The following is a 72,089-nucleotide window of genomic DNA, read 5'->3' as shown; positions in this document are numbered from 1 at the left end:
AATACAGGTCAGATGAATTGTGCCCTAAAAGTACCCACTTCTCTCCATTGATTTTGAAGGGGGCCTGGAGCTCCTGGCTCAGAGGCTCTCTGTCATGTCTAAATTTTGGCCACAGGAATCCACATTGAAGTCCTTAGCCCGTAAGTCTTATCAAAATACCCGCACTTGCTGCTGATACAATATACATATTTATGCATGCACTGTGACTGTCCTTGGGATTTTGTGATCTTCAGGTATCAGCGACATTATGTATCAAGGTCATAGCTTGCTTTCCTGCATAAAATATTAGTCAAGGGAGCAAAGTTAAACCTTAGCTTTCTGATATTAAGCCCTAGCAAATCCATAATCCTTCTTTTCCAATAGTAATGCAACATATTTTCATTAATGCTTGATACAAAGAGATCTAGCCCATCAGCCTCAGGAGGCTAGTTGTGCTTATAGGCAATGGGGTCATGAAGCGTAAATATTCAAGCTGCCTGCCTGCGATCTGCTCTGCTCATCAGCCCCTTGACAAGCACAATAATCATCAGCTCAGTCCCATACTGGTCAGCTGAGACTGCAAATGGTTTCTGTGGGTTGGGTGCTCAGGAATCAGCCCGCTCACAGCTCCTTGCTCCTGCGCCAGCGCTGCCCAGTCCTTGTCCAGGCACACTGGGGTTCACGGGGAGGTTTGGAGCAGACCCTGCTGCGGAGCAGAGGCAAGAAACTGTGAAAATGGTAATAAAAAGGTCTGTGGAGAAGGACCATCAGCCAACGGGTTGGATTCTGACAGCTGTGAAGTGGTTTAGCCTTTGGATAGCCCCCAGTGTGGCAGCTGACAGAGGCTGTTGCTATTTATACCTGCATCTCATTTGCACCAGGGAGATGCCACGTGCCAGTGGCGACAGACCGGGAGGAAGCCTTTCCCCAACAACATGGCTGCTCCAAAGAGCAAACTGCTTTAAATCAAAGAAAAAGGAGAGGGGGAAGATGAGCGGAACAGCTTGTGCTTTCATACTGCAGCACCCATTTCTGTTGCACAAGCAAAGCAAAGTCACACAAAATACAGCAACAACCTTGGGACACTGCCTGATCATTTTAGCAGACTGGTATGGGCAGGAGATGGGCTCACGCTTTCTGTGGGCTGGAGCACCATGGGCATCTTACCCACAGCAGGGGTCCCATCAGAGCAAGGTTGCTGGGTCCATCATTGCCTGCAGCCCCGGCCTCAGGGCAGGGGCAAAGGAAATACTATGGAAGGACCAGAGGGAAAGTATGCAGGTTCATATTTACTTGTGTTCTGACAGTTTTCTGCACCCAGGAAACAGTTGCTCTTTCGGTGGGACAACACCTTTTTCCAAGAGGTAAGAAAATGCACAGGGTCTTCTGACTGGGCTGGAGGGGCTGCATCTTTTTTGTACCCTCAGGCTATTTGCCTTCTGGGTATTCGACAAATAAATCACTGCATTTTGGATAAGGGAAATGCATTTGTTCCTCCACAAGGACAATCCCAAAGAAAACCATAGCACACTTTTATAATAGCTTTTTTCTTTTGTTCCTTCCATGCATCAAAAAGCTGCTGTTTGTGAAGCTCTGTGATGTCTCCAGTCCTGAGCCCGTGGAGGTGAGTGCACTGTGACAGCCGTGTGACAGCAGTGTCACAGCAGTGTCACAGCAGCTGGTGCTGCTCTCACCCCACGCCGGGCCCTGCACTGTGTGCACACACACGCATGTGTCTGTGTACTGTGGGAGGAGGGGTGTAAGGAGGGGTCAGCTCTGTGATGACGAAGCCTCAGGGCTTCCAGACAGCATCCAGCCTGGCCAGGCCCCACAGTCACAACCTCTCTTGGCAGCATTGCCTGGTTAATTATAATTTTAGCCCAGTTTCCTAAAGAAATCAGGCTTCTGTAAGGACACTGGCTGTGTGAGGTTTCACCAGTTTGCTTTAGTCCCACCCCACAATAATTTTTTAACCTTCCCCCTGATTTAAATTGAATTTGAGGGTGGGGAGATCTCTCAGAGCATTATGTGAGTTTTAGGAAAGGTGAAAGGACAGGAGGGACACTGCTTTTCATGCCCCTGCCATGAGCGAGGCTGTGGCACAGGCTGCGGCACTGCACAGCTCCCCAGAGCGCACCCTAAGCTGCCAGCCCCACGTACAGGGTGTCCCCAGACCCTCACCCCTCATGGGACTGCTCATTTAGTAACGCCACCTGGCCTCCAGAGGGAACGGCAGCAAGGGAGGGGATGAGAAACAGTCCTTTAAAAACTGTGGAGAGTATCAGGGATGCAGGCAGTGTACCCACCACCCTTGCTTTTCAGCCTCTTTCAGTACTTCCCAGCAGCACAGGGAGATGTCACCTGCCTCAGATTGCAGCCTGTTGCTGTTTCTTTCTTGGTTCCACTTGTCAGCTCCCGTGTTTCCATACACACACATTTCCAGCAATGAGTTTTCTGACAATTCAACTTGAGAAACAGGAGGAACCAAAGTTTCTGGATGCGGCAGCTCCCCTGGGGAAGTCCACGAGGGTAGGAGCCCCGCCATCCCATGGGCGCTTTGCAGCTGTGCCAAAAGGTACCAAATCCACCATCTGTGAGGCAAGAAGCTGGATGGGATCAGGTAGTGAGGCTTGTGGTCCCTCGCAGCTGGCAGGACAGCGAGATGCCAGCAAGTGTCCCCTGCGCTGCCTCTCTCCTGCCTCGGGGAGCCGCCTGCAAGGGAAAAGGTTCATTGTGGCTTGTGAGGAGGAAAGCAAAGAGATAATTGAAAAAAAATGCTGCTAAGTTAAATCGCAGTTACATCCCACTGCAAATATGTGATTTTCTGTGCAACATTTGTGCATCAACATTTTAGCTGTATGAGGATGAAAAGTTAGCAGATTCACTAGGCCCTATTACCATATTACATGTATAATTTATAAGATTTTTAAATTAGGCTGATTTTTTTTTTTTAAGCTACCAGTGCTTTGTGATTCAATTTAATTTGCCTGTCCGTTGTGTAAAATAATAAAACCCCTTAGTGCAATTTTAATCTTTTCTAAATTCCCTTGTTACCACCTGAACAAGATGGTAATAGAACACTTTAATAATTTTTGTTTTAAATCCTGGAAGTCCGTAAATAAGTCAAACTTGAAAATACACTCCCTGTGTCAAGCAATTCCCTTTCAACAAGGCCTTGACAGGTCCCTGACAGGTTTGATGCAGAGATCAGTTGTCTTTCAAACTGCACTTGCAAATTAAGGTGAGAGTCCAAACAGGCAGCTCTGCACAGGGAGAAAGTGGTGATAATGGAATGGGAATTAAGGAGAAAAACTTGCAAATTCACCTCATTTATCATTCTTGTTATTCTGTCAAACTTAACTTTCCATGTGTAGGTACGTACACCTTTAAAAGAGTCTCTGTATCATCTTTAAGGCAATATTGTAAGAACATGTCTACTTCAGCAAACTGAGATGCATACAATACTCCCCCTGAAAAACAACCATAAGCCTTCCTTTAAAAGTATGAGATTTTTAAAAGAAACACATCTTTGTACAATTTTTCCCCTGCCTTGGGTCATTTGGGGGATTTTTTTTTGCCAGAGACTTGCCCAGTTTCAGCTGAGATTTTGCCCTGTGTTCTCTAGCTGGGACCCTAATAAAAACAACAAGCAACAGATAAAGCTTTTTAAGGACAGGAGAGAGGGAGTCCTTTGGGAGTCTTTGTGTCTCCATGGCAGAGTTAGAGATTTTGATACCCTACATAGGTAGCAAGGGGTGCTCAGCTCCCTCCCTCCTGGACACCCAGCACAGCCGCTTTAGGAAATCCCCGAGGCTCAGCACTCGGTGAAATGCAACGAGCCACCTGCTAGAAAGCCGCACTTGACAGCTGCGCTTCAACCCTGCAGCTGCTTCGCTGTGCGGCTGGAGCCAGCGCTGGGCGCCTGCCTGCTCAGGCAGGCAGCAACTGCACGGGCAGCAGCTCTGCGGGCAGCAGCCAGGCAGGCAGCAACTGTGAGGGCAGCAGCTCTGCGGGCAGCAGCCAGGCAGGCAGCAACTGTGAGGGCAGCAGCTCTGCGGGCAGCAGCCAGGCAGGCAGCAACTGCACGGGCAGCAGCTCTGCGGGCAGCAGCCAGGCAGGCAGCAACTGCACGGGCAGCAGCTCTGCGGGCAGCAGCCAGGCAGGCAGCAACTGCACGGGCAGCAGCTCTGCGGGCAGCCGCCAGGCAGGCAGCAACTGTGAGGGCAGCAGCTGTGTTGGCAGCAGCTGGGTGGGCAGCATCACTCTGCAAGCACCGCATGCAGCTGCTCATTGAGGCTTCACCTGTGGGCTCAAGAAGCAACCTGGTACTCACACCGGGACAGGGACTGAGCGATTGAGATCTTTCCTGCCTTCTTCGCCTCTATGACTTTACAGCTTTGCTGCAAGAATGTTGTTTTGGCTGAAGCCAGCCAGTGGGAGATACAATCAACAGCAATTTACCTCCTGTGCTTCTGTCATTGCATCCCTAGAAACGTGCACAGGGCATCATCCCACCACGCCCAGGGATGCCCACAAGCCGCAGTCCGTGCAGGTCTTCCATCAGGTATTGAAGGTCCTCACTGGCCTGCTGTCCTGGGCATTTGCTCTCAATATCTTTCACTGAATATAAGAATTATTCTTATTAATATTATGGTTGTTGCTATTATTGTACTTACTGGCGTTCCAGGTATGATCCTCAGTCTCTGGGACATGTCTGCATTTGGACTTGGGAATAAAGCACATAAGAAGAGAAAAAAGGAAAAGAATAAAGCGTTGGAAGAGAAAATGGTTTCTGAACAGAGGGAACAGAAAAGGAGATAGTAGGGAATCTCAGAAGACAGAAAGACCCAGTGATGTAGAAGCTAGGGAATGAAGGGGAGGAAGAAGTGTATACAGGTAGGGAACTACTGGACTGGGAGCCCTCTTGGGCTATTTTCTGTGCTAAAGCAGAAGGGTATTGTGAATTCCCAATGTACGGAGAACAAGAAATCTTCTGACCAACTCAAATTATTTGTTATTAATTTATAGACTTGCAAACTGACGCTCTTTGTCATGCCAACTAACTGATTTTATTTGGCTTTATTTGAAACAGTGGCTTCATGGCTGACTTAATTTTGATTCTAGCATTTTCTGCATCCTTATTTATGAGGGTGATAGCTATTTTAGGAAAAGATGAGTCCAAAGCCTGTGTGGTGTGCAGACAGGAGCCCTCTGGGCTGGCTGCAGGACCTTGCAGGCAGAGCAGAAAGTCGGTCATGGGACCGCAAGCAGTTCACACTCATCCTGACCTCGGAAGAGCCACAGTGAGTCCAACCAGATAACAGAAGGAAAAATTATCCTGGAAGCAACAAAGATAAAGGAAAAACTCCAGCATTTAAACGGCTGCCTGGGCTTGTGATGCAAATGGCAGAGGACAAAATGCACTAATTGGATGATGTGTAAATGAACCAACGCTTTGTACGCTCTCATGCATCGCCTGTGTTTGTTTAATAACTGTGTTCTTGCTCTTTCTCGCTGCATCCATAAGCCAGGCAACTTATTTTTAGGATGTGCTTTTACAAGGGCTTCAGAAAAAGAACTGAGAGCTGGAGGGCACATAGCCCATGAGGATGTGATTTGGAGCCTGGAAGGGTCACTGGGGAGGGGTCTGGCCCTGGCACTGAAGCAAGGATGCTGCCAACCTGGGTGCAGTCTCAGCGTCCAGCAGGAAGTCACATGGGCTCTGCAGGGGGGGCAGAGGTGCCCTCGGCCCCAGAGCTGGCCCCTGTGCCCAAACCAGCCTCCGGTGCTGCTCACAACCTCATGCACTCACTTCCCTGCTCATCCGGCTCAACATGCTGGCTGCTCCCACCCGAGCTGTACACCCACCGCAGTGTGATGCTGTGGCTTATCTCGGCTGTGGGGTAAAGATGGCAAAAGGCAGAAAGAGGTTTCCAAAACACATCAAACTGCAGCCGAAAAGCCCCACAAGGGCAGAAATATTTCGGTGATTGCAGCAGACTGGATAACGCTTTCAGACAATCTTTGCCACCCCAGGTTCCTCTGTGGCTGTGGAGTGGTTAGCACCAGTGGATTGGGAAATGCTTTTGTGCATATGTGAGGCCTGTTATGAAGTACACCTTTCATCATGGAGAGCTTCAATTGCTTAGATATGGAGTTGGATAAATATTTTTCACAATCCAAGCAGAAGTCGTCACTTCTAGCTGTAAGGCAGGGCTGCTTTAGTGCGCTGTTTGTTGAACAGCCAGTTGCTGTTCTAAACCTAATCCTAAGAAATAAGCCACATATTATAAATAAAGCTGGAATCAGCAGAGCATATGGGACCTAATAAACACAATATTCATAGGATTTGATGTGAAATATTAGGGTCTGATCCTGATGGCCTTTGCCATATCAGCAATCTCCCTGATATTTCTTATACTCATGTGCAAAGGCTTATTTTTCAGATGGATGATAGCCGTGAAGCTGAATTACAGGTAAGGCAGCATGGAAATGATGAAGTCTTTAAAAGATGAATGTCTGGTTTTGGGAGCTTTTTCCTAACTTCCATTAAAGAGTCAAAATTCAAGACATTCCCAATTATGACTCAAAAACTTACCTCTTGCTCTTTGAGGAACAGACCTTGAAGTGTGTAAGTGAAAGTACAGACTATAGTTCTCTAGCACATCACCTTCAGAAAGATAGCAGTGGTGAAGAAGAAAAAACCCCAAACATCTAGCTTAATTTATAATTAAATTAACACAACATTAAATAACATAAAACCCAGAGAAGGACTGCACCGAGCTCTGATGTTACCGATATTTAGATATTTGTGATAACGTTAAAAGCCTTGATATATTTGGAGGCAAGACTGAAGCTGGAACATCTCTATAATTAAAATGTATGTACCCTGATGAGGAAATGGGTATATGTGAGTCAGAAATGTTATCAGTGAGGTGTGGGGGAAGATACAAACATAGGTTGCTGGGTCCTGACCTTCTACTGAAAATACAGGGTAGGTTATTTGTTTCAGCACCAGCCCACTCATATGTACAGGTCTTTGAGAAGCTGAAAGCATGTTTGCACTTACCTTGCCTGTCTCTGTGCTCTCCCATGTGTGCTCCATTCTGCACGTTAGTGCAGAAATATCAGGATTAGACCCTTGTCACTGAACCAGCGATAAAGGCCATTAACTCGATCTGTCATCACTGGATGCCCATTCCCAGCTGATCTAATTGATTTCCAGTGTATTACCCTAGATGCATCAGATGCTAGAATAACCCAGTAACCTATGACTAAGAATGGTATATGGAGAGGAAACATTACGTGCGAACTTCTGTGCCTCTGTCTTGTCCTTCTTAAAATACTGAGCTGTGGCAGGCACATATTGATCCCATATGTGACAACAGATACTAGCCAGACACACAGATCCATTGCCTGCATTGCTGATGGCCAGCTAAGAACAATAATCTCACCTGCTATGCTGGATAAAGCACAGCTATTGAGGCGGATCTTTGCTCTGAAGATCCTGTGTTGCTTTAGCTGTCATTAAGGGGCCATAATTCTGGCTTAATGCTGGAAGATGTCAGGATCTCTGTGCAGTGTGAAATCCCCAGAGCTGCCCTCCGAGCACTTGCTATGGATTATCAGCATGAGGATTTTACCTAATATAGCTGGGAATCCCTGTGCTTCAGTAGCCAGAGTGACAAGGAAGCTGAGCATCAGTTAGAGCTGTTGTAGAGGTGCTTTGCCTCCTGTGAGTCCCAAATAGCTTGACCTGACAATATGCTTTCATTCTCCTAAAAGATGAGACCTTTTTATTTATATATCAACAGCCTTTTAAGTTGCAGCAGGGGGCTTGTGTCTGCATCAGCCATGTCTCAGGGCAGGCTGCTGGCAGTAGCCAGCTCCCCATGTTGCCTTGCTCTTCCCTGCTGCTCTGGAAAGCACTTGTCCGGGCTCACGTACAAACACGCAGCCCGCTATAATAGTGACAAAACGATGCCACATGAAATTGCTGGGTTTGCTTCTTCTGCTCATGTGTCTTCCCCCAGCATCAGTTCAGCTGCAGCACCCACAGCTCCCTAAGCCACACTGGAGGCTACAGGGGAACTGCGGTGGCCGTGGAGTCCCCACTGCCCTCTCACAGGGAGAGGGGGCCTGGGCCAGGAGGATGGGTCTGAGGGACAACCAGAGTGTGTCAGGCACTTGGGTGTGCTGGGGACTGCCAGGGTATATTGATTTTCCCAGGGATGCTAAATACAGGAGCTGACTGCAGGGCCTTGGCCAGCCTTGGTCTCCAGTTGTATGTATTTTGCCTGCACAGTTTTAAGCCAGAAAGTGCATGAACAAGCCAGAAAGCCCCTGTAATGCCACTAAACCAGCTCCCAGATGGGAGTAAACTGTCTATAAACACACACAGAGAAATAGCTTAGTGAGAACATGCAAGTCCAGTCCCATAAATGCTGCCTTAGCGCAATAACTATAAAGCGAGCACCTTCTTGAACATGCTGGGGTCCTACACAATACCAGCAGGGGCCAGACCATCTGGGATGTCCAACATCCTCACTGATGAAGGCATTGCTGTAAGCCTCTGCAGCCATTTGGTTCACAGAACAGGAGCCCTTGTGCAGGTGCCCTGTGCCGCTTTTCTCATCCAGCATGGCAGGGAGGAGTTACCCAGTCCCTTGCCATTGTGCAAGATGCTTCATGGCACAGTGTGCTGCCACAGGGAGAAGACAGGATCTACTCCATATCCCTGCACTGCATGAAAAAGATTCCAGCTAATTTCCATGGACTTGAATCAGTTTAATCTGGGTCCTGCTTGTTTACAGACATAGTGCTTAGCACATATCCATCCTTATAAATTAGATTTATCATGTTGTTTTTCACTGAGGGTTTTTTGAGCTAAAATCCACATTTGGCCAAGGATATATCTGATAGGACTTAAGGGAATGGCAGGAAGATGTGCCAGGGGAGGTTTAGGCTGGACATTAGGAAAAGGTTCTTCATGCGGAGGGTGGTGGAGCACTGGAACAGGCTCCCCAGGGCAGTGTCACGGCCCCAAGCCTGAGAGTGTTCAAGAAGCAATTGGATAGTGCCTTCAGACACATGGTGTGCTTTTTGAGGTTGAGGACAGAGTTGGACTCAATAGTCTTTGTGAGTCCCTTCCAACTCTGGACATTCTATGCTTCTATGATTCTATGACACTGATGTGACATAGCTTCTTGTTATTAGCTCTGCGGGCAGGGTTACTCAGCACCTGCCGGTGCAGCTGAGGACAGTGCTCAGCCAGCCACAGACCTGCCTGGGAACTGCCTCAGCGCAGGCGCTGTTGCAGTCCAGTATTTCACCATGATTCAGGTAGAAGTACTGACTATTCATCTTTCCCAGACCACACATAAAGCCAGATGTATTGTAAGGGGAAATGCTAATAAACCCACAAAGTTCTGTTCCTCCAGAACACCCCTCTTCCTAAATGCAGTGGGATATTGATGGATGGTTTGGGTTCATTTCCAGTGAGTGCTCTAAGAGAATACTGAGCTCTGAGACTTTCTATAAGAAATGCAGTACAGCAGGGCCAATTTTCTTTTAAAGGTCCATGAGAGTGCCAGGATTGCAGTACATAAAGGAGAGCTGGGCAGCTTCTGCAGGCTTCATCAAGCATAAAACAGCTACAATGCCTTTTAGGAAGAAAGGGAAAATATTTTGTCATGCATCATTGGAATGAGATACACAGAAAGGTTAAAATATTATTCATAATACTTTAATTTGCCATACAGGAAGTAAGACAGTTCCACTTAAGACAGTTCCACTTAAGAATCTGCCTATCAAACTGTTTTCCTAGGTGAGAAGCTAACAGGATATATTTTTCCTGGTTTCATTCCCTTCATAAATCTAATCAATGAAATGCTGCTGGCTCTGAAGGGTATTTAAGTACAGCTTTGCCCACAGATGTAGCAGCAGATCTTTGGCAGGAGAATCACTGACAGATTTAATTAGCATTCTAGTTTAAGCAAATAAACGGAATTGTCTATCACAAAATGATGTTTGTATCAAGAGGCTTTACTGCAATATTTGTGCTCAAGACTGAACGACTTACTGTTGCTGAAAAGTGGCAGCAGCAGCTCATTCTCCTCCATTCCTTTACATTATTTTGTAGGTAAGTTAAACAAATTAGTGATGTCAGAATGTGGTCCTAGGACATGTATTTAGTTTATATGTACAGCTGCATGTCTCCCCTCATCTGTGCAATCATCCTCTGTCCCCCACTGTGACTGCTACCAGTTCTCAAGTACACACTGAAGTAAAAAAATAAAGAAGTCAAATAATTTCTTCTTCCCAGAACGATTTGAACCAGAAAATTAAATCTTTCTTCGGAGCTACTGTTTAGGCATATACAAGAAGGCATGTGTGGCCTGCCTCCCTCAAAAAACCCTCTTCTGCAATAAATGTACAAGCAAGGTTAGTTCAGAGGCTGTACCATTTTTAGTACTTTTTTAAGAACATCTTTTTCTGTAAGTGCCAATTCCAGTTTTGGATGGCTGTAGTGTAGCATGTGGCTAACAGCATCCATCAGGCAGATCCAGTGGCACTGGTGGGTTATTGGTTTTACATAGTGCAAATCTTGGCACCAAGTGACCCACATTTAGATTCAAATTTCCAGACCTCATTTTGGTCAGCTGAGGCAAAGAGTGGGGACAGCCTGGCTTCTCACACAACACATGAAGTCCTCACACCCAAAAGTTTCAATGTGAGTTGTGCCCAGGTAAGGAATGACTTCATGGTATACGCTACAAGTACTCAGTAGTTCCAGTTCCAGCCATCCAGCCCAGCAAGGTGCTGTGCAGCCCTGATAAGACTTAAAGGAATATCCCAAGCCAGACTCTTGGGGTGCAGCTCTGACTTTGTGGCTGGTGCTGGAGTGACACTGTCAGAAATACAAAGAATCACCAAGGGTGAGGTTCTAGCAAATCTATAGCCTGCACAGTCTAGTCCGGTATAAATACTGGTTTGAAGTGGAGTTCTCAACTAGGAAACTGTAAGAAAAATGTTGCAATGATAACTACAGCTGTTTCATTAGCTTCCCAGTCATATATAAATGCATGGACTTGCTATTTTATATATATAAATACGGAACATATGTAACATATAACATTTTATATATGCTATGAATAATACACTTACTCAGAGTTAGCTGTGTGCACAGTGGTGAACAAAAGGCATCACAGAGCACTCAAGTTTGGTTTTGTTTGACATTGTAGGCATGTGGCACGACTACCAAGACTCCCTTCACAGTCAGTGAAGAGAAACAGGCATATCTGCAGTCCCTTTCATCTTGCCCTAAAGTAGACCCCAAAAGTAGGCCAAGCAAGCTGCACCCCAGAAGTGTCTATCTCTTCTTTGACTGCGAAGGGAACCTAGGGTGACTGCAGTAAAGAGGTCAATGCCTGAGTTAACGGTTTAAAAATAGAGGAGCTAAATTCCACCCATGCAGTTCAGATAAGGGAGACAAAGCGAAACAGGTCAGAAAATGTTTGATGTGTTCAGTCTGGTCGGTTATTTTTTAGTATCATTGAGTCTGATTTCCAGTCACTGTGATTTCACAGCGCTGTCAGTAAAAGGATGATTAGGGTCTTAAATATGGAAGAAACTTTAATTAGCTATTGATACAGCAGGGCTTAGATCTGCAGAGATCAGAGCCCTTTTGTGCCAGGCTCTGTGCTAAGAAATTATGGGAGACACCACCAGTCCCAGCCAGTTTGCAGGCTGAACAGTCAGGAGCTGGGAGGACATGCAGAGAGAAGTCACTCACTCATTAATTTTGCATGAGGAATCAGTACAACATTGCACCGATGAATGCAGTGAGATGGGGTTGAGGTCTGAAAAAAACACATATTGCAATTTTTCTGCCAGCCTTGCCCAGAACCTGACAAGTCCCAAGAAGGATCCAGCCTCTGGAAAATGAATGTCTTAAGGCTTCCTGCAGCAGTGGAAGAAGCCCCTTGAACTGTGCCAAAAGACTATACTGGAGGCAACAAGGCCACATACTGTGGAAGGGAACAAGACTGATGCGAGCAGGAGCTGCAGCATGAGCAGGGCCTGGCAAGTGGCATGAAAGAAAACCCGAAGGGTAAAGTGAGGAAGGGTTTCTGAGGCTGAACTAGAGCTGTGAGGACCAGGTACAAAAGTGGTTTAAGGCAGCGGCCGCCGCAGTCTCAGGTACGGGGGGGTCCCGGGCAGGCACAGGGTGTGGAGGGCCGTGTGTGCTCACTGCCCTCTCACAGGGGAGCGGGATCACCGGGTGCCCGTGGCTCCGGAGCGAGGGGCGCCGTGGGGCAGTTCTGGGGTGCGGGTGCTGGGCTGCTGCGGCAATGCCTGGCACGAGGGCTGGTTGGGCTCTCCTGCGCGGTGCATTCCCTCCTCCTGCGGGCTCCCTTGCTGCTTTGCCACAGAGATACGGAACTGCAGGACTGAGTTAACGAGTTTACACGCGGCGAAGCTGCAGAGCTGCGCTGCTCCTGCCCGGCCCCCTCAGCTGCCGAGCATCCCTGCACGGGGTGGCTGCCAGTCCATTAGAGAAAACATGGGGACTTGATGAACCTGATGCAGTTGACTCTGAGAGTCTGAAGGAATTAACAGGTATGATATGGCCAGAGTAAGTTGAAACAGAAGCAACTTTGGTAGCAGCACTTTGGGCTGGGCTGAAGAAGGGCAAAGGGAGATGTTACAAGAGAACAAAACCGTGGCCCTTGGTGGAGTGAGAGGCTACATTTTCAGGCAGATATCAGCCACAATAATGTTGTCTCTGAAAACCAGAAGAAAAGCAAACATGTGCACTGGTGGAGAAGCCTCTGCACCTCTGACAGCATTTCCTTATGTTGTAGAATCATAGAATTATAGAATCATAGAACTGTTTAGGTTGGAAGGGACCTTCAAAGGTCATCTAGTCCAACTCCCTGCAATGAGCAGAGACATTTTCAACTAGATCAGGCTGCCCAGAGCCCCCTCCAGCCTGGCCTGGAATGTTTCCAGGGATGGGGCACCTACCACCTCTCTGGGAAACCTGTGCCAGTGTTTCAACACCCTCATTGTAAAAAAATTCTTCTTCATGTCTAGCCTGAATCTCCTGTCTTTTAGTTTAAAACCATGACCCCTTGTCACAACAGACCCTGCTAAAAAGTCTGTCCCCATCTTTCTTAGAGGCCCCTTTTAAGTACTGAAAGGCCACAATAAGGTCTCCCTGCAGCCTTCTCTTCTCCAGGCTGAACAACCCTCAACTCTCTCAGCCTGTCCTCATAGGAAGGCTTTTCCTCAAAGCTCAAGCAGAGCTGGAAGGTGCTCAGCTGTGGTGCTGTGGTTTCATGGACTCTGTTCTGTTCTCAGAGATATGGCACTGTTCCTGGTGTCCCTGTCCTCAGGAGGGACCAGCATCCATCCTTGCCACCCCAGGACCATCCTCCTGGCAAGGCTGCTTGGTGAGATCTGCACTACAGCATTTGCTTAGAAATACAAACGAACAGATTAACACTAGCAGAGCAAGCTCCAGGACACCTGCACAGTAAGAGCCCTGTCCAGAGAAAGTGCACTGCTTTGGTAGAGTAGGGAATTCAATATTGGTATCCTGCATCCTGGGCTAACACTGTAATCACTAATGGTGCAATAAGAGAGGAGCATTAACAGTATTTTCTTAATGGGACCATGTGTTGGTGTGGCTTCATGAAAGTCTGAAAGTGAAATGAAATACATGGGGTCTGCTGTGAATATGTAATTAGCTTTGTTAGTAGTCTTGTTTCAGTGAAAACCTAGAATTCGATCCAAATTGTAATTTCTGATTTCTGATTTTGCCATTTAGTTGTAGAAGCAAAAAGAAAAAAAAAAAAAATCTGTTATTTGCACAGCCCTAAATTCTACCCTCCATACGCAGTAGAAAAAGTCTAGCTTAAAAGCAGCTTGTTTGATGACCCTCAAATCCCCATCAAACACTTGCTGCCTGGATTAGGGTCTCCCAATATGTAGAAGGTGACTAATTGTCTTTCATTTATCTTATAAGGATGTTTTTATTGTTACATGGAGTTGCCATCTGTCCATCTTGGAGGCAAGAGGCCCAGAAGATTTTAATCCTCAATGATATAGCTTCAAGTGCCTCTCTAAAGGACAAAGATTGGCCTACTTACATCCCTGCGGAATGCAGAGACTTCTCTATAAGGCGGGGTTTAAGTGAAAGATTCGCCCTGAATGGCTAGATCACACTTCACCTCCTCTGAGAAGGGGCTGTGTGAAAGATGCATTCATTTAGTCAGATGGCCAAATTTAGAATATCTGACAAATGTGGTAGTTTTAGGTCAGCTGCTTCCTTTTTTCTTTAGCTTGTTATTCCTCCTCTTAAGTTATTTTCTTTTTTTCTTTCTTTTTTTTTTTTTTCCATTCATTTTGAAGATGCCTAAGTAAGGTACTTAGACTTACTGGAAATTTCCCTTCATTTTTTTTAGTAGAGAGCAACTAGCTAAACTGTAACCATATTCATGAATAATACCCATTCCAAAAGAAAGAGCATTTTTCACCAAATGTGACGCATACATATGGGTGCACAAAGTCAAATGAACCCCCAAAGCTGCTGCTTTCTTCAAGGCATATTTCCATTCCTTCATTTCTGCAGGGATGACTGCACATAGGGGATTTTTTGTAACTGGTAGAATAATTAGAAGTAGCCTTCTTCTGCATGCTTTGTCACATTTGCAGTCAGGACTATGATAAGCAGGGCTGTGGTTCAGAGCAATTACTGAACACACCCTCTTGTTTGTATTTTACAGGCACTGGTGCAGACCCTGGACTCTGATTAAAACCCGTGGGGCTGGTTAGCTCAGTCTCTCTGGCTCTCCAGGTCCAGGAGACCTTGCTGTAACCAGTACCAGTATCACCTACCCAGCAGAATAAGCCCCAAGTTAAAACAGAACAAAGGGAAAGTCATTCACAGGAGCAATGACGAGATCCAAGGCTGTCCACAGGACACCAGTTTAAATCTGTCCTGAGCTGGCAGTGACCAAAAAGCTGCCACCGTCTGACAGCTGTCCCTGGCGCAGGCGACGGGGATTAGCTGTGTCAGCCTGGCTGATGATGGACCAGCCAGATGGGCTCCGGGGCAAACCCATAGCACTGATGACCCGGCCAGACCCTGATATCTTATCTTGGCTGGTGCCCTGCGAAGCATCCTGGTATGGCTGGGTATGGCTGGGTGGAGGGGGACTCTGTGGCACTACCCCTTGTGCCCCCCATCTCAGTCTGGCCGAATTCAGATGTTGAAAGGTACATGTGTAAAGTGATGGGGAAAAAATGGAATAAAGGAACAGCAAGAAGAACTCTCCATGTGAAAGATGAGGCAGACAGAATATCTTAAGAAAACTTTAATACCACCTAACTGATGAATTATTATTGCCCAAGCATTAGTCCTGAAAAAAAAACATTGCTACCCTGACACCTTGATAAAGAAGCATGTGTCCTAAATTACGAAGGCACAATCCGTACATACCAGTACACGATCAAAAAAAGTGATTGAATTTGCTGATAAACCTTCAACCTGGGCAAATTGCATAGAAAGAGACTACAGACAAAATTCTGGCTGACCTAAAACTAGTCAATTCAACTACAGCCTTTAAAATGGACTTCGCTGAAGTTGTCTGGCTTAGAAATCAGCATCCAAATCACCCATATGCCTCTTCCACAGCAGAATGAAAGGTCTAGAAGCAGAAACAGCACCTTCTGTGCTGTTATCATGCTGAACTGGAGCAGCAAACCCCATCTGTCTCACAGCTGTGCAATGCCAGCTCATTGCCACAGACCCCAGCCACCAGCACTGCGCGTCCACAGCACTGCGAGGCTGCTGCCATGGGGACAAATAGTGACAGAGCTGTTCTAAGCTGCGCCTGGGGGATCAGGCTGCTCTAAATCCCACCTGGCACTCCCATCCCTCCCACCAAGCCGAAGCAGGGCCTCCGGGGGGTAAACCACTTACATGGGGTGCTCAGAACAGGTAGCTGGAAGAAGGCTGCTGAGTTGTCCTCCAGCATCGCCCCCTCCAGAGATCTCCCTCCTGTGTGCCTCAATTTACTCATCTGGGCATAATATTTAGCTCCCTCTAAGGGTTACTGGCAGAAGGTTTTCATATTTACACAGTGTTAAGGAAAGTGTTACTAAACGCTTTTCAGTGAGCAGCTGGAATGGCATCCATTTCAGATCTGCTTATTTTCTCTCTTGGCCTTCTGAAAAGTTATATGACAATTTAATATTACCTGTGAAACCTGGCAGTGTTAAGCCAATTCTCATTTTATTAAGGGTTGATCATAGAGTTTGCAGGGGCCCAGGTAGAGCAGATCTCCAGGCTGCCAGGAGCAATGGAGTTCAGCCAGGTTCTGAGTCACAGCCAGAGAGAAAGATCAAGCTCCAGCTCACAAAATGCCTAATTGGTGCAGAGCTCTGAGTTTCTTCCAGAGCACGAGCCTTAATGCAATCGCTTATGTTGCTTTTAGTTCCAACCTGTTCTACACACTGTTGTATAGATCATTTGGAGGAACAACATCTGAGGTGTGGCATCCTAAATAATCTTAATAGCATGGCTTCAAGCTTAACAGGATTGCAGGGTAGTGTACTATTCCTTGTACTTTAGCCATACTCTTAATATAAAGACATTTACTTGGTTCCCTGGAGAGAACATGATCAAGTTTTACTCCAAGATACTCAGGAAATGTGACAGTGCTAAATGTAAGGGGTTTCAGCCAAGAATAAAACCAGCTTTAAGCATGGCAGGAGGAAAGAGAAAATGAAGAAGCAAGAGAGAACAAATTTATTACTACAGCTGATCACATAGGCTGTCTCAGAGGAAACGCTATGAGAGACATGGAACATCATTTGCACTAGTTAGAAGAACTGTGTCACCCCAGTGTATAAATATTTTAGATTTCAACACATGTACTGTAGAGGTCACCAGCAGAAGGCCTGAAGAGAGGAACATATCACGAGTGGAAGCAGCTGTTCGCACTCTGGTTTTGCATGTAGGTAACATAAATGACACTGATAAATTGAGCACCCTTCAGGGAAACCTTTTGAAAACAATTTAAAAGACAGAAAGAGAGAAGAAGAGGATGATCTTTAAGATAGTGAATGAGTTCAGAAAGTTTACTGTTACCTGCGAACACCTAAGGGCCAGAAGGGGTTACCGACGCTGTCCTTTAGCAGGGACACTTCAAGCAATGGAAAATTAATGTGCTCCTTGGCATCTCCCACCTCTCTGCAAGTCATTTTTTCTGCCTGCTGCTGGCTGATCAGAACTGCCAGTGTCAGGTTTTCCCCTTGGCACAACCTGTTCTGTATTTTCAATTTCCCTTCCATAAAGCATTTCTACCCAGCTTCCTTAGCACCAATTCTCACCTAAACACCAGTCACTAACCCCTATTTTTGAATGATGTGTTTGGTAATTGATAGGGCTGTACTGGTAAAATGAGCTTCTCCCTGCCAAAGACAGAGACTGCTAATTCAGGACAGTTGTCATCTCCTTAATGGAAATTCCACTGGGCTCTGCAGGAATCTTTGCTGCTCTCTGTGGATTACTCTTGCTTCAATTATTTTCTGCTGAAAGACCAATTTGAAAAGACTAATTTTAAGTGGATTACTTGTTTTACAATCTGATTTCCAGTTGAAATTAGTAGGAAATAAGTTGCATGGCTCTCAGCTGGAATTTCCTGTGGGACACTCAACCACTTCAGCTCTAGAGACTGTTTCTAGCTAATCCTGTAGAGTGGATTTGATTTTACAAAGATGTTCCTAGCAACATAGAGGATAGACACAGAAGGTCAAGTTTTTTGCCACACACTTTTCTCTGTTACACTTGTCCCCCAGAGGTTTGCATCATCCCCTGTGTTCCTGCCTCCAGCTGAGCCTGTTGCTGCATAAAAACCAAAACACTAAATACACTAACCTTGAGGGGGAAGTAGTTTATAAATGGGGAGGGGAATGAGTACCAGGCTAAACAAATTGCTGACTTGGTCTCTACAACTGTCTTGGCTATATTCTTTACAGGACCAGTTGTTCATTGGCTGTCTTGAGCCACCAAAACACCTAAAGAAGCTGATGCAGAAGGTGCATGGTGAGAACATCAAGCTTCCACCCAGGGCTTGGTGCCCGATGGGAGCTGCCCTGTCCTGCCAGCAGCACCTGTACAGCAGGCAGGGAGAGCTTTACAAAGCAATGTTTGCTGAATGTGCATGGAGGATACTGGTGCACCCAGAGAGGCTGGTGCTTATCTGATGGTGCGCTTCGTCCCCCAGGTGTTACAGCACATTGAATCCCTCTTCATGCTACCTTATCGTAACACAAACACCAGAGGAAGGCCCTAAGTACAGTGTTCTGCATGGTGTGGGGCTGCCAGTTACCACAGATTTAGACGCTGCAGAAGTGAAAGCAAAAAAGCTTGAGAAGTCAAACTGGCTGGAACCAGAGCTGAATCTAGGAAAGAGGGCTGGGATATATAGCCTGCTGTATTTGTTTCAGTAGTTAGAGTTCTCTCAGACTGCAGGGCACTTCAGTCCTCGTATGGAGGAAGTTTGTTTGTTTCACAGACAACCACAGAAACTAAAACAGGAAGGATGAGGAATAACCATATGATTCCTAGCAGGTGTTTGTCTCATCGGTTCTTAAAGAGCTCAGATGATGGCCATTGCGTAGTGTAGTCCGATATTAAATTACCCTTAAGATCAAACAGTTTTGTTCTGTATGATGTGATTTTTCTTCATTGCAAATTAAGAGAATTTCCTTGTCCATTCTTCTCTTTATAGTAGTGGATGTGGAGATCAGGTTGTTCCTCTTCTCCGTGCTGCAAGTGATGGAAAATCTTCCGTTCTGTAAATAAAAAAATTCAGAACAGATGTTCTCTGTGTGCCTTTTTACCTCCCACAAATTGTGAAGAAAAATATACCAATTAATACATTTCCTTGTAGACACAGGCGTGCTTTGCAAATGGGGTGAGTCAAGCATATGTTTCTTGCCTCAGCTGACAGCTGCTTGAGAAGTGGCAGTAATCCGACCTCTTTTCCTCATGTGAAATTAGGTTGTTTCGACTGGATTAGATCAGATTTGCTCCCATCCATCTTGGCTGCTACTCACCACTTTGTGTTCTTTGAGATGGTTACAAAGAGTCTGATTGTTCATTTTTTTCAGCTTGACAATTCAGTAGCTTGCTTGCCCCTTTGAGTGGGTGTTCGCCTTGCCCCCTTCGTGGGTGCTTGCTGCTCCTCCACAATTCTTTTGGAACAATTGAAAGCAGCTTTAAGGCTGTCTCAGCCAACTCCTTCACTATTCTGGGGTGGATTTCACCATCTGAACACATCTAGTTTATCCAAGTACTTTCTAACCTGTCATTTTCCTATTCCAATATGAGTTGCTGTTCCTTATTTTTCCAAATAGTGTTAATTGTATCAGTTAGTTGAACAAGTAATGTCTTTTAATTTCACTTAAATTTTGCTTTCTTCAGCATGGTGCCAAAACAGTAGCAGTATAATCCAACAGTATAACACCTAGGCCTCTAATCTGAACAGTGGCTAAGTTTTTCGTTGTTTGTTGCTGAGAACTGAAATATAACCATGCATCGGTCATTTGAACTATGAGCCTCAGATAGCTGTCCTGAAGCTAAACATAACATCTGAGGTTCCTCCAATTATTATACACCTGTAAAACACTTCAAGAGTTCATGGAGTGCAATATGGCTAGGCTGCGAGTTCAGAGGAAGTCAGAGTCCAACAACAAAGCTCATCTAAGGTTTTCCATATTTAAGCCATGAAAATATCCAAATGTACAACTATCATAACTAATCCTTTTTCTTCTTCACTGGCAACCTGCACGGTTTCTGCTGGCCTTCCCCATGTCAAGGGCTTTCTGCAGAGGACATACAGTGTTTTCCTGTCCACAGTACAAAGCACGCCTGTGTCACCTCTGGTCGTCTTTGACCCTTGCAATCTCCATGCCATAAAGACTCCTGGAAAGATTCTTTTATTATAGTTCTCACCACAATTTCCCTTCATGACCTTATGTTATGACCTTGCAATTATTTGGCACCATAAGATTGCTGAAACCTGAAAGCAGAAACATCTAAAATATCACCCAGATATCACCACTGTCTCTTTCTGATCCAGTGTTCTTTATTATCACCAGTACTGCTTTATCTGACTGACCTGCATTGTAAGACCACAAGCCTTGTTCATAACCAGGACCTCCTCCTCCAGACTGGCTACTAAAAGCACCTGTGAGAAGCTATCATTTTCTCCCTTCCTCAGGACTTTAAAATGACCTTAAAAAAAGGGGAGCATGTGACAAAGGTAGAGTAGGTAATGACAAAGGAGAATTAATTGTATAAATTAACTATAGGCACGAGGTGTGGCTCTTAACTGTTTGGAAACTTTAAAAGCATCGGCAGAAAGCTCACTTGAACTAACCCTGATTCTCATTAGCAGATTCCCTTTAATTATTTACATCAGTGGATTGGATATAAAAAATAGAGGCTAGCAGCCAGCTGGTTTGGGCTTCTGGTGTGACAGCTGTAACGGATCACAGAGACCTTTGCAGGGAAAGTCAAACAAAAGGGCACTCCTGGCTGGCAGCTCATTTAAAATAGAGATGTTAGATGCAAATGCATGAACTTGCTGATGAACAAGAATGGATAAGGACAGAGGAGCAGAACTGCAGAGCATCTCCATGGTGTGATCCAGGTGCACTATTCAGTATAAGCCTGAATTGCAAATGTTCAAACATACATATTTCTGTGCCCTCCATGGGCTACTTTGGAAGTCAATTATACAGTTGCCTATTACCCTGGGCTCCCCTACTTGTTCTGTTTTAAGAGGGCAGAACTATGTTCCAGTTATTAAACTGCAACCATGTAGACTTTAATTGCCAAAAGGGAATGCCTCTTCTGATGACAAGGCTGCTATGGAGGTAACAGGAATGAGTAATTTTATTCAGTGGTGCTTTTTTGAAGATGCATGAAATCATCAGTTATGATGGAGTCATATCTGCAAGCTCTAGGTTATACCAAGGAGAGCTGAATTGGTCTTTTTAAAATAGGTGTTTATTTCTTCTTCTGGCTTTGGTAGCTAAAGGCCCCTGGTATAGGCTTCTAATAAGCTGTCTTGGGCAAGTCCTAGCCTGTTGTGGGATTTTGGCGAAAGAAAAGGCATACTGATCGTGATACCAATTGTTTCTACACAAGGGATTTCATACGGAAAACTTGACACTGGTGGATTAAGATTCAGTGAAAACAAGGCTCAAGATTGTGCAGCCAATGGAAAAACACAAGCAGTTTCCCCAGCATAGTCATCCCTTCAGAGATGTGGCTTCTAACATTAACTCATGTCTTGTTTCTGAAATAGTAGATGCTTTTTGTGCAGCATTCCTGCAATCCAAGGAAAGGAAAAGGTTGTTGCCAGTATTCTGGGTGAATTAAAATGGGATTGGCACAAAAGTTAGGTTGAAATGGCCTACACAGATAACTTGATTTGGCAGAGAATAAGGTGCTGTTTATAGTCACAGTAAGAAGGGTGAGAATGCAGGGGTGGGGCTCCTCAGTGGATTTGTAGAGATGTGGGAGGGCAAATGCAAGAAAGAAACATAACAGAAGGAGAATTGCCTCTTGCCAGCTTCAGGCAAGGAGTCAAGCTTGTGAGCGAGCAGCCTAGAGGACGGAGCTGCAGAGAAACACCCAGCCTCCTGCACAAAGAAATGCTCATCTGTGCTCCTCCTCCTTTCCCACAGCACAGCAACCAACGCCTCTGAAAAATTACAGTGTGTTGGCCACAGCACAACAATTTTAAAGCTGCATTTAACACACTTGTAATATATTCAGCTGAGCTTTTCTTTCCACCTAGCAGTGAATGTTCTGAAAAGCCTTAGACCCCAGAAGCCATCTGCATTAATTCTTCTTGAAGGCTATAGCTTTAGGAATATTTTATTTTCAAAACATATTTTGCCAGCACCAGTAGGGTTTGGAGCCTCTCTGGGCTGCCCACAGGTATGAAAAGCCAAGCCCTGCCTCAAAGAATGTAAGGACTGAGAGAGACACATGACATGGAAAGGATTTGGAAAAATCAGCTACAGCCAAGTCTATAAGATGCAAATGCACATATTTGCATACAAAACCATATTTTTCCTCCAGTAAAGATTTGAAACAGGCGGATAAAACTGGTGTGCCAAGCCTGCACATCAAAGAAACATGCTAACGTGTTCTACGGAGGGAAACGAGAGAACCAGGATATCAGTTGTTTCCATGCATGAGTGTATATGTGTACACATAGATAAACATATGAACACATGGAAGTATATATAGACATGTTTATATATGTGAGTGTGTATCTGTGTACATATTTATAGGTAAGCAGACTTTTTCAGTCCCCTGAGCCATGAGTGAATTGCTGGCTGTGATGCCCGAGGGCAGCGAGCAGTCCCAGGGGCCCGAAGAGCGGTCCCTGGCAAAGTGGCTGCTGGTGGTGGGGCTGGGAAAGGGCTGAGCACAGCATGGCAGCTGCCAGGAGAGGAGTAGGAGGCTGCAGCAAGAACTGTGCACATTCCTCACTTGGCATTCCTGGCTGGACAGGGAGAAGTGGAAAGGCACATTTTTTTTCCCAAAGTAGGAGCTAGTGGACTTCATTTCCTCTCTACTATGCTGAAAGGGAAGAACAATGAGAGAAGGGGCAAATTGAAACACAGGCAAGAGCAGGATGACAATGAAATCAAAGAGTTTTTCTGTGGTGGAATGAAAGGGCAGGGAAACCCACAGCAGGGGTCATACCGAGGGGATGATGAGATTGGCAAGATGTGGGAGATATTAGCAGGCACAGTTTATATGAGTCAGACGAGAATAATAGAGGCATTACAGTGCAGAAAAGATGAGGCCGATGAACTCATACTAGTGGAGATTACAGTTCAGCGGCCCATTTTTCCTTCCTCTAATTTCTTTTCATTAAAAGAATCAAGACAATCTTGTGGGGAGGAGTGAGGGAACAGAGTGTGTTATAGTTTCTCTCTAAAGCTGTACTGCAGCAATGACATGGATGGCTGTGGTAAAAAGAGAGGAGGCAAAAAAGATGCACAGATGAACAGACCTGGTGAAAGAAGAATGGAGAATATGTGAGAAGAGCGGAGCAAAAAAGATTCTTCATGGAAAGGGTTGTCAGGCATTGTAACAAGCTGCCCAGGGAAGTGGTGGAGTCACCATCCCTGGAGGTGTTTAAAAGGTGTTTAGACGAGGTTCTTAGGGACATGGTTTAGTGCTAGAGTTAGGTTATGGTTGGACTTGATGATTCTGAGGGTCTCTTTCAACTTAAATGATTCTATGATTCCTCTACGAAAAGTGGAACATCAATGTAGGAGAGAGAGAAGGACACTTGCAGCATTGAAGTCATAGATTTTGTGACTGGAAAACACAATGTCTGAAAGAGGAATGACAGAAACACCAGAAGCTGGAGTGGGAGTGGTATTTAAGGCAGTTGAGTACCACCAGTCTGCCTGGGATCAGCTGAGGAGTAAAAGACCATAAGCAGGTGGTTATCAGGTAGTGGGGATGTCTTGACGGGTGCTGAAGCTTCTGAAGCCAGAGATTGTGATGGCAGTGACATCAGAGATACAGAGGAATCTCTATGTTTGCTGCTTATTTCTAGAGGTGCCTCACCCATATGATAATACTTTAAGAACAGAACAGATTTTTAACACTGAAGAAAAAAATGGCATTTCTTGTAAGTCTCAATCTAAAAGTGATGTATCAGGGACTTAAAACTGAAATCACTAGTCCATATTTGAAGGCCAGACCAAATCGTTAACCTTAAGCAGTCAGGGATGAAAACAATTGGTCCATATTAATATCAAGCATATGCTTTGTTATGCTTACGCTTGTACATTTAAGCAGATTTTTGGTTTGTTTTGTTTTTTAATCTATTTAAAACTACACTATTATGTTTACACTTTTACATTTAAAACAGCTCTGCAGAAAATAATTCAAAACATCATGCAAGTCTGAGATCTTAACCTAGCTTTCAACTCCAGAATGAGAAGAACTGGCAGATTCCAAATCTGATTATTTTCTCAGATGGCTATCAAGGAAAAGTACCTGTAAACCCAGTGGAATTGCACCAATGTAAAGTAGATGTGAGTGAAAGGAGAGTCAGTTCTTTACGTCCACACAGGATGGTTGTAAACAAGGTGTCAACACATCTCCTCCTGATGCCGATACAAAGGCCTTGTTAACATGGTGTGATGACACCTGAATTGTCATGAAGCCGCGTTACTCATTTTCAGCAGAGGACAGATACATCAAGATTGTAGACAGGATGAAAGTAGAGCTGTATCTGCTTATAGTCATGCATGACCAGCTGCTCTGAAGCAGCAACAACTCTATGCGTGGAAGCAGTGCATAGAAGTTATGAACATGTACAGAAGACCGCAATTGGGACACATTTAAATATTGAGCACAGGCTAAACAGCCTGCAGAATTGTAAGTTTTTTACAAAATTGATATTATAACAGGGAAATGGCTGATAGTGTTTTTCTTATGCATATAGAACTGTTATTGCGTATTTACATGGTACAGTACAAAGACAATAAGACTGGAAGAGTAGGTTTAAATGAAATGAAATGTCCCAGATAGCTTGTCCCAGAAAACCTACCTAAAACTTTAGATGCAATATGCCTAGCCTGAAAAACACAGATGAGAGATAAATCAATCTTCAAAAACTTTGGCAGAAACTTCATGCTCAAAAATAGAATGTTAAAGTTTAACAAACTGGTTTGTGAACACAGGGCTAATGAACAAACTGGCAGCTTTACTGAAGAAAAGACATCCAGCTAAATATATACTGTGATATCAAACTCTCAGGCTAGCCTACTGTAAACCTCTCATTGGTTTAAAAAATGTACTATTTTATCTATAAGCTAAGAACTTCTTTATCCTACAGAAAGTATTGTTCAATTTGTTCTAATCTTGGAGATCTAATTCTGTGAGGAGCTGGTACCTTTTCAGCTGGAAGATATTTTGTTATGACATCCATATAGTGCTGTAATCAGTGCCATTTTCTAGTGTCACAACCAACCTCCAGGCCAATGGCAGAGCTATATTTGGAAATGTTTTTGATTTGCAGACTCTATTTTATGTCACACATGAGGCACAAGAAGGAAGATACCTCTATCTTAAACAAAAAGAAATTAATATTTTCCTTCAAACTGCTGTTTGAAATTTCCCATTTCATTATAATTGCAGAGCCAGATTGGACATAGCATGATCTGTTCCCTGTCAGGGAAGTTACCTGTTTTTAGTCTATTGAATCTCTGAAGGTATCTTCCATAAAAACTGTCTTAAATGAGAAAAAGAAATAGGTACTGGTGAGGTACGCTATGGGTGCCTATGTTTCTTCCTTGATAAGGGAAAAAAATAAAATATTAATTTATATTGGGAACCAAACTTTAAGATGGCTAATGTTGGCAGAGTACCGCTGCTCCTGATGACTGAAACTCCAGCTCCCCCAGCTCTGTGTCAGGAAGATAAAGGACATATTCCATGCAAAATTTTGTATTGTTGTTCAACAACCCAGAAGCAATCAAAAGAAAATAATTTCCTGCAGAAGAACCTGGACAGAACCTGGTTCTCGGTAGATGGTGTCCACAATAACCTGGAACTGTGACATTCCTAGAAAGTGCCTGCATAAATTTCCAAGGCTGAATTTTGCCAATATCCAACTTTCTATACTAACTAGTGCCAAACATTTTTGCTTTATACAACTAATTTCAATTATTACTCAAACAGGCTCTTTCCAAAGATGAACATCCTCCTACCATTCTCCAGTCAGTGATGCTGTTTCTTGGAGTGGTACCACTTCGTGCTGATTGACCTTGACAGACTTTGGCACCAGAATATCCAAAGAGAAAGAAATTCCATAGCAACGCTTCTGAGAAAAAAACCTTTGCCTTGAAATTAGATAGCCACAGCCTGAAGATGAACCATCATTGCTATATATGTATCTGTGAAGGGTAAATCAGGCAGATTTTGTTTTTGCACGGCTAGCTCCTAGTTATTGAAGAAATTTAATAATACATAAAATGGAAGTGATTTCCTTGGTAGTCACTGCTGTCACTAGTGTGCCCTCAATGATCCTCTTCATTTCGAAGTGCAACATTCTGATGTCTATCCTATACTTCTCTAATTTTAGGGCCACACTTTATCTACTTCTTGCAAGGATGATTTACAAGTGCATCTGGCCAATGCACCTACAATGAACCCAATGCTAAGCAGAACTTCTGGTCTTGCTACCCAGCCCCAAAAGACAAAATGACAGAAGTGCAGAACATGTTTTGACCTCAATACCAACCATCAGAGCTCATCACCATGTGCTTTGGAGAGGAACCTGCTATGTGCATAGAAGGCAGTAGTGGCAGTCAAGCAACTTCTGTGTACCTTTGGATAACAAGGATGGCTGCCTTGGTGTGCCTCCAACTTGAGGTTCCTACCCAGAGACAAATCAGAGAATCAGGCATGTGCAATGTTATAAAACAAGGCCTTTCAAGCTATGCACTTCGAAATTCCCAGCCAAATTTTGATCTTTACCCCAGGAACATATTCCCAGAGATTTTCTGTGTCCATCCCCCAGGAGGCAGCCAGGGTCCCTTGAGAGCTGGACAGCCTGCCCTACTCCCCTGTTAAACCTGGCCAGGCTCAACCAGAAACACTCAAACCCTCTAATAACAGGCATGAAACCCCCTCAGGAGACCTCTCAATCTTTTTCTTATGTGATAAGTACCCCTGTCTGTGAAGAGAGGTCTCAATAAGGTCATAAATAATGATTATATCCTCTGTGAGGTTCTTTCTCACTGCCACAGTTGTGTGAAGTTACATGAAGTGGCCTCAGTGTACCTGGCTGGTCCCATTCATGTCCACAAACTCTAGCAAGCAATATTGGCGTGTGAATCTATTTTTCACCTGTGAAACACTTGGATTTGAATGTCACCCTTCTTTCATTCTGCATTTTAAAAATGCTTCCGAAAACATGCAGGGTAAGTATTCACTGTTTTTCTTTCTGCTGCCCCTTTGGATTGTTCTTAGTTTGTATAAACCTACGGAAAATATTTTTCATGTATCCTGGTACTTCTGTTCACCTAAAACCACCTCAGTGTTATGCAGAGATTTTCCCAAAAGCAATGGAAAAAAATGACAAAAACATAGTATCTACTTAAATGCATTCTGATTTATGTTCTGGTGGTGAGACCTGTGCTGTTTGGAAAGACTTACTTTCCTCTCATTGTCTGGAATTTTTTGAATGTACATCATTCATTACATAGTTATATCAAGTACATCACGAATTTTATGCTGTTACTCTCAACGGCTTTGTAGTGTGGCTGTGACATGTTAAATATCACTTAAAATAGATGCTAAACGCATGCTCTATTTTGTACAAACAAGGTTTTTATTTCACTGGTGAGGTAAACTGATTTAGAGAACAATACATCTAAACTCTAGGGCAATATAGAATTTATGCATTTTTCACTGTTCAGCCCTGAGCATCCAACATTTTAGTCAGTTTTTAATTTGACATTGCACAGTCAAAAGTATTTTGGAATCATTCAGGGGAAAAAAAAATAAACCCATACTACTTAATTATGTTTACCTGAGCATAACTCACTTCATCCAAAAGAATCCAGAGGCATTTCAGAAGATGCAATTCTATTAACAAGTTACATGCATAATCCTACTGGGCTTGGTTTTGCTCTACCTTGTATTTTCTGTAGCTGTTTTGGTCTCTGGCAGAGGCTGTAAAGTGCTCCTCCTCAACACCTAGGAGTGTTTTAATGTAGTGCCTAAAACCCCCAGTGCTGCTGACATTAGAAAGAGTAGCACAGTGTCCTTGACAGAGTAAAATGGAATAGGATCAGACCTGAAAAAACTGAAGCACAGAATGGAATCAGTTGGTTCTAAGTTGCAGGGAAAACACCTTGTACACATGCAGAATATAATGAGCACTTTTGCCATAACTCTACCCAAATAAAATAATCTTCCTGCTACATGATGCTGCATGTAAAGGCAAGGCAGGTTAGCTTTGATATCAGGATGAAATTAACTACACCGTCATACATTTCTTTTGAAATTGAGCTAAGGGTTACAAAAATAAATGAGGTTATGCTCAGAAATAAATGGCTAATAGCTCTGGGAGGCAAGATTTGTGTCTCTATTGTTACTTTCTGAGTTATGTATTTATTTTATGCTGTGGATGGTGAAATATAATCTAGCAGTCAAGTAAATTAAATGAAGATTTTTGGGCTGGGGTTTTTTGAGCCCCATCCCCCCTTTTCTCTTTATGTGTCATTTTTCTCAAGAATGAAAACAACCTGAGTTTTGTAATTGAGGGGAATAATTTGTTCTACACAGCAGCAATCGCAATACAAATTGCAGGTAGCAAGCAAAATCTGACCTGTGCAGTCCAGGACTGTGGACTGTTTATGTCCATTCTGAAAAAAAAATACGTATCTTCTGCAATACTGTATTAATTGATCTTGAAATATTTATTATTTTTATTGAACGTATACATAATAAATCTTACTGTCTACTGACCACATGCAAATGATATGCAACATGAATGTGGGGGAAGCCTGAGCCTTTGATAATCTAGGTGGGAAGCTGAAATTTGGTAACAGAGTGCACTCAGATCAGACACAAAACATTTCAGACAAGAACTAATTGCTGTAAGTTGAACTTAGACAAATTCAGACCAGAAATAAAATCAAAGTGCTCTAACAATGGGGATAGTCATAGAAGTTCAACACACAGGGCTTATGGTGAATTCTCCACCACTGGAAATACAATTGATTTTTTTTGAAACTATGTGCTCTGTTTCAAGCACTGATGTGGGGTCTAAAGAAGGATTTTTCTTTCATGAGCCCTAAGGCCTGTATTACACAGAACTTCAGCCCAGCTAATCACCCTAGAGCCATCTGAACTTAAAATCTAGGAATGTGCATGTTCAAACAGCTTTGAAATCAGTGTGAAGATGGACACTTGTTCCAGGTAGATGCTGAGAGTTCTGGGGTAATTTACGTTTTGACCCATTTCCTACATTTAGAGCTTCTGCTGCAGAATACTCTCATGACCCACTTTTGTAGTTGTCTCAATTTCTGACAGTAGCTGCATTTTCTTATATCCTTTTCTCTCGCTTGTAGTTGAGATACTGTTGTCCAAGGTGAACTTTGAAGAGTCTGTCTGGATTCAGAAGCTGCTCTTCGGCTGTCTAACAAGAAAAATGCCTGTGGGCTGAAAATAGAATGGTTAATCTAGATCCAGCTGATAGATGGTTACACTAAGGATATCTCAGCTGATCTTCAAATACAGAACAAGGACAAGACTCTGATAAAAGAGCATTGATTAGAAAAGCTTGCAAGGTGAAAGAAATGGTAACAAAAAGATCAGAGTCACCAGGTGGCACAGTCTTGACTAATTCTTGTCCAGAGCTGTAACTGCTCCACCTTCACCATCTTGTTAGATGTGTAGTGCTGTATCTTTTTGACAGATGGGCTGGAAAGACAAAACCTACAGGATGATCTGAATTACCAAATAGAGCCATCAACTTTGTGTGTCACTCATGTGTGACTGGAGATTCCTGGTGATCCAAATAGTTCATTTCCTTCATGACAAGAGTGACAATGAGTCTCACCAGCCCATTCTCACAACTTGCAGTGTTCAGGTATCAGACCATTCTTCTACAGTCAAGGTCATAATTTCTTTTTGAAGAAGTTGTTTGTGCCTGTCAGATTCTTTCATGTTGCATATGAAAAGGGTACACCATATGTTGTGAAAAAGTCTACAGGAACTGACAAAGATTCCTTGGTATTTCTAAACTGAATAAGAAACCTTAACTGTAGTATACAGTCTATTCACCCACAGACACTCATCTTCACAGGACTCTGTTCCACAAGCATGTCCATCTATCCCTTCAGTCCGTACCTCCCCATCCACACTGTGCACTGACTTGATACTGGCAGGCCATGGCAAATACTGAATTCCCTAGTTTCCTTCTCAAACTCAACACACCCTTCTCCTTACCACATCCTTCCTCTGCTCCTGGCTTCCAGTGCTGTCTGTAACAGCATCAAAGACTGCAAAGCCTCAAAAAATGAAAAGATGGGGCAACCACAGCCTGAGGGGGGCAAAGTCACAGGGATCTGAGGTTGGGAGGAAAGGTTAGGGCTTGTCATGGATCTACAGAGATGCTCTCTCCACAGCGCTGCTCAGGAGGGAGCCCCATGGAGGCTTGCAGCACTCACATTATTCTTGCCCAGGGCCCTGCTAAAATTAGAGTCAATCTCAAAGGAAACATGCAACCCTTAAGGACACAAAGCTAAATTTTTTGCAAGCACAGACTACATGCACTATCAACCAATGATTAAGAAGTGGATATCAAATAACTGATTTGAAACTGATTTTAAAGATGCAGATTTTAGAAAGGTAATTTTTTTGATCTTGTGCAATATTACTGAGAACAGCACAGCAAAGTTGTGTTTCCTAATTAGAGTTGGATGAAGAGAACACTTGTTTAAAGATCTACCAGGACTGTGCTGATACTGAGCATTCCCATTGGGGGCACAGAAAATTCCGTGTTTGCCTTAATGTCTGGGACTTGTGAGTCAGTCTCATAGCAGGTCCTTCTTCTGCTATGAAAAAAGCAACATCAGGATATTCAATCTACTTCCCTGGGATCTGTATCAAAATGGAAATTACACTCAAAATCACTTCAGGAGAAGAAAATGGCAGTCTTGGCATTTTATGAGCCATATGGGAAAGAAGGGCTTAAGCATAGTGCTTCTGTTTCTTTCTCTCAACTGAAAATGACAGTAGCTTGGTTGTTTTTCACATTCCTACATGAAGGTTTGCTTATATCTAGGTGAAAAAAAAAATCAAAACCCAACCAACCCTTGTATGACATGTCTGGCCTAAGCTGACAAGCATACTGCATGGGTGATTTATATTTAGAACAAGGCCCAGAGGTGTCTAAAGCAATCTGCTTTCAAAAGTAGAAGTTGTCATATTCTAAATCTGTTCTGAAAGAAAACTGGACCTCAGTGTTATTTTCTGGCTAAAACACACAATACTCAGAAGAAAGGGCAATGTTTGAGAACAAACATGTGATGTCCAGAGCTTAGTGAGGCACTTGTTTTGAAGATGCTTTATGTTTACAGATGAATGGCCAAAGCAATTTTGTTTTAGTCAATGAGTTGTATGAACAGCTTTTAAGCAACTGGTAGACATTCTTACACAAGTCACTGGCAAGTGCATTGATTGTAGATGCCTTGATTTTGGGGAATTATCTTAGCCTTCTTCCACGTGATGCTCTTGGCAGAGATGCTGTGTTGGTTGCTGTTTTGTAAGTCAATCCCTTCCTCACAGCTGCTGGAAACACATCACATCCCTGGGGCATGTTCTCTGCCTGAGCCCCTCTCTTTTGTGGCTACTGTCATTTTAAAGATTTCATATCACAGTGCTTGGGGAAGATGGAAAATGAAAAGGCCTCCTTGTGGGAGATTTAATTGCTTGAGGTTAACTGTTGGGGTTTTTTTCCCAAGCAAATGTTTCTTCTCAACTGGGGATGTGTTCAAAGATTGTCATGTTTCATGGTTGATATATTCTGTTGATCCTCAGTTACCCTCTTGTGTAGATTGTGGGGGATTTTGCTCCACAGTGGCAATGGAAGTGTTCAAATTTTCACGAGGAGAGGTAAAAATAAATCAAGGAAGTTTCTTCTCTCCACGCTAATCTGCATAGCAAACTTCTAAACATTTATGGCTTTCTCTGTAAGGAGCATGAAGCAGTCAGGGGTCATGCCTGATGCTTATGGCCACTACAAGTGGCTGCCTTGTCAAAGAAATTCCTCCCCACTGCTGTTAGCTCCCTAGAAGTGAGCACATGGGATCTGCTATATTTAACTGAAGTTGTTACAGCACACCTAATACTATGATGGTTGAATATTTACTCAGAAGCCTTATCTTCTCAAGGGATCAACATATTTTCATCATTTATCTTTTCACTGAAAAAACAAATATATACATATATGAAGCAATGATTTTCCTTTGTGACTTCTTTGTAGTCCAACTTTTGGCCTGAAAGGCTGAATGGCATGGGAAAACTCTAGGAAAGGGACCAGAGGATTTTGTATTCTTATAGGACTTAGGAAAAGATGTGGAGCAGTGTGGAATTTCTACTTTAAGTCTTGGAAGCAGCAACTACAACTTTGGCTAAAAGCCAAAAGAGGACAATTATTAAAAAAAAAAAAAAGAAATCAGCTATCCTTGGAAGAAGCATGCTCTGTTCTTACCAGCTCCTGTGCCTCTGGTCCCCTGGTTTGCTTCCTGTGGTTCTGGCATTTTGCCAATGGAGACTTTAATTTCTACAATTAAATTTTTTAAAAAAAGACAAAAAAAGTTAGTGGCACATATTTATACTGAATTACTTCATAAAAAAAGCCTGAGAGGAGCATTTGCTTTGGAAAAAAGTGTCTTAACTTTCTTTTCAGCAATATATATATATTACCTACCTGTTCAGTGGTGCTCCCCAGATCCTGAAGATGTCTTAGTTAGACTTGTGCTGTAACCTCACATCACACACAAGCTGTGTTTCCTCTCAGACATAGACCATTTAGTACATATTCTTGAAACTGCAGTTTAGGTACAGTCTGACACCCCATTAAAACTTCCAGAAGGAGGAGATACACATTTCTTTTCACAACACCTTTTTGCTGCCTGAATGAATCTTTATGTATCCAGTGGGTAAGGAATTCATCCCTTCGACCATTTTGAGACACCATAAGGTTCAGAAGCTCTGAATTTTTGTCAAGTTGCAATAAAGGATTTCTCAGGAATGTGGACACCATCATGCTATACAGGTTATCTCACAGTGACAAGAAGCTTGGTGTGCCTTACTGAGCAATTTAAGTGCAGGGTAAAAATCTTATCCAGAAAGCTAATTGTGAAGACACCATTGCAACCACAAACACCTAGCTGCCAGGGTACCATTCATTTTATAGCCTACCATGACAATAAAAAGCATAGCAGTGGAAGAGGAGGACCTCAGCATATGGGAAGATCTTGTCCCTGCAATTGCAGACTGGATATATCTATCAAGTTGGGGGGTGGGGGAGAGAGAAAGAAGGACCTAGAAACAAATGGAAAATGAGATAAAATAAAATGTGGATCTAGCAGAAATTGACTGATCTGAAAATAATGACCTTCAAAAGGTCAGTTCCTTAGAATATTTTAATTATAATTGTTATTATTATTATTATTTACCTACAGGGCCCCAATTCCCTCACCAATATATTGCCACTAGCTGGGTGCCCACTCTGCTGTGCTTCCTTGTGCTGCAGCTGCTCTCATGGGCAAGTGCCCCAGACACTAATTCTGCAGCTATAGGGATAGGAGTAGCACAGAGCTCTCAGGAAAGAAACTGAGGAAACGTTGAGTTATTTCCATTCAGGGAAGTCCCTGAAACTTTGCTCAGCCCTATTGAGCCCACTGATCCTCCCCAGTTGTCATCCTCCCACACTTCCAGCTCTCCTTTCTCCTAGCTGATGCTGTGCAGATGGCAGGACTCCAGTCTTCACCCATTCCGATTCCTGGAAGGGAGCAGCCCTGTGTTGGCACAATTTGTTGGTAGATGGACGGTGTGGCAGTGCAGGGCTGTGGTCCATCTGCAGCCTCCTCATGGAATGAAAGACAATGCTAGGAGAGTACACAGAGGCAAGAAGTAGGAGACAAAAAGTTGACTCAAAACAGGAGAGCGCAAGTGGAAGCAGCACTGAATGGAGAGACAGAAAAAGACAAAGGTCACACTACCAGGAAGCTAATGTCAGAAAATAAAAGATTACTATGTTTTGCTTCTTAGCTTCATCATCTGTTTCATATTATCTTCCCTATCCTACATTGTCTTTCTTCCTGCCTCTTAGGTATTTACTGCCTCTTTTTCAATACATTTTTTTGTTTACAGAAATAGATCTTTAGTCTTTACAAACTGAAGTTAAACTCTATTTGAAAATACTCATTCTGATTCCAAATAGTGACAAAAACTTCGCACATTACATGACTGGGGAGATAGAATATGACTGTGCTGTATGCAACATTCAAAAACCACTTTTAAAGTCTAACCTCACAGCAATAGTATTTTTCTTGTTTACTTTAATTTCTCTTCTGTAACTAATTTTCTCTCTGGCCCAGTGAATCATGAATTCCTGTTTCCAGATTCACCAGCTTGCAGTTTGTTGCACATCTTTAGAGCCTGGAGGTCGAAGCTACTGAACTCTCCCAAATCAGTGCTTTTGCCATTAGTGTATTGTACAGAAGGAGACTCTGTGACGACAGTAACTCTTTCTCTTGAAAGAACATGCAGACAACGTCTCCAGCAGATATTCTTGAGCTGGTCAGCTCACGCAAGGTGAAATCTCTGGGGTATTCCCATCACCTGTGGTTTCTGTCTGACTGCTTTCACACCACTTTGCAGCAAACCTTTCCAAGCACCGGAATGAACATGAGCACCTATCTTTTCTGCCACATGTGATTCCCTTTTATGAGCTAGGCACTTATTAGACTGAGTCCAAAATGTTTAACCTTACCCACTTCATACACAACTAAATCTGTTTATAGGGAATTACCTGTAGATAGCAGCTAAGAAAATATTTTTTTCTACAATTTGAAGCCCAGATCCTAATCACAGAGGGAATTGCGTGTGAGTGGTCCTTTTGAAATCACTGGGATTAATTTTACTAATAAAGTAACACACCTACTGAAGTGTTCCCTTGGGGCCGCCTTCTTCTTTTTCTCTATTTGTAGTACATCTGCAGGAATTCTTCTTTGTTTACTTAACTTTCCAAATTATACAATGATTTCATGTTGCAATTCTCTTAATTGATTGTGAACTGTTTGTATGTTAATGTGCACATTTGTTCATTTGGAAGGAGATTATAAACGATGATAGTGAACTGAAGCCGCTTCTATTTTCACATCATGTATTTTCTATTTTTCTTCTCCCCCTCTTCACATCTGAACACACACATCTACCAGAATTCACAAAGCAATCTAAATGAGAATCTGGGCAGCTTGGGGTACTTCTACACCAAAGGACCAATAGTAAAGGACTGAAGCTGGCATTGGGGAGATCAGTCTTAACTCTCCCTCCCCAGTATAAATATATGCCTGCACATCCCTTCTTGTTACTCAAGTATCTATCTGACCACACCCACTTAAACTACTTTTTACACTCCTCAGATAAATGGAGAAGAGGAAGGAGGCTAATTACCAAAGAAAATGCGCTGTGTCTGTTGCACATACTACCCTTAGGAAACACAGGCAGGGGCTCCTCTTACCACGTGCATTCAACAGACATAGTCTGTGTTTCCCAAGGTAAGTCCATGTAGGTCTTACACTTGGTGAAAAGGGGAGCTGAAGACCTCTCCACAGCTGTCCGATATCTTTAGTTGCCACTTTCAGCAGATCTCAATTTAATTCAGTATGCAGGTTGGTTCTTTTCTTGTTGCCCTAACAAACCTTGATTATATTTTAATGAGAGAGTTCTTGCCCAGCATGTAGCCTTAAATTTGATTTTCAGCAGGTGGCTCATGGTTTAACTCAAAAGTCACCATGTAAATCCTGACAGTAGATTATACTAGTTAATAATATAATACTCAGGCCCTGGGACTTAATCTTAATGATTCATTTTCCTTGTATTATTAATAAATTCTGCCCAGAGAAAGCCTGGGTGAGGAAAAGAACTTGGTCGGAGTTCTTTCCGGATTCTGAGTTCCTTTGACCCATTATCTTTTATTGTGTCTCACTTTTGTACTTTTGTAGAGCAGTAATTTTAATTATTTTAACGAGCTTTGTCACAGGTGAGTGAGATATGAAACGCTGCTGTGGAGAGTAACTGACTCCCATAAAGCCTTTAAAATTAAGTCTCTTTTGTTTCTACATGTGGAATTGAACAAGCAAAGGTTACCAGGGTTTCAACAGCTGGGACTAACCCTGTGCGTGAACAGCTGGTTTTGAAACTGAGTAGCCCACACAATGAGTGCAAGAAAGATTAACCGAGTTTCTATATTGATTTTCAATGTGGTTTAGAAAAGGAAATTGAATTCAGAGAATGACACGAGGTTTAACAAGTTTGCAGTTTCTCTCTGAAACAGTTTGGTAGAAATCCTAACTATCATCTGCATACTAAACTTGCAGTAACAGTTATTTTATAGGATTTTTTTTAGGAAAGACTAACATTCAAGTGACATGCAAGCCAGTAGTTTCAAATTAAGTCATTGCAATTATCACATTTCTCTTGTTTGCGTTGCTGGAGGAATGCAAAAGCTTCACAGAAGAGGTGGGAAGCGTTCACAAAAGAAGGGATCACGACATATATAATTTCCTTCTTTTCTTGTTCCAGAGGCTCACTTTTTTCTGAGTACATAAAGAAGGGTGTGCCAGCAGCTGAAAAGGATCAGCCACCATTAGGCTTTTTCCCTGAGATTACTTTTATATTAATGCTACTCCACTGACTCCATCAGGATTGCTTCTGCTGTATGAGAGAGGAAAACAAGAACCTTTCTCTATCCATTACACATGCTGGGAGTTTACATAAAGGAATAAATGTAATGTTCTAATGGATATTAATGCTATAAGAATCCAGGAATGATATAAAAACCTATAATACAGAAACTTATAAACATTGGCATGGACTGGTGAAAAGGGAAAGCATTTTCCTTAATATGCTCTTTGCTGGCACTAAAATAAAAATATATTGTGAGATAGCTCTTATAGCATAAGAATAAAAAATTACTCATATGCTTGCAGACTCATAGGATGTCAGAGTATCTTCAGGGTGTACTCACTGACCACCAAAACATCCTTTGTTGTGTCTTAATGCTGTAATAGAAGTGGTGACTTATGTGTTACTAAACACCAGGAAGAGCAAACTTTTGGACACAAAATAAAGTTTACCCTCAACAGAACAAACAATGGAATAAAGGCCAACAAACATCTGAACCCAGGAAGCCAGTTTAGCTCCATAGACCCTCATGTCAGTAGGAATATCTACTAGCAAATTGATCTGCGGCAGTGATTCTCTGCACTCTTGCTCTGAATATATAACCTTAGCTTTTATAATTGTGTTGAAACATAATTTTATCCTAAGCTCCAGGTGATGCTCTGCTGGGAAATATTTCTTTTCTGGGAGAGCAGAGCGAGCGTGGAATTGCAAACCTTACATGTGTACCACACAGTGAAACGCACGTTTGAGAGCTAGTTGAGCTCTTAACTGTGTACTTTCCATATGCAATGCTTGCATTTTTAGGTTGCTGTATTTTGAAGTGCCTACACTGTTCTTGGCACCATTAGCTAAAAGACCACATTGTAATATAAACAGTCCTGGTGATGCCTACATTATCCACAACACATTAACAAGAATGTGATGCTGGTAGTGTTCAGGCCTTTCTGAGGCTATCATTTACTGGGCTTAAGGGTTTACTTTTAAAATATGGATTACTGGCTGAGACAACAGGCTTGGACCTATGCTTAATTGATGGTAAGACATATCCAAAGTGTTTTAATGTCTCCAGCTCAGCATCTAAGGCCTGCTTCATAAGAACAATGGGAAAAATAATATCTTTTTAACGCCTTAAGTCCCAGAATATTTTAGATGTTGAGAGTGACTATAGATTCTCCTTCTTATGCAAATTCTGCTTAGTATGAGAGGATGCTTAAAAGGTAGCAGAAAACCACATTTTTACTTTCTTTCTTCTAGGCTTCTCTTACCTCTCCTTTTCACATAATCATTTAGGTTGGAAAAGACCCTTAAAGTAATCAAATCCAACCATTAACCTAACACGACCAAGTCCACCACTAAACCATGTCCCTAAGTGCCGTTATTCTCCATCCCCATCAAATGTCTGAGGAGTCTCCTATTTGCTTTACCTAGCAGTCATTTACCTATAGCCCAAACAGTTTGCTACAACCAGTGAGAACAGTCAGAGCATAGCAAGGTGCTGAGCAGTCACTGCACCCATCACTGTGGGAGTCCCCAAAGTCATCACCACAGCTGTGGACATGCATGGCTTCTCAGGAACTCCCTGGTGTCTGACCACATATGCATTTACTAATACCATGATGGCAGAGATGCTGTGTGCCTGACCAGCCACCTTCCCTCACCCTACACCTATATACCAAAGCCCCATATAATTAAATCCTAACTATCATCTGCTTTAGAGAGGTAAGAGGACTGGCATGGGAGATTTCGAAGCCATGCCAAGGAGTGTTCTAACAGGGCAACTAGATATGAACTGGGTCCCCAAGGCAGCCTAGCAAAACAGACCTCAGCAATCTTTCACTTTGCTTGGAATTAATATCTGTCTCAGTCACAAGGGCCCTGACTGAATGGCCCAAGAAACACAGCATGCTCTGTACCTCTCCTTACTATACTAGCATATTATCTTCTATAATGCATTTTAATGTACTATGTGGGCAGGAATATTTTAGACAAGGTTTTACAGATAACATGTTTTATTCTAGAAGAATACTTTTAGACAAGGTTTTACATTACATGTTTTATTCCAGTTCTATTTCTTTAATTAATTTTAATTTGATTTGGTTTTAATAATTTTATTCTTATCAAATAGTTGTTGATTTTTGTTCTAGAAATTTGTGCAGTTTATCACAGAAGGACGGTACATGTAACAGCCCAACCTAAGCCTCTTCAAGACAGCTTTAGCAAGAAGCCTTCTGATCCCACCTGCACCTCCCAACTGCTGACCTCTTCACCCCCTTCCTCAGGTGGCCACTGTGGTGCAGAACTGGTACTGCCAGTGTCCCACTGAGTTAGCACTTTGCAGTCTGCAGGTCTGTTTGGGTACCAACCTGGAAAGAAAGTTTTCAGATTTTTCTCTTAAAAACAAATGCTTTGATGATACTGCATGTCAAGCCCCTTGTAAATAGTCAGACACTCATGAACATGCAGTAGATTTGTTTACAAGAAAGGGAAGACTAATCCTCTGTCATTACAAGTTAGTTCACACTTTTGAGAAATAAAAGCTGAGAAGGTAGGAAAAAAAGATCAAGAAAACCCCACTTAACTTTCCTCTCTAATTTCTGAGCACCATAAACTTTCTCTTGTCAAGTGTCTAATACATATTTCTGTCCTGGGAATTGAAGTCTGTTGATCTCATCTTGTGTAGCGCTGGTCTGGAAAGTGCTGATATGTTCCATTGGCCAGTATCAGAAATAATAAAGTTTTGTGGCCCCTCCATGGAACATAGTTCAGATTCTTGAGTGTAACACTTTGCATGAGAGAATTAATCTTCACTTTGTCTCTGAGTATTTAGGCTTTGCTTGCGTGTTTTTTTTTTTTTCTTTGTAGATCTGAGACTATGATTTTGAAGAAGGCTGTTAAAGGCATTACTATTTGCAGCTAAGGCATTTTACAATTACATTAGCATGTTCCTCTTTGTCAACCTAAAGCCTGCATGAAAAAGGCTTTTAAATTGAAGTTTCTTGTACTGCATTCAGAAGCAATAAAGATGGGCTTGCCCTCATCTTGAGTTCCAGTTCAGACTCCTTGACAGCAGACGCCAGGATGGATTGCATGCAGATGGACAACGAGATGGAGAGAGAGAGAGGCATCTAGGCAAGCTCAAGTGCGTTCTGAGGCTTAAAGACTAGTGCTGAAAGTTTACTATGCACAGAGTTTTAGAAAGCAAATAGTTGGACAAGCTCCAAATTAATGTGTTGCCATTGACTCAAAAGATTGTTTATGATGTGACAGAGTAACTCCGTTTTTCATATAGTTTTTCACGGTGGTCCAGGACAGACCAAACTGTGGAAAGCATATTGTGAATGGTATAACTGACTGGAAAGGGGTTGAAACAGGACACTTAACGGGCTTTCTTATCTCAATGTTTAGGTGTAACTAATCCCAGAACATGCATAAAGCCATCTGTGACTTTGACAGTCAGAGGACACATGATTTAAGATGAAGTAAGAACTCCTGCAAGGCCTACAAAAAGATAATTGATATCAACTTCAGTTTTTCTTATCTAGCTTGAATGTGAACAAGCTTTCTTCCACTGCCCGTTCTTAGACTCACTAGACAAAGGTCTTTTACTTGGCTGTTCCTTAAATGTTTAAGGTATCTCACAAAGAACACTAATGCTAACACAGTTTGTCATTCTGATGCTTTTGATGTGCACATGCTGCTTGTGAAAATGATGGGAAAATACTGAGAGTAACTGACAAACCGTGTTCACACACCTGGCAGCCAAGGGGAAGGGATACGGGGAGTGTCTGCGCGCATCTGGGAGGACACTGAGCAAGACAAATCTTTCTGCCACCGTGAAAGGAAAAAACTTAGGTGGGTGTGGGCGGGAGAAGGTATGATTGTTTTCTCTGCAGAACAGGAGCGGTTAGGGAAATTGTTTATTTTGTTCTACCAGTACAGGAAATGTCTTTGTTTATCTGTGGCACTGGAAGAGGCGAAGTCTTTCTCTCTGGCAACAGGGATAGATTTTTTTTTTTCTTAGGCATAGAAAAAGGAGACATTAACTTTTCTGTCTTCTTCTGTGGAAGGAGATCAAGTGAGGTCTGTCTACATATCTACCAGCTGTTTCAAAAGGAAAAAAAATATGCATGGTCTGTACAGACTTCAAAAAACACTGAGCATAGGTAGGAGAGTTCATTTCAAGGCTGTCCCAAGCTGAGCGAATGTTCAGATATCTATTTTTGGCTCTAATGACGTTCAAACTGACAGATCAGGAATTCAAAGCATTGTACTCCACAAAGCACGTTGTACGGTCTGGAAAACCAGGCAAATAATGCCCCCTGCACTCCCATTTCCCTCATTCTACCTTGAGGCACAAATGACTCCAGGGCAATCCCAAAGGCTCTCTTCCCTCGCTGCTATTTTTTAAGTTTTCATCCGATTACATGTTACAAGTACCATCCTTCTCCTCCTAGTTCGACACAAGTCAGCCCCGCTGCCTGAGGAGTGGGTGATCCCTCGACTCCTCTCCCCCACTGCGCACCCGGCTCCCCACACAGCCCTGGCCCCGCCGGCCGCCAAGATGGCTGTGACCCGGGGGTGACCAACGGCCGGGCGGGACGCGCGCCCCCCCCGCCCCCTCTCCCCGCGCCCGGGGCCCGGCGCGAGGCGGCCGTTGAGCCCGCGGGAGGCGGCCGTTGGGCGGGCGCGGGGGGAGGCGAGGGGCCCTCCCCTCCCTTCCCCACTCCGCGCCGGGGGAACGTGCGGGTACTCGGGGGGAGCGGAGCGGGAGGGGGCGACAAGGAGGGACGGAGGGAGGGGAGGCAGCCGGCGGGGCGGGGACCGCCCCTCCTGTGCGCTGTTTGTCCCTGTTCCGCCGCGCGAGGAGGAGGGCCCTGTCCGGCCGCCTGCTGCTGCCCCCTCCTCCGTCTGAGGGGACCGGGGCGACCGGAGCGGGCGCGGGGGAGGTGATGAGCTTGGGCCGGGGGCTGCGGCGGCGGCGCGGCTGCTGCTGCTGCTGCGGCGGGAGGCGACGGCGGGCCGTTGGAGGGTCTGTCCGGCCGGCCCGAGGCCAGGGGGATGCAGCGGAGGACGTGTCGGGATCTGGGTGTAGCTGATCGGAGAAGAGAGGCACTCGCCGACCGGAGAGGCCGAGAACCAGCGGAGGAGAGCCACCCTGACATGCCTTTTCCTCTCCCTCCTCTCCAGCGGCCATGTTAACCAGAAAACCCTCAGCTAGCGCCGCCGCTGGTGCTGCCTACCCAGCCGGTAAGAAGCGTGCAGCCACGATCGCCGCCGCGTCGGGAGCCCGCACCGCCCCTGCCGTGCTGGGCCGCGCCAGGCTGGGCCGTGCGGCGCTGGGGCGGGGGAAGGCGGCGGGGGGGAGCTCGACCGCACCGCGGCTGCCCCCGCAGCTGCCGCCGTAGCGGGGCCGTGCGTGTCGGAACAATGATCCGCCCTCCCCCCGGCAACCGAGCCCGAGGGGCCGGCGGGAGGCTGCGTGTTCGGCTCCGGCATGCTGGTGTGCGGAGTGGCGGGTTCGCCTCGGGGAAGGGAAAAAAAAAATAGAGAAATCACTTAGGAAAACGACCCAGAAAAAATTGGCAATTCCTGCTTTTGCCGGAGCGGCCGCGTTTGACAGGGGGCAGCGGTGCCCGTCTCCTCTCCCCGCTGTAGACTTGTGAACTCCTGGCAGGTTCCCGGCGGCGCCGGGATTTCTTCGGGCCAGACGGCTCGGGGTGGGTTGGGCGTCCGTCCAGCCCCGAGGCGTCTGCGGGGCAGAGCCGGCTTGTTCTCCCGGTTAGGCGTCTGCCGGTGGCGGGTTAATCTCGGATGAAGGGTTTAGCCGGGCGAGCATGGCCCGCCCGCGCTATTAGCCGGATCGGTGCGTGTGTGCGCCGCGGCGGTGATTAGCTTTTAGTGGCTTCTGCCTGAAGCAAGACGGGCGGCGGTGCCGGCGAAGCGCTGGGGCCGCCGCCCCGACGGTCGCGCTACCCAGAGGGGTTGCCGCCGCCGCTGCTCTCCGCGCTTACCCCTCTGCTCTCCGCAGGCAGGGCAGGGGACAGCGGCCGCCCGCTGCAGTCTTCCCCGGGCACAGGAGCCGGGGTTTCCCGGGCAGGAGCTGGAACCGGCCCGCCGTCGCCCCTCGCATTGCCGCCGCTCAGGGCCAGCAACGCCTCCCACACGGTGAGCCCGGGCTTGGGGCGGGGGGGTCGGGGCAGGGAGTGGGAAGGGGCGTCCTGCCCAGAGGGCTTATCGCGCCGCCGCCCCTCTCCTTTTGCCGGGTGTCCCCCGTGGCGGGACCGATCCCTCATGGGCACCGCGGGGCAGGAGAGGGCAAGGGTCCCGCCGCCGCCCTGTCCAGACTAATGAGGCGCTTGGTGCTTAAGCGAAGTGCATATGATTTCTACAGACCCGGATCAAATGTGCATGTTGTGAGACTGGATCTCTGTGACTGCACTGAGAAGCAGCTTTCTCCCTCCTCCTCCCTAGCCCTCTTTCAGTGTGGTTTTGTGTCTCATTTTCAGTGACAAATTCGATCTTCCACACTCGCACAGAGGAGCTGTTCTGGTAAATGCATTTTTTGAGATGACATTATTTTGTCAATGAATTTAGTCACTGTGATTAAAGGGTCGCATGAACTGTAGTGAAAAATGAAGGCTGGCTCCCCTTATTAGCTCAGGCTGGTAGCTGTCTTCTCTAGAAATAGCTATCACTGTACTCGGCGATAAAGATCGGATTAATTCAACTTTATTGCTGCAGTAGTTTACCTAAAGAAGTAAGCACTGATGGCATGAAAAAGATGTTATTTTCCGATTCTGTGATATCTCACGTTATCTCCCACCCCTAGTTAATCTAATAGGAATGAAACTTTACAAGTATGCCACTATATATGGATGAGGGAGGGTATCTCTGTCCTGAAGGCATGAGGGGTAGAGAGAGGGATCTATATGTTTTCATGTTAACACTAAATATCCGGAATTTTTATTGCATACATTTCCTTCTAAATTATGAAAGATTTCATTCTGACCCTGAAAGGCATTGATGGCATATTTTTCTTAGAATTAATGAGTTCTTCATGGATGCTCACATACTATCTTCGTAAACATATGGTAGAGCTTTAAATGGTAATGTGATTATGGACTAGTGGAAGGTGAAACCGTGCATTTAGATATTAGTGTTTCAGTGACTTTCTATGTAGCTTCAGGGGTAAAAGCGTCTTATTCAAATCCATTTATAGAAAGAATTGGCTTAAATTAAAAAAACCCTGCACTATATGTAGGATATTCTCAGAAGAAATGATATTCTGCAAATTCAAGGTGGAGCTGCGTACTTGAGATCAACATCACTGTCTGTTTATGTAGCTACGTTATGAATTGTTCATTCGTATCAAGGGCCATTTTTTTTATATTCATGTACCAGTTAAGTGCTGGTCGATTTTTAGAGTTGGGGCAACAGCTTAATTTTTTTATAAAAACAGAAAAGAATGTAGTACAAATGGCCTGGACACTGGTAATGAAACTGTACATACATATGGGCCTATAAATAACAGGGCCTGCATGTAACAAAGCCCAGACTTAATTTAGGATTTGTGAAGGTGTGGTGGTCCAGCTATATACCTGGGACTACTTACTAATTTTGGAAGTACAGAACTTTGGTATTTTTATACATAGTTTTATGTCTGTGTGTATTATATATAGTGTCTTTGCATATATAAATATGTGTATGAAAACAAAATCTTTATGAAAGCATGCAAGGGGTGTTCAGGCATTATATTTCTGTGTTTCAGGTATTTTTATGCACATATCATTGTGTATGTATGCATATGTTTCTATATAGCCATGTATGCTGTATACATGTGTGTGTATAGATACAAAGAGATGAAATTCTTATGGAAGCACACAGAGGTGATCAAGCATTATATTGCTGTGTTTCATGTCCCTCTAGATTCCGACTGTTGCACGCTCTGCCTTTCCTTTGTGCTATAGAGCCTGCTTTACAGTATTTATTTAGCCTTGGGTACTATTATGGAAATGCCTCAGACTGCCTTTATGAATTTTGTAGGTGGTTATTTTGTGGTTGGCTAATATAACTTTTTGTGGTAAGGATCAGATGTGACATCAGAATGCTGGATTTTAACCTTAAAAAATAAGGGCTATATCTGTTATGTGATCTTTCTATAAACTTGGGGCCTAGTGACCTCAGCTGACACTGATTGAAACCATTGGTTTTGCATCCCACTACTTCCTCCAGTCAGACCTACCTATTATAAAATGGAACATTTCAGTTTTCTTAAGCCATTTTTTTTCTTTGTGTTCATTTACTTATTCTGTTTTCATCCCTGTTGTAGTTATGTGGCTTCTCTAATAGCTAGAAATTGAGAGTATTTCTCCTTGTTTTTCAGATTTTCAGAAGGTATAGTTTACTTAGGTGGTTGAACTTGCCGGTGGTTGGATGTAAGCGTGTATACTGTATATACACTAGTTGTGAAGAGAGGATGAGATTTAAGGTATTTTTGAGTTTAAGCTAAAAAATTTTCTTTTCATACAGAGAGAATAAATCCACTGTCATATTTCTTGCAGCAGTGAGTTGTGTCATCTAAACTCTAGTGAAACTATTGTCTCCTACTTTCAATTGAAGTTTCATTGGTTGGTAGAATATAATAGCATGGAAGAGCAGGGGTAGCAGGAGGGAAGATGCTGTTTTACACAGGTTTCTTACCACAGGGGAGAGGTTTGGGCTGCAGCCCCTGCAGTCACAGCAACCTTTTTTGCTAAGCAGGCTGTTGTGTATTGTACCAGGGAAAGGTTTTGTTTATTTTTTAAAAAATTTGTGGCTTAATTGTAGGCTTATTCGTCCCTGCTTCCTTCCCTGACTATCCTTTTGGCTCATGGTGGAAAATGGAAACTCATTTCCAATCCGTTGTCGTCTTCATTTTCCTCTTCAAAGTCATTGCTTTCTTTTTGAAGGCTTAAGTTCTTGCCTTGATGATTTGAACCTTTTTCTATTCACTCTTCTCTTTTTGTTCCGGTGTTCTTGCATCCACTTGGCATGCTGCAGTAGAGATTAACTTACTTGCCTGCTGCTCTGCTTGTGTAAATCCCCACCTGTCTGTGAATCTCTCTCCCGGACTCGTCTCTGTCTTCTGCCTACCTTCATCTCTTTTCTTTCTTATTTGGCACATATCACTGCATTCTGGACTCCTGCTGTTGCTCTTGCAGTAAAGCAGTCTTGATCTTTTTCTCCTCCCGTCTAGTACTGTAGCAACAACCCATTTACAGTGCATGATTCAGTACCTTCCCTCTTCAACCCCTTTCTAAGACTTTCCCACAGCAAACCTGTTTTCTTTTGCCACAAGGGATGAATGTCCATCCATATGCTTTTGCATCAGTTGGTTAGTCTTATTTTTTTTTAATAATATACATTATAATTGAACAGAGATTCCTGGACTCTGTGAACATGAAGATCTGGTGGGTCATATGCTGCAAATTTTTATTCAGGGCAGCTGCTTTAAAACAGGCAAAACCAAACAAAATACCTTCGTATTGTGGTGTTTTGATGTAATAAATTGCCACAGAAATGCTGCCATGTTTCAGTGGAAGTAACTGTACAGTGGTGACCTGAACTTTGCTATATCTAGATTTTTGTTTTGAAGTTTCTGCTTCTTCTACGTAAAACTTTTGTCTAGGTGGGATATGAAGCTATCTTAACTTTTAATGGGGTGGTCTGGAATTTAAGCTTCAGCAGTTGGTGACTGAGCTTGTGGACTGCTGTAGATCTGGATACATCTCATATGTATACGCTTCAGCTTACTCAAAGGGTTTAATTTACTGTCCATTGACTGTCTTTTTTCGTTTCAACATGCATAATACATGCAAGGTGCCCCAGCAGTATGGAGATGCTCTGTACCTGCATAGTCCTGACAGGAGGAAAAAAAAAAGTTAGGAATTGTTATCACTTTTGAGGCATAGTTCTGTCTGTAAAAATATTTGCTATATAAAGTCAAAGTTAGCTTTTCGAAAAATAAGCTTGTATGGACCAGATATGACAGCAGCAAAAAATCCAAATGGTATGTTTTTTCTACAGCTCTTGAGCCACAAGCTCTTTGGGAGAATGGCTTTGTCTTTTTTGGTGTATAAAACCCATACTCGTAATAAAACCATTATGATAATCCTGCATCGTTGTTATCTTACTAATTAGCGGCTATTTTTAGTTCTGAATAGAGGAATGTTGTTGAATTCATTTATCAAAGGAAAACGGCCTTTTGTACATTTGCTCAGGTTGTGGTCAGCAAAATAGGCAGTGAAGCATGCTACACCTGTAAGTGTATGCTTCTAGCATGTTAAACACAGTAGGGCTGAAACTGGAATGCCTAGAAATGCTGTAAAGAAATGGGTGTATAGCATAACATTTTTTCTTTAATCAACATATGCTTTGGAACACTGCTTCTCCCTTATTCTCACCTATGAAAAGTAATAGCAGATAAAGGCATCTTCTTCCTGTGCAGTATTTCAGCAGGCCATTGTGATTGCTTTATTACTAGGATTCATTTTATAAACTTTCTTAGATTTTGATTGACATCTATATCTCTGATTTTGCTCAAAATAAAATTATAGTATATAGCTGAAGCACGTGCCTGTCTTGGATAGTGTTACAGACTGCTAAAATCACATCAAGTGACTTTTACAAAGATGGAATATGTCTTGGTGCTTTTGGAAGATACAGTTGAGAATAGGTATATGCTACTGTGGTGTTCAGTCCTGTAGTCATAGTTTTGTAGGTCTTGAAACAGAACATTGCATTGGCTGAGTGTTACTCCAAAGGAATTGTCAGTTGGTTTTTTGTTAGCAGGTTGGACTCAAGTTTATGCTACTTCTGTGTTGTTACAGGTCTGTAGTCTAAGGGTACTAAGTTACTGTTCTACTTCTGCCCCTAAACCCCTTTGTGCAAACAAACAAAAACCCAAACCTCAAACACTCCCATCCCCAAAAAAGGGGTGTGTTTGTTTTGTTTTACATGGTGTCTGTACTTCAAAGGTTAGGTTTTCGGCATAGCCATCAACTTCCATAAACTGAGCAAACCATAGCAGCAATTTTGAAGTGATGAAAAACTACTGAGAGAGGGAAAAAAATCACATTGTTACATTTTCTGTTTTGGAATTGATGTAGCCAGAAGACTCAGGAAGATGAGTTCTTTCCATTTAAGCTTACCTGTTGTTTCGATATGTTTTATGGAGAATTGTGTACGTCAGTTTTTGAAGATGTGCGCTATAAAAAGTTGTAAATCTTTGAAAGTGAAGTATGCTATGTAAGTGCATGCAGGTTGTCAGCTATGTAGGTTGTTGGTTCTGGAATTTAGAGGCCCATCTGCAGAAGCAAAAGGAAGACACGTTATTAACATCTCAGGCTTATGGTTTTGGATGAAAGATGGAGCTTCTGTGTACCATGAACAGGCCTAAGAAGGCTGTAGTGCTCTGTAGCTTTGCAAGCCCGTTAGTAGTGGTTCAGGGAACTTAACAGCATCAGTGGTGAAGCCTGTGGAGCTTGTAAGCAGTGCGAGTCTGAACTTGACAGCAGTCTCAGACACCCGGTAGCCAGAAGTAGATGGGCAGAGCAAAAGGCTGGTGGAAATTTCCAGGTTGGAAATAGAAGAAGTGATGGTGATTCTTGTGCAGGCAGTACCGTGAGATGGGTAAAGTCCATTTTTCATATTGACTTTGTGGTTGTGATATGTCTGATAGCTCTGAAGCTCCTGTTTCGGTTTTTGAAAGAAAAGCGAGCTCTCTTCTCCCCTACAGCTTTTGGAATAGAGCCTGTGCTAATTTGGTGTCTTTTCTTCCACAAAGAAAACCAGTGCTACTGTCTGCATCTGCATTTGCATTCCCCAGCAGCAGCTGACTGAAACTGGCAAAACCGGTCATTTTGGATTTGGGGTGAAGCTGGGATAATGCTGGTGATTTCATTGTGCTGCTTGGCAGAAAAGGCAAACTGTGAACAGCAAGAGAAACCATGAGGCTCCCTGAAGGTGCAGGAAGCAGAGCTACATGGTTTACACTTTAGAATGTGTTTGCAAACATGCTTTTAGGAAAAATAACTCTTCAGTCCCTGTTGAGAGTAGGTAAATGTTTAGTTTTTTTCCAAGCCCTGATACAAAGCAAATAACTGAAATTTGAAGAATTCCCCACTACATCTATTGAAACAAGCAGTGCTTAGGAAGGGCGGAAAAATAGTTAAGTCTGAAAACAGGTGATTCAATTGAAAAAAAAAAAAAATCAAGATGTGAACTGTGGCAATGAGTATTTTGGTTAAGAAATTCTTAAAGATGATTTTCTCCTCTATGTTTTTTCTTCCTTACGGTACGTTAGAATTGTCTACTTCTGGTTTGTCCAGATATGTTCTGTTTTGTTGTTCAACCAGTGCCACTGAAGAAATATCTACCATGTACATGTACCATGAATTTCCTAGCTTAAGTACTTGTAGTCTGTACAGTTGCTCTGCTGCTTCATTGTGCATTTCTTATGCTGTTTTGCAATACTGGATGTGCTGAGCCTCCAACACATCTTACTGACTAGATCCGTTTTTTCTGAGATGCGCCATGTAGCAGCTCATGGGGCTGAATTTTCTTCTCAGTAACTGCTGTTTATATAGAGGATCAGGGCAAACTTCAGGGAATTGCTACTGCAGTGCACTTCAAACTTGACCTGAAGGAATTCCCTGTAGGCATGATAGGTTTGTTAAGTCCCCGTAGATGATTTAATTCCTGGGGATTTTGAGACATCAAACTAGGAAGGGAATTAATGTCAATATCTTGTTTATCTTCACTGTGCTTAAATGTTACCAGCATGTTTTGCTCTGAATTGCAATTGCTTGGTAACACTTTGTATGAGATTGATCAAATTTGATAGTGTGAACTCAAATTGCTCTGCAAATAAACATACACAATCAAACTGCAATGATGAAATAAAATGGACCAGTTATTCAACGTGAGTCAAAATGCAATCAGAACAGCAGTCAACTTAGCAGAAGCAATCCCTGAGAGCTCTTATTCTTACGTTGTGTGAGTTTCAGAGCTGCAAATTTCAAAATATTATCCAAAGGTGAGGGTGGTTTCCTGCTGGCTACACATTGGGAACAAATTACTGAATTTACAAAAAAACGATTCTTCCATAGCAGACTGATACCTTAACAGAAGCACAAAGTATGCTAGAATCTGTGTTGCATGTCTTGGTTTTCTCATTAGGAAGCACTTCTGCGATTGCAGCACAGATTTTGTTGCCTCATATCACAGCACACAACTGTCATTTTCTGATTTCATTTCAGCAACCTTAAGTGAACAGGGAATGTGTTTTCCTTAGCTACCTAGAAAAAATAATTCTCAGATTAAAAGTGCTCTCAACCCTGTCTTGATCATCTGTCTGACAGTATTGGTGAACTTTTGGTTAGTAATTTGACATAAATATTAAGACTAGTGAATCAGCTGGAGAGACAGCAGGGGAATTCTTCCCACGTTTGTATAAGACCAGGCAGATGACAAACTAATTATTCTCTGCTTCAAAGCAAATGAGGAATTCTAAGGACAACTGTTTTAGTGGCAAGTATATGCTTGTAAATTTAATGGTTTTCCTTAAAAATAACAGGTTTTCAGCGATAGTTGTTTTCACAGCCCACTACTTCCAGTGTTTTCCTTGAAAATGCTCGATTCTGCTGTTTATGTCCTTGTGAAAACTGTCCAGAACAAATGTAAATTCTAAAATCAACTAATCCTTTCTTTCAATTCCTTTAAAATAAAGTTAGTTGTATATTCTTCAAGGTAAAGATTTTCTTTCAGCTCCAGTTTGTATCAGGCCCCAAATCTCATCTTGGCTAACAGTTATTATAAGACTGGTTTGGGAAAGTGCTAGAGGATATGCTTGTACTTCATTGGTCTGAATGCCTTGCTGAATAGTGGCTGTCTCAATTGCAAGCAGTGAATGGCATCTCTTGAACTTCAGAAAAGTGCAGGCTTTTTTCCTCTTTGTGCATGTCACAGTACATTCCTTATTGCTTAAAATTGTATCTGGGGCTTTTGATATACAACAAATTTAGGAACAAGTTAAAATTTTGATTTCTGAGAACAGGTGACTAGGAGAGCCTTAGCCATGTAAGTTCAAGCAGGCATCATATATTGATCTCCAGCATAAATAAAACTGCTACTGTGTTCCGCAAAGTGTAATTTAGTGTCCCTCAAGCATACTCCTTGATATTACAGGACTGTTGCCTTGAAGATTCCTTGGAGGAATTGTTAGCTTATCATGGTAGCACATGTGTGATTGCCTTGTTGCAGACATTTTAGAGAGTCATGAAAGTGGCCTTTGAGAAATAAGGATCTGGAAAATTTTACAGCACCTAACCATATCACAGGATATGTGCTGTATTTTTCAGATTATCTGTAGACTGCCGACTTCTACAAAAATACTTAGTTTTCAGGTGATTTAGGCAGGATGGCAGGTTGCAGAATGAATGGTGAAGCACAGAGTTCATGCCTTTCTTGTTAACTGGGTATATATTTATTTTCGATTTTAGGTTGGAGGCAGTAAGCACACAATGAATGAGCACCTCCATGTTGGTAGCCATGGACAAATCCAGGTTCAGCAGCTGTTTGAAGATAACAGTAACAAGAGGACGGTTCTGACGACACAACCAAATGGACTTACAACGCTAGGCAAATCTGGATTGCCAGTGGTTCAGGAGAGACAGCCAGAGAGTGCTCACAGACGACAAGGGAGCTCCAGCTCTTTAAAATCTACAGATGGAACAGGGAAAGTGAAAGCCTCTGTTATAACACCAGAGCAGGCAATGAAGCAATACATGCAAAAATTAACAGCTTTTGAGCATCATGAGATTTTTAGCTACCCTGAAATATACTTTTTGGGTCCAAATGCAAAGAAACGGCAAGGTGTGATTGGTGGTTCCAACAACTGCGGGTATGATGATGACCAAGGGTCTTACATACAAGTACCCCATGATCATATTGCATACAGGTATGAAGTCCTGAAAGTTATAGGGAAAGGAAGCTTTGGGCAGGTGGTGAAGGCCTACGATCACAAGATGCATCAGCATGTAGCACTAAAAATGGTGAGAAATGAAAAACGTTTCCACCGCCAAGCTGCGGAAGAAATTAAGATCCTGGAGCATCTCCGGAAACAAGATAAGGATAATAACATGAATGTTATTCACATGTTGGAAAACTTCACATTCCGCAGCCATATCTGCATGACATTTGAATTGCTGAGCATGAACCTGTATGAGTTAATAAAGAAGAACAAGTTTCAGGGCTTTAGCCTACCTTTGGTCCGCAAGTTTGCCCACTCAATTTTGCAGTGCTTGGATGCTTTGCACAAGAACAGAATCATTCACTGTGACCTTAAACCTGAGAACATTCTGCTGAAGCAACAGGGTAGAAGTGGTATCAAAGTGATTGATTTTGGCTCAAGTTGCTACGAGCATCAGCGTGTCTACACTTACATTCAGTCACGGTTTTACCGTGCACCTGAAGTCATCCTTGGTGCTCGTTACGGGATGCCCATAGATATGTGGAGCTTGGGCTGTATTCTAGCAGAGCTTCTCACCGGTTATCCACTTCTACCTGGAGAAGATGAAGGAGACCAGCTGGCTTGTATGATTGAGCTATTGGGCATGCCTTCTCCAAAACTCTTAGATTCATCCAAGAGAGCCAAAAACTTTGTGAGTTCTAAGGGTTATCCCCGCTACTGCAACATCACAACCTTGTCCGACGGCTCTGTAATACTTAATGGTGGACGCTCTCGGAGAGGAAAGCTACGTGGCCCGCCAGAGAGCAGAGAATGGGGTAATGCATTAAAGGGATGTGATGATCCCCTGTTCCTTGACTTCTTGAAACAGTGTTTAGAATGGGATCCTGCTATCCGTATGACACCAAGCCAGGCTTTGAGGCATCCCTGGCTAAGGAGACGGTTGCCAAAGCCTCCGACTGGGGAAAAGGCCTCGGCAAAGAGAATTACAGAGAGCACTGGTGCTATAACGTCAATTTCCAAGTTACCTCCCACTTCAAGCTCGGCTTCAAAACTGAGGACTAATTTGGCACAGATGACAGATGCCAATGGGAATATTCAGCAAAGAACAGTATTGCCAAAACTTGTTAGCTGAGTTTGAAAAACCCAATGCTGTTAATATGAGAGATACAATGTGGCTGAGCCTTATTTGTATGAAAAAGTAGCTCAGATATACATTTTTATTTGCTCAATAACTTTATTCATTTGTATCTTTCAGCACTCATTTTAAATGTAAGAAACGTTGATTTTGTTTTTATAAAAACACGGGGACAATGCTTTAAGTTTTTATACTTATTTTTTAAAATGTTTGTCTTCTACAGTACAATTAGCCTTACTGTAACTAGTGTGACACAGTAATAAACATCAGTGGCAGGCCACTGGTTACAACATGACTGTCATGCATTGCAGCGTGGTGTCAAAGGTATTAACCTTTCTCTTCCATGGTTCATATTAAGTCTCACCTGGGGTAATTTGTAGGTCTCTGCCTTTTGGATTTTATGGGTATGGGTCTTGATTCTGCAAACACTCACACCTATGCCTGACTGAACTCCAGGACGAATACTCAAATACAGTTAAGCGTGAACTTAAAATGTGAAGTGGAGCCATAGCATGTCACATTGTTATTTTCTGTATGGTAGCCCAGGGAAAGTAGTGGTGTCACTAATGGTACAGTCACCTCCTCTGGAATGCTTTCTGTATTCAAAAGTAATGCTTTTGATTAAAATGGGCATTTAAATATAACGCAAGAAAGAAGAACTTCCAGGGCTAAAATTGCTCTTACCTTGCATGCTCGCAGTAGAGTGAGAGGAATGGGTGGGCAGTCTCAGAAAGGGTAAAAATGGAAGTAAGTTTCTTCCTCTTAAGTCTGAAAGTGACTGATGAGTTGATAAAGCAAAATGTTCTGGACTTCATTTCAGGTATATAACGTTGAGCATTCACACTGGGCTTCTCTCTCTTTCCCTGCCCTCCCCCCGCCCCATCTCCTGTTTTCTCTCCTAATGTGCAGCTTGGTCTCCCTAAATCACATAGGCAGAAGTGCTTGTTCTGTCAGTTTTATACTGTAACTTCCAGACTATTATGGTACATGGATTTCACAGATTGCTTTTATTTTTTATGACGATGTTTGTTGGAGCGACTGTGACCTCTCTGGTACATTTACACTTCGAATCTGCATGTGGGAGCAAATACTGTGTTACTACATTGCTTTCTGTAGAAAAGTACTTCACCTTAAACAGCATAACTGTAAGTGGAAAGATCCTCAGTGGAAAGCTTGTCAGCTGGCAGACATGATCCTAAATACTTTCTAATAAGGAAGAATTATCAAAGGAACATTATATGGTTGGAATTTGATTTAATCTTTGGCATTTGTAGCTGAAAATTACTTTGAAGGAACAGTTAGAGATATGTGTAGATTTGTTCACTTGTGTGTGTGCTAATGTTTGTTTTTTCTTTTTTACTTTGGGCTGCATTCATGGAACAAAGATCGTTTTTACTGAGGAATAATATCTAGACCTATGAGAGAAATATTCACGCGTTGTAGCATGTTTTCAACAGGAACAGTTTGAAATCTAAGATCAGTATTTCATAACGTACAGTGGCTGTGGTCTACACTGGATGTATACAACATATGGAAAGGGAATTTTAAATAAAGTAGAACATGATGTAGAAGGATTATGGATGTTAGAACAAGACATACTAAGATGGATTGCATTAAACCTCAATAACTTTAATATAAGCAACATCTATATACACAGATTTTACTGAGTAACTTGTTGAAATTATGAAAAATACTTAAAGCATGGTCCCCTGAGAGGCCAAGAAAGTTTCCGGTTAAGTTCTCCTTCATATTCATTTATTTACCACTTACAGCTTAATCTTGTTTGTTTGTTTGTTTGTTTGGTTTGTTTTTAATTTAATGTAAGACTGGGGAGGGATATAAATACAAAGTTGCAGAATTCTCAGGAAACATATCGCTTAATGTCTTGCCAAAAAGTCAAAACCTAAAGAAGCTCCAAAAATAATTTGAGTGAGGATGGTATTTGTTGATTGGTAACTGCTAAAATTAGAGCATCAATCAACCATTTTTGTTACCTTTTTTAAAAAAGATTGTTTCCTGCCTCTAGTCAAATTAAATTATTTAGTGTTAAATGTTCACGTCTTTATACAATGTGTGTAAGTGCAATATGTAAACATGTATGAAATCATGTTAAAATGAAATATAGTAATACAGTCAAGAAAAGTGGCTTTTGGAATATGAATATTCACTAAGTTATGGTCAGTAAATTCTAATTCTGGAAAAGATATATATTAAATTCCATGTAAAATTAACTGACTCTCGCGACTATGGGAATACAATACTGTGTATTTTTTTACAGTAACTGGGAACCTTTACTTCCTCCACCACCTACTTGGCTTTACCACTCCTTTTTACCTAAACTCTTCCTGTAAAATTTAAGAAATAGGGATGCTTATGTTAAGAGCGGAAGAAGAATTGCCTCCCTTACTGTATTTTAAAGGGAATATTGACACATGTTCCTGCTTTCATGGCAATTTAAGGTGAAAACATAATGTTCATGGGTCATTAATGGGCTAAAACCACTAAATTTTCTTTTTCACGTAATCAGTTCTTAATGCCAATAATGCATTTGTGATCCACCTTGTTCATAAATGCTGCCGGAAACTTTAAGGCCAAAATATAGTGTGCAGAGCTATTTTTTTAACCCAGATACAGTGGAACTTCCTCTATGCTAAAGGAGCAGCTACATCAAAGTTTTTAGGTGATGTAGCTGCTTTTTATTGTAGCTTATTTATACCTGTAAAGGAGGGAGGGGAGGGGTGGAAAGGACGTTGCCTCTTGCTTTGATGTGATTTTATTCTAAGGGCTCTGATAATTAGGCTGATAGAAGTTGGCTTGGAAGCAGTGCTTAGTCTCACATGTTACCATTGTCTGGGGATGTCTCGGCTATTTTCAGATTTAGTAATAGCACAGTGTTGTCTTGTCTTTGGTTGCAGTCTCACTTGGCTCAGTTTCTTGCACCACTGGAGTGTTCATTACCACTTAAGTGTATTGGAACAACAGAGTGATGCAAGATGTGTAGATTAACAATAGAGGATGGATTGTGCCCTCGGTGTTAACAATGTGCCTTTTATTACAAATACCACGTTGTAGGGCATGCATCTTGGCCTCTTTACCCTTTGCATATGGGATAGTAGGGATGAAATCTATTTTTAAATGTTATACCTATCTTAAAACATCCTGTAGATGATCAAGGCCTTAATAGAAACAATAAGGCAATCACACTGCTAGGGTGGAGAGGACACTCTGTTTTTGTAGTACGTCTTCTTAAGGGGTTAAAAATGGCCCTTCCTCATTGGTTGTACTTTAACATCAAATTGATTTTTTTTTTTTTAAGAAATTTTTGTTATAGTGACACTAGACAGAAATCAACTGTATTTGTAAAAATTTACCTCAGACTCTTTAGTTTTATAGTGTGATTTAATCCCAGGGCATTTGGTATGAACCAAAGTGCATTCCTTTTATATATGCCTGGCTCTTATAAAGGTGGCCAGGGATTTTTACAATTTGGGTGCAAGGCACTTAAGCCACTTTTAACTTGGTGGGTGATTTGGAGTTAGAAATGACTTCATGGGAATGTTGAAAACACTTTAGACATAAGTAGCATTGGGCAATATTAGAATCTTTAGGAAAGGGTGTGCATTATTTAATGCCCTCCATTTTTTAGTATTCTTTTCCATCAATAATATTTGTGATAAGTACAAAAAGAACTCTTTTTTCCAGTCAGTAAAGATTAGAATATTGCCCAGTTTAATGCTATGGTAGCATTTAAATAAAATAACATTTGTGAATTATTGTTTCTAGGGGCTTGTACATCTCTGCTACAAATTGTAATTACTCAGTTCAACTGCTACAATTACGTCTAAGCAGTAGCTTGGGTTTTTATTGGGCAATGACTTAGACACGTGACTGTAATATGCTGCAACTGTGTGTACTGAAAACATGTGAAAAACGATTGAATGTGGACTGTGTATATATGTATGTATAATTTTCTGTGAGATGCTGCTGTTGCCACTTAACATTAAAGATGTTGTAGTGGGTTTTAATCCTAGTGGCCAGTTTTATGATACTGTATGTATTGTACAGCTGATGACAGGAGTTAAGACTGTTCTAGTGAATATTTGTTACATTTTATTGTTGTGGCCAGAGATCATTTCAGAATAAAATTTTATGTCCTACTTTACTTCTCTCCACTGTAGTTTGGGTTTTTTTCTGGTCGTAAAGAGAACCCTTGGAGTGCTGGCTTTACTTAAATGTGGAACAGCTTCTCCTTGCCTGCTGGAGACAATGCCAGCAGTGCCTCTGTCCCCCAGCATGCTTACTGGTACCTGCGTGTAGTAATTACCCATTGCTGGAGGATGACGACTTTGCTGCTGCTTTGTGTGTCTTGACAGCCTTGAATGTTGCCCTAAGGCTGGTTTTGCCCTGAGGTTTCTAAAGTTATTCTCTAGACTTAGAAAGTAATATATTTTGTATTTTTATTTGCCCCATACTTTAGAGAAAACCATATTTGGCAGGAATTTTGCCTCCATATGTGATTTTTATTGTCCAGCTGTTTTTTTAAGTTTTAAAAATAACAATAGATCTGATTTTATAAGGAATATTTGATTGGGAAAAAATGCACTGTATATTCTTTTTCTCAAAACTGCCTTTAAAGAGCCCAGATTTCTGCGCTGATTTTTGCGTCAGACTGACTTTTCAAAACTTGTCAGACTTTGTGAATCCTCAGGATAATAAGAACATACTGCACAAAGCTGGTAGGTTAGAGTGGGCTAAATTCTGTTCACATACACACCCAGAGTAATTTCATTGTTTAGCACAGAACTATATAATGGGTAACTGGCTACATTCTCTTCTTGGTAATGTCAACGTACACCCACAGCAGTTTCACTGAAAAGCTTTCTGAAATCAATGAGTGCAGGGTGAAATAAAGGATTTCAACTGCACTTCAGTGTCTGCTTTTCAGCATGGTTGGGAGATTCCAGAGCACAAAACCAATCAAGCTTAAATATAGATAAACACAGTTTACAGCCCCAAAGAGCAGCAAGCTAAAAATTACATCATTGTGGATTAAAACCTATTTGTTAATTGCTGTGTTCTTCTGAGGACAAAGGCCTTTTTTTTCCCCACAGTTATTTTAGCTTTCTTCATGGATTTCTTTTCCTTCTGACCTGTCTCTTGCCCTCTCCAGCCATCTGTCCCTCTTGCCAGCTCTTGTACACTTCTGTCACATCTGCTTTTTCACCTGAAGAAGGATAGGGGTCATCTCACCTGATTGGTGCTGTCTAGAAGTTGAGTTTTGGCCTGTGCTGTTTGCTGAGACTCCCAGTAGCTGGTAGGGAAAACTGTAATGCCAGTACCGCTCCCTCATAGGTCTGACAGAGAGCTCAAATGCGGCCCTTGGAATCCCACCCCGAATTGTGGTGTGTAGCTGCTGTTATCTCCACGGTGCTTCCTTCTGGAAAGAAACTGTGGCTTCCTTTGGATGTCGGCTGTGCACCTCCTATTTTTTGTTTTGTTTTGTTTTGTTTGTTTGTTGTTTGTTTTTGTCTCTTTTTTTTTTTTTTTCGCAGCAAACCAACTCTTCATTGGAATGTGAGGATTTAAAAAGCGGGTAAATATCTTGGGAAGTATCTGTATAGGGCTGTTTATGGTCAGGAGCTGCTATTTAGAGGGAGGAGAAAAGACACCTATAAGACAAATAGGGCCAAATTTGAGGTAAGCATGATCTTTCTTGGGTTCAGTGAAGGTTCAATAATCATGTCAGGATTGGGTTGAGATTGTCTTAAATGCATGTGAGTGTCTGAAAACCATTGATAACCTGTCATTTCAGTGGAAAAATATCTTTGAGAGCCTGTAATTTTAAACTCTATGCTAATAAAGGATAATATTAAAAGGCCTTTTTCTGTAGATAGAGCTTTAAAAATATTGTACATATCTTTAAAAAATATGATTTATAATGCTATTATATGGCTAACATAGTCTTGTGGTTTATTTCTTAAATGTTTCTGAGAAGAAGAATATTCATTTTCTTTGTCTTGAGTATGTGATAGTAGACATCTCCCCGTCATCAGATTTGCTATAGTGGAGCAGAAATGGCTTGGATAGAACTGGTTTCTGTTCCTTCACAGAAATCCTCTGTGACTCTTGGAACTGGGGTTTCTCTGTGTCATTTTCCCTGTTTGGTTTTGTGTGTTGTTTGTTTGCTTCTTCATTTGTTTGTTTTTGAGAAGTACTTTCCAGCCTTTGGCTGTGGTGAGTCTTGGATCTCTGCCGACTATCGGGCACTTTGGGATAGGGAGTACTGTAAAAATAATGTTTCTTTAGCTTTTTTCCCAATGATAGACAGAAAGTCTAGCTTAGTGCCAGACTCCAAAGACAGGGAGTGCACATTCACCTCCAGCTGCTGGGTTCCACTCTCCGCACCAGTCATTAACTTTGGTCTTTAATTTCTGCATGAAGTTCAGCAGAAGTGCCAAGTGCTGCAGAATAAAATGGCTTGTGGCCATCACTTTGAGGGGGAAGAAGAGACTACAAAAGCAATGTCATGATGTCTTTTTTGGAGAAAGTTTGGAACATAGCTGGCATTGGAGAGAGGTTATGCTGAGAAGTTCTTCATCAGGGAGTTCTACATAACACCCTGGGAGGTGGCAAATGTGGTGTTCCTGCTAACAATGGAAACTGTTTTCCCTTATGTTGTGGATTGTGTTTTCATTTCATTGATTCAATTGTCTGTAAGCTGGACATGACTATGCATACCTTAGTACCTAAGGTACTGTCCAGAGTAGCTGCAAACATTGAAGTGTTACTTTATAACTAACTTTGGTGAAGTTTTCATTCACTGACTGCCTGACCCAACAGTGCCCTATGCATAGCGTCCACGAGTCCATGTAAGACTGTCTAAATGCAAAGCATTGCAAAATAGAGGTGCAGTGAAGTATTAAACCTTGATTAAACATGTGTGAGAGACATGTCCACCAAGCAGAAAAAAAAAAAAAAATAGAATTGACAATTGTATTATGAAGACTTTAGGCCAAGTTTTGTTTTCAAGTATGGTATGGATTTATTTAATCAGACTTCTTTAATTTAATTAACATGATCTGAATAAAGAGATAACAGTAAGACTTTTTACTTCAGCTTCAGCATGGCAGTAAAAATTCCACACTGATTTTTTTTTTTTTCACAAGTGTGTGGGGTGCTTGCAGACACTACAAATATACTTTGCTCAAGCAATCTAGGTATAGAGATCAGCTCTAATATAATCTCCTGACAGATGAGAAGGACTTACAGAATGTCTGTGTGTGTGTGTACAACACATCTATATATATGTATGTATGTGTATATATGATTCTTTGAAAAACAATACCAAAAACTATGCAGGCATTCTTTGTAGTGCTTTACAAAGAAAAGAGATGTGGCTTCATTTTTCCTTTGCCTCTTTGGAGGTTCAGTATTATCCCAACTTTGTGTTACACACACGTCAAAGGAAACTCTCACCTCTGGAGTCCCAGTTTCACTGACGGGATGTGCAGAGCGAATCTCAGCTTTCTTGCTGGAGGCAGAAGGTGCTCGGTGAGCAGGAGATGGCTGTCACCCCAAGAACAGGTGGCCCTTGTCACTTTTTCCAAAGTGGATATTCACCAACGGGATCATTTCTCTTTTGGGATTATAGTCTGAGTTCATGCATTTTGACTGAGTTGATAAACTTCAGCAGAGAAAGAAATCCCCAAACCAAAACAGAACTTGTAAAGCCCACAGCTAGACTATTACAAAAACAGATTTCTGAAGACCTCAGTACTTGTCATGTCCAATTGTGACACTTCCAAAATGGCCCCTAAGATTTGAAAGACCTTTCCAAAGGTCTGCGCAGGGACAGCTTTGCTCAGGACAGCCCTGGGCTGGTGGTCCTTCCTACCCTGCACACTGATGGCAGCACCTCTGGCTGCCCTGCAAGGCTGGTGCTCCTTACGAGCTTCCAGCACTTCTGCCTTCCTCAGCGTGTAAAGAACACTTACCTCATGGGCGCACACACAAAAAAAGAAGTGTTGTTGAGGAGAAACTAAACGTGCATATCAAGGGCACTGCACACTAGCAGCAGGACAAAGCGCTGTTTGCCTGTGGGCCATGTTGCCCTGCTGGACCTTCTCTTCCATGGGCAACTCCCAGGCCTGCCAGCACCCATCTGTCTGCCACGTTGGGATGAACCAGCAGGCCTGATTCCCCCAACCTAGCCTGTCACTGCTTATGGCTCTGCCTGAAAATTGCTTGCCAAAGGCGGTGAACTGTTAGTGTGGTGCCTCAAAGATGAAGTTGTTGCCATAGGGTACCCAGCAGGATGTCCCAGCTCACTGGTGGGAGCTGGCCTGAGGGCAGGCTGTGCCCAGAAGCTGTGGACATGTGCAAGGGTGGCACTGGCCATGCTCCCCGTGGGGTGCTCCTGTCCCCGACGGTGCGTGTGGGGCAGGGACACCTCCCCTGTCCTCTCCTGCATGGCAGAACTGAAGGGTGATGATCAGGTAATGTGCTCTCATGCTGCAGGAAGAGGAACGTGCTCCCTACCCCAGGACTGGTAGCATCAGGCAAAAGCAGCTTAGGACTTGTCAGGGTGGGAAGTGAGGAGGCTGTAACACACTGTTCTGCTGGCACGGGAGGGAATGTTTCCAATCATAAGCATTTGCAGATGGCCTGTCTTAATTAGCTTTGACAAGTACCTAAGTTGCTGTAAGTTACACCACAAATGGGATCCTGAAGCTTTCATTTTTTGTCACTTTTAAATAAAGCTTTTTCCCTCCTCCTGGTATAGCATTTCCATTTTTCTTTCCATATAAGGCTTTTGAGAAGCAATGAGATCTTTGCGTAGCTGAGGAGCTATATTTTGATTGACTAAATGATTTATAATTAGGAGGTAGCTCCTGCCAGTGCTCTTCATATGTTGATTGAGAATTGCCTGCAGCAAATCAATGCAGGCAGAGCTGCCAGAAAGGCATGTTTATGTCTTCTCACAGCAGATACCTTTCAACCCCAAATTTCCTCCTTCCTCTGGTACTGACTCAGACAAATTATCTTTATGGCCAATGACTCTACAAGAGTTACAGGGTTGCACTCCAAGGGCCTTCGGTGAAATACTTACCCGTGCAGTTATTTATGATCTGTTGTGTGGGACTAGTGATGCTGGCAGGCTTTTCAGAGCTTGTGAATGAAAAGTGTGTGAAATAAAACTGAAGGCAAGTGTGCCTCTGCCTTTGAAGTTTGTGATGGAGAAATCTCTCCCCACCTAGTAGAAGCCACTGGGCTTCCTTGCCAAAAAGTTAGCTCTGGAGTGGGCTCACTTGGACAAGAGTAGAAATACGAGAGAGCTGGCTGCTATGGGTCTTTGAGGAGATACAAACAGGGGTTTTCTTGTCTCAGGAAGCTAGGGCATAACAGACACCTGGGATGTTCTGACAAGGAAGGAGCTGGGCACATAATCCATCTTTGACTATAGCAGAGATAAAGCTGAGACTCTTTCTCCCCACTCTATAGGTTTTCCCTTGATTGAGGTGGGTCTGGCAGTGCTGGGTAGACAAACTCCCCTTTGGACTGCAGCTGAGGAAATCCTCCTGGGGTGGCCTCTCTGTAGATGGGCAGGTCAGAGAGACAGGTGGTCACAAAGGAAGGGCAATAAACAATAAACAAGGGATCACTTTTTTTCCCTCTCTGGTTTCATCCAGCTCTCTCTTGGGCCGGACTTCGGTATCAGTAAACAACTACCTGCCTTCATGGATCTCAGCTTACAGAGTTTACATTTACATATTTCTTTTCTACCTTCCAACTGTGACAGCCAGAACCTTTCTAGCAGCAAAGAGCCTAAGGGACATCCATTATTACAGCAGACACCATGTCATAAAATCCCTTACACAAATTTACTATTTTTCTGCTATAAAAGTAGTTAGCTTACTAGCACCTACTTCTGCTGTTGGAAGACTTATAAACTGCTGTTTCTCCGATGATTAGAAATATGCTTTTAGCTTAAAATAGTTGATGACTTTTTTTAGTGCTATTTGTTCTTGTGCCAGCATTGTCTTATAGCTTGAGTGATTCTTCAGCCCTGCTGGTATTTGGTCATGTATTTATAAAGTGTAATTGTACCCCCTTCAGCCTTTCTTTTGCTCAGCTAACCCTATTAAGCTATATTTGTTTCATCGGTAAAACTGACTCCACATTCCCACCCTACGAGGCTTCTGCACCTGTTCTAGCCTGAGTTCAGCTTTGTTAGGGCTGTGGACGGCCTCCTGATTGCGGTCCTGCCAGGAATATGTACAGTAAGAAAAATACTTTCCCTGCCCACCACGCTACTTCAGCCAGCACATCCCAGGATTTTTCTCCTCTGTGTCATGCCAGCAGCTCAGTGCTATTCCTCAGTCCTTTGGCTGCTCCCCTGCCTCTCCTCCCTTCTGCCCTGTACAGCTGATGGAATGCAAGTCACAGCAAAATTTCTCTTGGCTGGTATCTAACTGCTTGACTTTATTCTATTAGATTTCCATCACCTTATCGTGAGGAATGAAACCTTGTGATTCTCATGAGTATATGTAATTTGAGAAGTTGGAACTTTTAAGAAAACACTAGAAATTATGTGACTGTAAGGAAAAAATAATCATATTCAGCATTCACTTTTCAGATGTATGTTTCAGGATGTAATGCAGTTGGCTCTAATCAACATTGACGGATCAAGGTGTTGCTGTTACACCAAAAAAAAATAGCAAAGATGTTTTGACTATTATCCTGCCAGCTGTCATGACTTCAACTGGTATTTTTCCTCAAGTCCTCACTCCTAGAATTGTTATTCTACAGTTACATTTTCTGACCTTTTACTGAAATAAAAGTTTCTAATCTCAGTGCTATATCTGGAAAGAAGTATGTTGTAAACCCCACATAAATTCAGAAAATAATTCCTGTGAATTTAAAAGCAGCAGATTAGAAAAAGAAAGCAGATTTAAATCCTAGGCTAACAGATTTGCAGGGTATGCATCAATGTTGCTAAGGTTTTCTGAGTGTTCGGAGTCCTCAGTGGTATCAAAAACATTTGAAATAACATGATTTTAAGTAAATACTGGTTTTCAACACACTTAATTGACAGTTGCTTTATGGAGAGACGTCAAGCCAGATGTGGTGGTACTGTTGTGTCATACTGTTGTGCAGCTGTGGAAAGTAGGGTGAATTTAATGCATATGAGGAGCTAATAAAGACGCTGAACTTCACAGGGCATGCTCTTATCATGGGTCATGAGAAAGTGGGACAGAGGCTGGCCCCTGCTTCTACCAGTTCCCACTCCTACATCCCTCCTAAAAGGGTTGCAGCTTGTGAGAGGGGTTGGATGTGCCAACTTGTGGGCTTCAGTAAGATTCACTAATGAGTTGAAGTGAAGGTTTGAGGACATATCTGTTTCTGTGTTTTTCTTCATTACAAAGTTTCCTGGACAAGCTACGAGAATACAGTGAATGGAAGGGCAAGAAAGTATTATGGATGGCTGCTTTAAGACTAGAAAAAAACATTTTTCAAACATATTTTGAACATTTATTTTGAAATACTGTCAAAAGCACTAAGTGTTAGGTTTTGCTTTTGTTTTTCTTCCCACGCTTCACAATTTTTTCTTTCTTTTCTTTTTGGCATTTGCTTATTTTGCCACAGTAACATGGACAGAGAGAGAGAAAACAGATTAAAAATGAAAGAAACCAGAGGAAGTCAGTTTAAATGTGAAACTGGGAACACTGCAAAAATTTTGTATAGAGCTTTCATTTTCAAACACAGAAAATTCACTGAAAATATCAGTTAAACAAATAAAAAAAGGTCAACATTTGGATTTTTTGTACACAGAGGTTTTATCTGACTAAAACTCCAATCCTATAAAGATTTTATTGCCTGTTTAGCTTAATACACATAAATATTTATTATTGCCAGGGTAAATTAAAAGTAATGTTCAAAGGGCTTCTGTGAAGCTTTTAATTGGTCTAAGATCTAACAATAAGGATCTTAAGCCCAGAAGAACCCACTTCTTGTGACGACTGGAAAACATGACTGTTACTGTCAGGCTTTGGATGAATGACTGAGAAGACGACAACCAAGGCCCATTGCTGGATAAGTAAATATTCACACCCAAGGGTTTGCTTTATTTTTCAAGGAGGGGTTAGGGAGCTTGTAGGTATATTTGCTTCATGATGATGATGTTTGAATTAAGTCATTTTAGGAAAATACAGTTGTTTTTACTTGACAATGAGCATAGCCAGATACAAGTATATTCTAGTCCAAGGCTGGGATAGATTTTGGGTTTGGCATCTTTTGCCCTCCTAAATACACAGAAGTAACAGCATCTCTTTTTTTCTTTATTACTGTCTCTCATATAAAGATTATTAGGAAATAAAATCAACCCAACTTTAGCCTCCAAAATGGGCAAGGGAGCAAGCATGTAAAATAACCTGCTCCAGGAGCTGGTTGGTCTGTGTCCGTTGGGTGATGCAAAAAGCCAAGGCGGAGGAGGAACCTGGTTTGATTACTGGCAGCTGCTATCCAGCTGATGTAATTCAGTAATAGCTGGTGACAGGCAGAAACTATAGAAGATACAAATGATAATTCCTTGGGGAGCTCCAGACATAAATAATTCATCAAAATGAATTTTGTAGTAGGGGTCAAAAGAAATTGAAGAAAGCCTGAGTGTTAACTCTCTGAGGGAGGAACTGACAGACTGTTTTTGTACAAACTATGTGGGGGGCACACAAAGGCAAATTAAATGTAAATGAAGAATATAACATTGTTCCTATTACCTGGAACCAAAGTAAGAGAGACATGAGAAATAAAAAAAGGAAGGATGATTAAGGAAATGTCAGTAGCTGAAACTGCTGCCGGATAACAGTGCTGGGTAATGGCAACAGCAGAGTGAGTTGTCACAGGTCCATACTGTTGCACAATATATATATAATATAGTCAAACGGAAGTCACACAGAAGAGTGGCTTCTCAGTAATCAGCTTGGTAACTTCCCTGTAGTTATGAGCTGATTATTCTCCCCCAAATATTTCATGTGTTTGAGTAAGTAAATGCTGCCTGTCTGTATGGGAAGGACAGAAGTATCGGTGTGGGTCACGTTGTGGTTCTGCAGGTGACATCTGCAAGGGGCTGACCTGCAGGGCAGCTGAAGCCATTCCCTGCTGACTGTTCCATGGGCTGAGTCCCCCACATCTCCCGGTGCTGTTTGGTGGCTGCATCCCAATGTGAGAGGCTTTGGGTTTCCCACAGTGTGGCTTCTACCTCCAAAAATGCCTTTGGAGGCTGGTTTTCCAGGAGGAAGAGGAAAGCTGTCATGCCCCATGCAGCTGGGCTCTCTGAGGAAAAACAGCAATGCTTCAGTGGAGCCAATTTAAGATGCGTTTATCTGCGACTGGTTTTAAAAATGTTTCATGGTGAAGATCTTTTTGAGCTCACCTAGCACAAGTTGACTGCTTTTCCACATACCAGGCTATAATTCTACAACTGTTTCTGTTTGTGTTTAATGTTTGCCTTAGTTTGTGAACTCCGACTAGTCAAATAACTTCATCCTGACCGAACCGGGGTGTTTTTCTGGTATTTGAAAAACATGCTGGCTTAGGAATAAGTGGTTATAAGCCTGTGAAAATGGCATGTTGCTTATGTGCAGTGCAAAATTTTCCACCCAGGATCATATTTTCAAAAATGGCCTCTAATTTTAGGTATCCAAATTTAGTTTCCCAGAGGCTGACTTCCAGAGATATTGCCTGCCCCCAAATCTGAGCGTGTATACTTTACAGTCCTCAGAACAGCTTCTCCAGGCCACTCTGCTTCGTTGCAGACAGCAGACCTTGTTTTGTGCTATTCTGGATTTGCATTTTGTCATTGTCTGAGAACTGCTGGTTCTCACATATAACATGTTTTCCATGCTGTAAGTTTCATGCACGCTAAGTCTGATAAACTTTCTTTTCCAGGGATTTCGGTATTGCCTTAGATACAAAGGTCTCCTTCCCACCCAGACTCAGGAAAAAATCAAAAGACGTGTTTTTCCTGTATTAACACTTACAGACTGCTACTATGAGAATAAAAGGAGAGACACTTTAAATACCTCAACTATTTTAAAGCAAAAAGTTGTGGAAGAAAAATCATCCCTTGTTACAAAACCCCATGAGGCTGGCTGGTACCTCACTGTCCCTGATGCCATCTGAATAAAGTTCAGTTTGCTGCATTTTACTCTTATTTAGCTGCATATCCCAGAGAAAATATCCTTTTAGCATAATAGGGCAACGGAAATCAGAAAATAAAACTTGTTTGTTTGTGTATTTTGTGTGGTAACCCTGTGAAAGACAGGGAGTTGGCTGCTTTCTTGCTCTGTTTTCCCCTTGCCTGCTTACACTTTTTCACACATGGAGGCATTTCTCATTTTCTGATCTGATAACAAGTTAAAACACGATGTTCTCTCTTATATGCAGAGGATTTTCTGTGATTTAGGTAAAAAGGATGCACATGTGGTAATGTACTGATTTCCAAAAATAAACAGAAGGCTACCCTGGTGAATTTTGCTGATCGCAGGATTAACACTCTCTCTTACTACTGAATTCATGCCGGGTGTATGTACCATTAAAGGGAACTGAAAAGCCACAAGGGACTCTCTAGGTTTTGGTTTTTTTTCCTTTAAGACAAAAAAGCTTCCATCTCCTGTCAGTTACAATGCAATTGCCAGAGCCAGATGAGAAGCAATGACATGATAAATAAATGCCCTGTGATACATGATGGAACTGACCTGTGGCTGGATGCTGGCATCTATCCAGACTATTTCTACAGCAGGAATAACCCTTTCACTCTGGATGCTTCAAAATCACTCCTTTTAATCCACTAGGTAAAATGCATGGCTGTAATGGTGGGTACCACTTTCAGGATGGTATAGCCTAGAAAATAAGGAATGAAGAGAAGCTGCTGCATCACTTTTCAGAAATCAGGAGGAGGCTGAGCCCTGTGAAAGGGATCTCAGCTCTTTCCAGAGAGGAGCGCGTTTTCTTGACTGAGCAAGTAGCAGAGAGTGAGGAGCAAAACTCTTACACAGGGCTGTTTGCTGGGAATGTACGAGCGAGCTCTTTTCACATTTTCTTGTGCAACAAACCCGGCATTGATTGACAATTTTGCAGATGTACATAAGGATCAAGAATGGAAGCTTTCAGCTCTTATGCCATGAGGCAGCACAGTGCCAGCTTTTGCCCATCTCCTGCAATGCCCAGCAGAGTCTGTTGCTGTTTGCCCCCATTAATTTGCTCTCCCTTTGAAGAGCAAGGGAATGAGGTTCAAAATCACGATGCAGCCCTGATGGGGCACAGGATGGTGACAGGACCAGGGGCCAAGGTCTGCCCCCAGCTGCTCCTATTGCCATAAGACTGAGCACAGCCAACACTGCTCTCCTGCTCCTCAGCAGTGAGCCCTTGGGCTAGTGGGCACCGCATCTTCACTTTTAAATGCCCCAAACCAAAACAAGCAGAAATAAGCCAGGAGTGGGAGTCAGAGGAGGAAAAGAGGTTTCCTCTGTGTGAGGGCTTGAATAAGCAAATGGCAGGTGGAGAGATGCTTCTCTGGTCAATGTGAGGAAGAAGGAAGGCCAGCATGGTGCTTGGTGTGGTCCCCGAGGGACGGCTGTCCTCCAACCAGACTCATACCACATGTATAGGAGGGCCCGGAGGACATGGACTGTGTCCAGTTAGCAGTAAAAAGCCCCAAATGCTTATAGGGCAGGTACTGGATTCCCAGCAGTTATGGGTTACTGCTGGACCACAGCTCTTGCTAATGTGGACAATTTCACCCGCAAAATTGTAATAGAGATAGAAAATGAGGATTTTCTCATCTTAGCTCTCCACTGTTGCATGCTTTTTCCTTTCCTGCTCTAGTAGTGGGAAAATACAGTGCTGCTCTTCCTTTTCAGGGCCAGACACATCGATGTGCAATGGCCCTCCCCATCTACAGCATATGATTCGTCTTACATTTTTATATAGGACTCGCCTTGCTGCCAGCCATACGATTTCTGGTGTCAGCACAGAGGTGGCAGCAGGTCCCGCTGTCCTTAGCAGAGCTACTGCAGCATTACCCATGTGAAATGCCTTTGAAGTGAGGCTCTTCAGTCCAGAGTTCCAGTACGAGAGCGCCTATGAAAAGCCTGGCACTCCCACTGAATAAAGCCCTCGTGGTGCTCTACTCTCGCTGCCGGTGTAGTTAAACAAAGGGCTGCCACAGACCCATTCCCTGAGTGGGGTTTAAACAAGCCGTCTACTTGCTGATGAAATGTGGACATTACTGGAGGGCAATTTTGCCTGTCTAATTCTCTGGAGATATTTGTTCAATAAGTCCGTGCTGAAAAGGAGCATTTGATTTGATTTTTTTGCACTGAGACCACAACACCAACTCTATGAAGTGTTAAGTGCTTCAATCATTTTTATGGGTGTTGCTTTTCCCCATGCATTTGTCAAGTTTGGTTAACATGATTTCCATTATTTCCTCTGAAACAGAGGATTAACCTGTAGCAAATTTTTATATCTAGACCTCAGTCTAAGACAGGGATGCATGCTCATTTAGATACAAATGCATTGACAACGTGACATGCTGAAACATAGTATAATGATGCAGTCGCATGAATTGCTCTCCATAAAGGTCCTCTAACCCTGTACTCCCCATATCGATCCTGGGAGTGACAAATTCCATCTGAGGAAGGTAGCACTTTGAGATATTAAAGTGTAATTTATGGATTCATTTACTGTGGTTCCAGAATTGATTTCCTTAAATGTTATGGAGCATATCTGATGCAAATCCCCTGGGATTTGGAACAATATAGTAAAATATCATCAATTCCTAGTTCCCTTTGTAATCATTTAATGAAGGCAAGAATGTCCTTTGTTAAATGGGCCCTTTCATCCTCTGGGTGAACTAGGTGCAATTATAATTAAACTTTCGTTTAGAATTGGAACTAAATTAAAATCATATAAATAACTGAATCTTCAGGATTGCTATTCCTAATTAATAAGGTAACCGCTCTTGGTGGAATAGAATTTTTATGATGCATTAATAACTCCCAATTCCTATTATATATTTATCTAAGTCAATACATTATATTTCTGTTATGTTTAGCAGAAGTGTCCCATAAGGAAGGATCTAATAAAGTACTCTATTAGATATCATGTTCTTTTAACTGTACTGCAGGTTCTCTCAGTGCTTCCTACTTCTTCTGAAAGATGAGACAATAAAATCCACATTGAAATGTGGTGCAACATTTTATGTGAAACTGCATGAGATTCTTGGAGTGCTATGCAGAGTGCTGGCACACTCGCACACTGACTTGGATAACCTGAATACACACACAGAGGCACCTGTCAAATGCATAATTTCATCACTTTTTTTCCCCCTGGGCCTAGTTTGGTATGTACTTTAGAAACTTTGCAAGTCATTCTGCAAAGTAGGCAATGCCTAGAATTTAGGATTTCGATTGCGTTTCAGAGTGATAGAAGCAAGTCTTATACTGAACCATTTGTAAGCATTTACATGTTAAATCAACGTCCTCCACAGATATCATGCTAATAATGTGTTGATTTTCAATATGGAAAGAAAGTACTTCTTGTGCAGCTATAACCCAGCTGGGTGACGTGATTGCAGTCAACCCAAGTGACTTTGGCTTCTCCTGTTTAAGTACATTCCAGTCTGTGTGAAAAAGAGAGGAAGATGTAAAACAACAGCAGAAGTTATAAAAATAAACTTCATTAGGACATCACAGCAGAAAGTGAATATAATCTTCTTTCAGGAGCGGAAAAGGGAAAGCAAAATCATGAAAGGTGTTAACCACTTTTTAAAGATGTTTGGATGATAAGGCCAGTACAAAAACCCCTCATATAGAATATCATAGAATCATAGAATAATTTGGGTTGGAAGGGACCTTCAAAGGTCATCTAGTCCAACCCCCTGCACTGATCAGGGACATCTTCAACTAGATGAGGTTGCTCAGAGCCCCATCCAGCCTGGCCCTGATTGTTTCCAGGGATGGGGCATCTACCACCTCTCTGGGCAACCTGTGCTAGTGTTTCATTACCCTCATTGTAAAAAATTTCCTCCTGATTTTTAGCCTGAATCTCTTGTCTTTTAGTTTAAAACCATTACCCTTTGTCCTGTCATAACACACACATCTAAAAAGTCTTTCTCCATCTTTCTCATAGGCCCCTTTTAAGCACCAAAAGGCTGCAATAAGGTATCTCTGGAGCCTTCTCTTCTCCAGGCTGAACAACCCCAACTCTCTCAGTCTGTCCTCACAGCAGAGCTGTGCCAGCCCTCTGATCATCTTTGTGGCCTCCTCTCCCCCTCTCCAACAGGTCCATGTCTTTCCTGTACTGAGGACCCCAGAGCTGGATGCGGGACCCCAGGTGGGGTTTCATTGGAGCAGAGTAGAGGGGCAGAATCACCTCCCTTGACCTGCTAGTCACACTCTTTCTCATGCAGCCCAAGATACAATTTGCTTTCTGGACACATTTTTATCATTCTAATATCTAGCTGTTCGTTACTACCATATGTAAAATGTGGTACAATTATTCTGTTTAATGTTGTACAGTTTGTGTAACTACACTTTTGCAATCTACCTTTATATTTTTGCATCAGAAGTGTTTTAAAATATTTGACAGTCAACACCAATAAAACAATAGCTCTCTCTGATTTACTGAAATGTACAGAACTAGAGACTTTTCATGCTAGAATATGTTGGGCAAAGTTGTTTCTCACCGGGCTCAGATCTTGTAGTTAGAGTAGGTACCCTGTTCTGTACAACATGAATCCAATTGTCACTTACAAAAAACTATAATTTGTTAGCCTTTTGTTCCTGTGAATTTTTACTTATGCTCAGGATATCTTGCTTTCAGAAGATATCAAATGGAAACAAGCTTTTAGGAATGGCACAAAAATAAGTTAATTTTATAAGTGTTCTCACTTATCAAGCCAATTTTGAATAAGTGAACTGTAAATCTGCTTCATGGATTGATATAATTTAAGGCTGATATAGTTTAACGAATATATTAATAGTGCATAATGAGTAGGATTGGAGTAGTATATGAAACAGTGACACAAAACAACTTTTGTTTTGAAGAGCCTTTAATTGCAGAAGAAAAAAATTTCTCTCACCCTTTGAGAACTGCGATCATTTAAGCAACTGAGCTGAATCTTTTGAGCATGGTGAGTGCAGTAAAACAATGTTGTGGTTTGCTTTAATTGCTCAGATCAAGGTCCTGGTTAGCTTTCTGGCACAGATCTGCTGGAATGGATTTCATTGTGTAGGGCCTGTTCGTGCTGTGTTTCGTAATCAAGGCATTTAACTGTAACTCTGTCAGTCCTGTATATAATTTCATGTGTAACCCTGTCAGTCCTGTATATAATTTCACGT

General features: G+C 42.6%; 1 protein-coding gene across 2 annotated transcripts; it reads left to right on the top strand.

Moving 5' to 3' along the window:
• The first annotated feature begins 41,333 nt into the window (after window positions 1-41,333).
• DYRK2 (dual specificity tyrosine phosphorylation regulated kinase 2) lies at window positions 41,334-56,848 on the top strand. Of its 2 annotated transcripts, XM_065838160.2 has the most exons (3): window positions 41,335-41,788; window positions 42,570-42,706; window positions 51,082-56,848. In XM_065838160.2, the coding sequence occupies exons 1-3, from the start codon at window positions 41,734-41,736 to the stop codon at window positions 52,681-52,683; spliced, it is 1,794 nt and encodes a 597-aa protein (XP_065694232.1). In that variant the 5' UTR covers window positions 41,335-41,733; the 3' UTR covers window positions 52,684-56,848. The 2 variants fall into 2 exon arrangements, with proteins under 2 accessions (XP_065694241.1, XP_065694232.1); XM_065838169.2 differs by lacking the exon at window positions 42,570-42,706 and having other exon boundaries at window positions 41,334-41,788.
• Window positions 56,849-72,089: the final 15,241 nt, after the last annotated feature.

This window comes from Patagioenas fasciata, chromosome 1, assembly GCF_037038585.1.
Source record: "Patagioenas fasciata isolate bPatFas1 chromosome 1, bPatFas1.hap1, whole genome shotgun sequence".
NCBI lineage: Eukaryota > Metazoa > Chordata > Aves > Columbiformes > Columbidae > Patagioenas > Patagioenas fasciata.
Note: the sequence above shows the minus strand (reverse complement) of the source record. Positions and strands in the feature narration are given on the sequence as shown.

What these genes read in the sequence shown, in the direction of transcription:
- DYRK2 (XM_065838160.2), top strand. Translation starts at nt 41,734, where the DNA reads ATGTTAACCAGAAAACCCTCAGCTAGCGCCGCCGCTGGTGCTGCCTAC. An exon ending in TGGTGCTGCCTACCCAGCCG is followed by an intron (nt 41,789 to 42,569) that starts GTAAGAAGCGTG and finishes TGCTCTCCGCAG; the next exon opens with GCAGGGCAGGGGACAGCGGC. An exon ending in CCAGCAACGCCTCCCACACG is followed by an intron (nt 42,707 to 51,081) that starts GTGAGCCCGGGC and finishes TTTCGATTTTAG; the next exon opens with GTTGGAGGCAGTAAGCACAC.